Below are 60,693 nucleotides of genomic sequence, written 5' to 3'. Positions count from 1 at the left end.
TACATGTAAGCTTTAAATTTCCAGTTTATCAAATGCCAATGGGCAGACATTACCTTTAACTATAACTGCTTTTCTTCCTCTCCGACCCTGTCTTTCTTATATCTTTCCCCTTCTCTGAGTGACCTTATCTCTCATTCTGGGAAATACAACAGCTGTACATTTAGAAAGCAGACACAGTGTGTGACAAACTCCATAAAAAGTTTGTGTGATATTTGCTGATGTTTGTTGAGCCGTAAAAAACACAGACATTTGTGTTAAAATGTAGGAAGTAAAAGTAATAACCATCCATCCATCCATCCATCCATCCATCCATCCATCCATCCTCATCCGCTTTGTCCGGGGCCGGGTCGCGGGGGCAGCAGCCTAAGCAAAGAGGCCCAGACCTCCCTCTCCCCAGCCACCTCCTCCAGCTTATCCGGGGGAATACCAAGGCGTTCCCAGGCCAGCCGAGAGATATAATCTCTCCAGCGTGTCCTGGGTCTGCCCCGGGGCCTCCTCCCGGTGGGACATGCCTGGAACACCTCACCCAGGAGGCGCCCAGGGGGCATCCTTGTCAGATGCCCGAACCACCTCAGCTGGCTCCTTTCGATGTGGAGCAGCAGCTGCTCTACTCTGAGCCCCTCCCGGATGGCCGAACTTCTCACCCTATCTCTAAGGGAGAGGCCAGCCACCCTTCGGAGGAAGCTCATTTCTGCCGCTTGTATCCGCGATCTCGTTCTTTCGGTCACTACCCACAGCTCGTGGCCATAGGTGAGGGTAGGGACGTAGATCGACCGGTAAATTGAGAGCTTCGCTTTTACACTCAGCTCCCTCTTCACCACGACAGACCGGTGCAGCGTCCGCATTACTGCAGCTGCAGCCCCAATCCGTCTGTCGATCTCCGGCTCCCTTCTCCCATCACTCGCGAACAAGACCCCGAGATACTTGAACTCCTCCACTTGGGGCAGGAACTCATCCCCGACCCGGAGTGGGCACTCCACCCTTTTCCGGCTGAGAACCATGGCCTCAGATTTGGAGGTGCTGATCCTCATTCCCGCTGCTTCACACTCGGCTGCGAACCGTTCCAGTGCGAGCTGGAGGCCCTCACCCGATGAAGCCAACAGAACCACATCATCTGCAAAAATCAGAGATGAGATTCTGAGGCCACCAAAGCGAAAGCCCTCCGCCACTTGGCTGCGCCTAGAAATCCTGTCCATAAAAATTATGAACAGAACCGGAGACAAAGGGCAGCCCTGGCGGAGCCCATCACCCACCGGGAACGAGTCCGACTTATTGCCGGCAATGCGAACCAAGCTCTTGCAACGGTTGTATAGGGATCGAATGGCCCGTAGCAATGGGCCAGACACCCCACATTCCCGCAACACCTCCCACAGGACACCCCGAGGGACACGGTCGAATGCCTTCTCCAAGTCCACAAAACACATGTAGACTGGTTGGGCAAACTCCCATGCACCCTCAAGTATCCTGGAGAGGATAAAGAGCTGGTCCAGTGTTCCGCGACCAGGACGAAAACCGCATTGTTCCTCCTGTATCCGAGGTTCGACTAACGGACGAACTCTCCTTTCCAGCACCCTGGCATAGACTTTCCCAGGGAGGCTGAGGAGTGTGATCCCCCTGTAGTTGGAACACACCCTCCGGTCCCCTTTCTTAAAGATGGGGACCACCACCCCGGTCTGCCAGTCCACAGGTACTGCCCCTGATCTCCACGCAACATTGCAGAGGCGTGTCAACCAGGACAGCCCTACAACGTCCAGAGCCTTCAGGAACTCGGGGCGGACCTCATCAACACCAGGGGCTCTGCCACCAAGGAGTTGTTTAACTGCCTCAGTGACCTCGCCCCCGGAAATTGGCGGGTCATTCCCCTCATCCCCAGACTCTGCTTCCTCCTCGGAAGACGTGTCAGTGGGATTAAGGAGGTCCTCGAAGTATTCCTTCCACCGCCTGACAATTTTCTCAGTCGACGTCAGCAGCGCTCTGCTTTCTGACAAGTAATAACTTGTCAGAAAAATAAATACTCAAGTAAAGTCAGATACCTGTAAAAGTACAGTAACAAAGTATTTAATTGTAATTTTTCTGAGCAAACATGTCTTGAGAAATGTCAAAGGAGAATGTTCAGGCTTCTTTGAGATGATAGGATGGCAAGCATGGCTCCATCCTGCCTTGGTGGTTTAATGATGTAGGCAATAGTTTCTTGGCCCCTAATACCAACAGAGCAGTGTTTAAACACAGTGTTTAAGCACTACCTACAACCTATTTAATGTTTAAGCCACATCTAATACAGCTTGCCCTCAAAAGAGTTCAATTTAGCCCACAGGATGGGTTTGCACATTGCAAAAGTTGCAAAGAAGCCACATGTGCATTTTACGCTTTCACTGTATTTTTCCATAGAGAGCTTTGTGTTGCAGGTGCAATTTAATCCAAGCCCTATGTCTGACTCGTCAGTTTTACAGCTTTCTCATTAATAAACATCACAGCCATGGCCAGTTATCCTACACCAACGTCCAATGAACTTGCTGACAGGTTTCTCTGATTTAATACAGTAATGTGTCTTTGTAATTAAATTGGCTGAATGTGGAAAAACTGAGAAGATTCAACCTGCACTTGTTTTCTCAAACCTCAGAATGACCTTAATTATTTATTTTAAATAGAATGTTAATTGAAGGTGAATATCTTAAGCACATAGTAAAACTTATTTACACCACACAATAATTTAAAGGGGGGGTTGGGGTTGAGGGGGAATCTGGTTTGTGCTATTTAAGCTACCTTGACATTCAGATCTTTGCACTGTCTGTATACAGAAACTTTTTGTCCTATATGCTTAAAAATCAAGTCACTAGTAGACATAGACTAAAGACTATATTTCTAAGTGTCATAATCTTATAATATTAATAATTTGGTTGCTTCCATCTTTTCTCAACTTTATTGCCATGTTTGTGTCTACACACTCACTAAATTCCTTGCATGCATGAACACACCAGGCCAGTAAAGACAGCGGGAAAAAAAGATCCACTAGTTCCGCCATTTATTCTATAAACCATTCGCTTAAGTTTTCTTGACTTGGAAAAAAAACACACGTCAGGATTAGCTCTCTGTGGTCCAAAACAGGACCAAGATGCAAATTCTTTTTTAACTGTAATCCCCATCTACATGCAGTGGATATGTGCGTAACCTCTAACATACAGTGAGAAAAGCCTGGTTTGACCACTTCTCCAAAACTGCAAATGGCCCTAATCTAATGAATCTCTCACCATGAACAGGTAATACAGGTAAAACAGGAAATACAACTTTATTAAATTCATTCACTTATTTTTATGACTGTCAGTCTTGCAAACGTTGAGTTTTCAGATGTTTTGAGACTGTGTAGAACTTTGATTCAAAATCATCACCTCATCTTCATACAGTCGTTAATGCCAACTGCACCATCTGGCATTGTCAGTGTGGCTTGCATTAAAATGAAATGGGTGGGAAAAAATGAAAATGAATTGTTGGCACGGTGGTTAGCACTGTTGGCTCACAGCAAGAAGCTTCTGAGTTCAATTCTACCATCAGGCCAGGGTCTTCCTGTATGGATTTTGCATGTTTGCGCGGGTTCTCCCTGGGTACTCTGGCTTCCTCCCAGAGACATGCAGTTAGTGGGAATAGGTTAACTGGAAATTTTAAATTGTCCATAGGTTGTCCTCTTCTAAGTGTCAGCCCTGCAACAGACTGGTGACCTGTCCAGGGTGTACCCTGCCTCTCGCTCTAAGATACCTTGCATAGGCAGTAATTCATTAGTTTAAACTGAATTTTACAATATTTTACTCTAAATTGTGGTGGAGTATAAAACAAGGAATAAAAGAAATTATTCTAAAAAAGTACAAGTTCTTTATATATACTGTTACAATGGTGGATATTCATTTCACATTTTAAGTTTCAATTAATGAGGTTACTGTCTGTATAATCCCTCTGAGCAAAGGGCTCAGACTCCAGGCTGCTCTGAATGTCCCGTGTCAGCAAAAGAATCATGCTGTTGGATCTTAATGATGTTAGTGAGGGCATAAATAATTAATCTCAGACTGTGAGCACAGTAGCCACACCCACCTGCTGTTCAAAACTTTCTAAGGTTGGTTAGACGCAGCCAAGCAGAAGAAAGTTGCCTTAAGGGAAGATTTGACCTATTTTTACATTTGCAGTCAAAATACCCTATATGACACCTGCTGAACTTTGAAGGATATTGTGGGAATCTCAAAGCAGTGAAACAGTAAAGTGGGAGTATGTAGTGCACATTAAGAACAGAGGTCTACAGAGGTGAAAAGGTGCCTTGCTAGAGGGGGCGTTTACATAGATCTGTAATAGGGAGACATGGTGTTGCAGTGGTTAGTAGTCTCACCTCAGAGCAAGAAGATTCTGCCATGAATTAACAAATTTGTTTACTAGAACATTTTTGTGTTTGGTTAATTAATGTTGACTTAATATTGATAATTATAGATGGCATTTTCTTTTGATACAGCAGTGATCACAGTGCTTAATGGTTGTAATATTTATAAATATTTATAAATTATATACTAACTTTATTTAAATATATTTAAATGAGTATGGCTGTTAAATTGAACGGAATTACCTAGAATTGAAGGCTGCTTTCACAACCTTTTTGTTTTGTTTTGTTTTTTTGTAACTAGTCTTTTCTGGCAACGTTTGCAATCACAGTTATGATCTGTGGTAAATAAGTTTTCTTTTCCAAGGCAAGTAAAGACAAAAGTTCAGACTTTTTCTCAGAATTCTGAAAAACAATGATTGTGCATACAAAGAGGAGGTACTGAGGCACACAGAAACGCTCTGCAGAGAGTCGTAAAAGCTCACAAAACATCACAATCCAACAGCTACCTACCCTGGAAGACATCCTTACCTCTCATTACCTGGACAGTTACCTGGAAAGTTTATCTCATCCCACCCATTATCTGTTTGAATCGTTAACCTCAAGAAAACATCACAATCTGTTAAAACAAGCAGCACACAATTAATCTGTGAGATTGTCACACGATTTTGTAACATTTTCAAACAAGATCTAGAGCGTGATTAAAGTGGTGGGTGGGTTTTTTTACATTGTGAATAAAGCCAGTTGAGTCTAATAATAGATTATATGACCTGATGAGCTTTAGTAGTTACATGGATGTTAAAATCACACACAATGATTATTTTATCTGAGCTGAGCACTAAACCAGATTCAAAAGTCTGAGTAAGGCCCCGGTGGGCAATAGATAACAACAAATAAAACTGTTTTTTGAGTTTTCCAGCTAGTGTGACCAAGGCTAAACCTCAGGTTTGCAAATGAATTAAAACTCTTTGTCTATGGTTGATTAACAATCCGAGTAACCAGGTTTCTGTTACAACATGGTGATTATGTTAATTTAAATGACTTAAAATTAGCCAAATTACTTATTTTAAATACTTTACATACAATAAATAAGTAAATATGCAAAAGCTGCATGTCAGCCTCACACATGATACGTTTATCTGTCTAAATAAAAGCTTATTTTTCTCAAAATACTACTTAAACTGTAACGATGCAACTCTGTATGACGTAATGCATGTTTTGTATTTCTGTGTTATCACCACAAGGTGGAGGCATTGAATCTATGCGCACCACCCGAGCCACTGTTTGTCAAGTATGATTTGTGTTGGTCTGGACGAGGAAGCTGGCAGTTATTGTTTATGCAACACAACACACATCCTTATTAACAAATACATTTATTCTGACATTTACTTTCGGTCTTACTGCTTTCACACCGCGTATCCAGTCCAGGCAGAACACGTTTGATCGATTCTGTATCTTGAACAAAAGCCTAACAAAAGCCTGTGAGAATCAGTGACCTTTGAGCTCTTTGATTCTCCACAGCCTACCCCTGGGCGCTCTTGCATGACCCTCGTAGCAAAACATAAACCGAAAGAGATTTCTTTGTGTTGTTGTAGTAGTTGCTCATTCTCATGCACAGAAGCAAAACCAGTCACAAAACTCCAAACATTTTTAAACAAAAGTTGATAAAGTGTTACCTCTTCGACATTATCTCAGGAGGCGGAGTGCTTTTTGCATACCCCCACCCCCTAAGGGTTTACTAGATCAATGAGTCAGATTACAGTCCCAGTTGGTTTCTGGGACATGATAGGCGGAAAACCAACTTGTTATCGCTGTACGTCAGGCTTCGACTTGCAGCAGCTTAAACCCCGACACCATTGTTCACACAACTTTAGGCCTCTGTGACATCCGTGTTTCCTGAGCAAGCGGCTCATGCAACAGCTGAGCAGGAAATTCTGGCGAGGGAAACTTTACCAATTAACACAGTCATTCATGTTTAGAAAGGCTTTTTGGATTCATTTAAAAAATGGGGATGGGGGGGGGTCTCCTTTCCTAGATCTTTCCAGTAAGCTCTCAATGTATCACGTTATGTTTTTCTTCCCGGGAGAAACTTGGAAAAAACCTCACACATAAACACGTTTTAATCCCAAATAAATGACATAACCATAGGCAGTTTCAGGAGGTTAAGTCTTGGACATGCATGCATGTATACATGAATGCACTTGTGTGTGGATCTGTGTGTAGTTGTGCCGCTTGTAAATTGATCCCTCCTGCTCTTGCTGGTTCGTTGTGCAGAGAAGGGGCGAGGAGGAGGAGGAGGAAGAAAAGGAGGAGGAGGGAGCTGAAACAGGAAGGAAAGCAGGCGGAGAGGGACGGGAGGGAGGCTGTGAATGCTAACAAGCCCCGTCGTAACCGTATAGCTGTGTAGGTAGGGTTTGATAACACATCTTGCAATGGAGAGGAACGACGACCACTATTAAAACTCCTACTATGCGCCAGCGCAGAGTCCGCCTTGCGCGCGTGCAGCAGCCTCACCGTCGTCGGCACGTTTGATCAGAAAAACCGTCTTTTTTCCTCTGAGTGAAATGTATCGCGACTGCTCGGGATTCACATTCTGACAATGGAGATTGAAAATATCGTGGCCAACACGGTTCTCCTGAAGGCACGGGAAGGTAAGTTCAGCTTAATGGCTTCAAGAATGAATCGTCTTTTCTCCCCCTCTTCGGCGACTTGGCCGTAGCTTTCCGCCTGTCCTTCTCGGGATTTATGCCTTCTCTGTCTCGCATCCCTGCGCAGTGCTTTGTCTCCGGGCAGAACCCAAACATGTTCTGCCGAAATCTGCTGCTCGCACAAGAACTGCACGCAGATTCACCGGGGCACCTTAACGTAAGGCCCCGAAGGCTGGAGATGAACAAGGCAGGGAGTGTTTGCAGCATCGTGCTTAGATGGCTGCGTTAAATGAAGGCTGTCGAGCGAATTTTTTCACACAGGCGGCAGTGGTTTGGTGGATATTTACGATGACATAACAGACATTTAATGATATCCACGTTATTGACTGTGGAGCGAAATTCGGCTGCGCAGCGGGGCTCTTTGCGCCGGTGCCTTCTTACCTGTCATTGTAGGTTTCGGTGTGTTTAAAGCCTAATTAGGCAGGTAAAGTCAGCGTGTGGTGTTTTGACGCAGAAGTATGCGGCTGCATTGGCTGTTGATTAGACGGGAAGGGGGTTATGTGATAGTGAGGGGCTTCTGGAGACTAGAAGGTAGCCCCGGCGGCCCAGGCTCCACAGCCTCGATCGTGCACACTTCTCAGTGGGCCGGGGATCCCACAGAGGCAGCTCACCTGGAGGTGGAAAAGAGGCGAGTATCCATCTGTTTTCCATGAGATGGCAGAGCAGCGAGGCCACTTTTGTAGCCAGTGAGTGGGCGCTGGGTGGGTGTGCAACACTGTATCAGCAGCCTGAGGAGGGGCGGGGGGAGAGAAGAAGTGTAATTACTGCTCAACGATTTCCACTCGTGTTTTTTCTCTCTTTCTTCCCCTTCCAAACAAAATCGAGCAGGAGGCTTTGTGATTTCAGATGATATTATGCAAGCTGATGCATTTTTCTCGAAAGCAAATTCACTCACAAGCCCGAAAGGCTGGAGTGGGGGTCGCGCCTCGGTGTGCAGAGGCCTTCCCTGCTTATGGTTTACATTATATTCAGAATGCGTTTCAGTTGGAGACTGAACGCCAACACTGCCGTGAAATGGATTGTTCACGGCAGCTGTGAATCCATTTCATAGCAGCAGTTGCTCCGTACGAGACAAAGCACCAGGCTCTCCTTTCGCTGCCTTTAAATGGTGCTCGGCAAAGGCTTCCCACGAATGTCCCGATATTACTGCACAAGAGTCGGATCTACAGGCTCAATACCTGCCGGAGTTCACCTTCTCTTATCACCCCCCTCGGAGGCCCTCGGAGCACAAAGATAGTGGGAAGAGCACATCTGTCAACAATTTCACAATGTTATACATAATTAAAGCACTGGAAACGGAAAGATTTATTGATTAACCGGATAGTCATTTAACAGGCAGTTGATCACATCAGTTTATTGAGCGAAAATACAAAGCTCTAGCTTATTACACCTTTACACTGTTTTTATTTGGTTGGAAAGGGTGGAAAGTGAAATCACCAGCACCACAAGCATCCTCCTTATAGTTAGAGTTGCGTTTTTATATTTCTCCCTGCTATGCTATTCACCATTCATTGTCTTAATTATCATTAAGCCTAAAACGGCCAACAGCCCCTCAGTTTATGTCTGGAAGGTTCACTGGAGACTAGTTGGATGTTAAATCATCTTTCCATAGGTGGGTGTTCTCAGCTGGCAAAGTCTTTCACAATGGCAGAGTAACTAGTTGCAGAGCGAACAGCACCTTTAAAAGCACACAAATCCAGACAGAAAGCAGCTTCTATGCATCACATTTCAGTGGCCTTCTATCCAAGAGTCTCTCTTTGGTTACCTTCATGCCATACTGTACATAACAGCGTTTGCGTGACCCTGCTGATGTGTCCTTCAGCAAGACATTAAATCACTTGCTCTGTAGCTCTCTGACCTCACTGTGGAGAGAGAAAATTACAGATTATTAGTCTTAAGCTGTGCAAACCAACTCGGGTTCTGTTGACAGTTTTCGTCTTCTCTGAATCACCGCTACACATTTGTTGGTGTCCAGAAAACTGTTGAGTGTCACTTTATACAGTCATTCTTTATACACCTGTGCATGTGAAACTGGGTGGCCACAGTGAGAAGTGTTATAATAGGGTGTGTTCAGTCTGGCACAGTGGAAATGACATGCGTCAAAGGAAGTGGTTTGAGATGACACTGCTCCTGATGCTCCACACCCCTGCCTATGCGAATTTCACACATGCATTTGTTATAAAATGTAAAAGGAAAAGCGTAACAATAACGGTATTTAATTGATGGGGCGGCGGTCTTAAACTGTGACGAGAAGTTAAACAGAAAGTCCCGAAGTTTGAAGACGTTTGGGGGAAGACCAAGAAGAAAACGACTTCAACCGAAAAATCAAGAGTTCCTCCTAACGCAGCAGTTTCATTAAGCATCCCGCGATGAAGTGTATTAATCATTGTGTTAAGCAACCATGTTCAATATTTAACTGTAAATAAACAAACCTGACCACTACATATTTGATGTGTGGTTTTGGTGGTTCATGTTCACAGAAAATATTTAATACATGACATTTAAACACGGGCACTTGAGATCATTAAAAAAAAACCAAAAAACTGTTATCATAGTTTGTCTTGCAGACTCCACTGTTTACAATACTTTGCAGGCACCTGAGTTGGCAGAGCACCCTATCACAGAGGAGCAGATGGTGGCGTGAAGAGTGCTGAGGAAAAATTATGTTTACTCTTCTGCTGTAAAAAGTTCTCCTCCCATTGCACTTATATGTCAGAGTGTTTTTAATGGCTGCATTGCAGAGACCTTTTGGTGATCAGTTTCAATATAACAGTGGTTTACGTGAAATGGGAAAGATGTTTAGGCACACACTGGTATATTGCTTTTAAGCAAACAGTACAGCTGTGTCTTAATTAGGAGATTATGAAGGAAGCCAGAAACTTTATGAGACACGTCTTCCCTTTGTACACCTGGAAAAATAAACTAATGCTGAAGCTTAATATTAGCAGTGGTGTTGTAAACAGTTAAAAACGGAAAAGGTTCCTAGAAAAATCCAGACATGTATCCAGTAATGCTGACAGATGACAGCACTTTAACATCTCAGGCTTAATTTATATCTTAGAACAAAACAAAATGCCTTAACTGGTATTACCATATGTATTAAAGCTGCACTTTACAAGTTTAAACTGCTGAGGATCATGGGTGTTGTAGTACTTTTTTTTTTTTCAGCTAGCTCTCGGGCCTTTTGGTGAAGCTTGACTTGAAACTGCTAACACAGTGTGTTACTGTTGGCGAGTCTTTGGTGCCGGTATTAGAAATTAGTTGCCTTTGAAACTGCGTTTCCCAGAGTGCTCTTTGAGAGCCTGCATTGACTTGTTGTATTCAGCTGTGTGTTATAAATATAGTTGCTGGAAGAGGATTGGTGATGACATGATGGGGGCAAAGAGGAAAAAAAAAATTTATCTCTTCAATCAGAACATTTTGTCTTTGACTGAATGATATTTAGTTTGTTTTTTTCATGTCATTTGATGGGTGTTTTCTGTTTGTTTCTGTAGAACAGCAGATATGCGAAGCTGTCACAGAAATCAGATAGCTTTAAAAAAAAAAATTACAAAACAATAAAAAACATCAGCAACTATTCTTAAATATTGAGAGACTGGAAATGCACTGATCTGACTGTCCTGCAATATAAGTATTATGCATTTGATAAATGGAAATATGCTCTTGTATCCTATTAAAGCAGAAATCTTAATTTGTTTCAGCTGTCACCAACTTTACATTCATCTCCTGGGACGCAAACGCAGTATAATCGCTAAGTAGTAATGTGAATTATCTACAGAAGACTATGGTAAAGGGTTAGATAACTCCACTGGAGACCTCGACATGTAATCACCAAGAGTTACGCTAAAGAGACTGAACCTACGTGGTATTTCAATCTCGGACTTTCTGGAATTAAATGTAATCACAGACCTAAAATGGAAGGAATGTGGATTGTCCAGCGCTCACATGAGCTTTGATTTTTTTTTTTCTCTCAAATTTCTTTTGCAATAGAACAATACAGGTATAAGCAGATATGGCTGCGTTGGTGTTGGTGTCACTAACCTCTGTGCGTGCGCTGCCCTCTCCTTACCACCATTCAAACTTGAATCCCGTCACTCCTCTCAGACCACTTGTGAGGGTTTTTCTGTGACGTTAGCCAGCGTAGCTTTATTAGTTTTGTGGTTGTAGCTGGGCTAACACTCGTTGTCATCACTCTGGGGTGTTTCCTCCAGCTGAGGCTCATAAAACACATTGCTTTGTGACTGTCCCTTGATGTGGGACTCATTTTACAGTTATTACACCCACAAATGGGCTGTGCGGAGAACGAGATGCACTGTGTTGCGTACTCGGCTCTGCTGCATACCTTTAGCAGGGATGCTTAGCTGGGTGGCTGCTGGGATGTTCATTAACATGTCTTCTTGGCAAGCTGAGTAAACATGAAGAGGCACTTTTGAAGCACTTTATGAACATCTATTAAATGTTAAATGGGCATTCTTCCTACGACAACCCAGCTGTCAGTCTGCTTTTAACAATTTGTAGGTTATGTGTAAGAGCGGATTCGGAGTGTTGTGGTGACTTATGCTTTGTTTCTCTAAAGAGGTTTTTTAGAAGTTGTAGGAAGTGTATTAAATGCCCTTAAAGATTTTTCATGCTTTATACATTTTTCTTTTTATAACATTAATAAAGTCGCAGTTTTAGATTCTGTCCTTGGTAAATTTCACGTCAGTCCTGCCTTCAAATATGACTCGATGTGTTGTCCTGTTAAAGCTCATTTTCAAGGTGTAATCTCTTCTATGTGTCCTGTGCTCAAGGGCCCCGTTCTGGGAAGGCCTCTTTTCTGTGTTTCAGTTTTCCCTGCCAGGCTATGAAATTAACCATTCCACCCTTCGTCGAAGAGACAGCTGTAGATAACTCCCAGATGATTAACCTTTCAGTTTCTTCTCTTAAACCCACATGAAGTCTGTCGGTATCTTGCTCAAGTTTAGTCTGACCATGTTCCCGTACTGTCCTTCCCTCCCCCTTCTCCCCTAAGACACTGTGAAAACAAGGGTCAGTTTTCAAGCACGCCTCGGCTCGGTTTAATGGAATACCTCAAGCACAGAGACATGAGGAAGAAAAGGTCTTGCAAAACACCATAGCACGCTGCTGGAATGAGCACGGGAGCTTGTTTATGTGCAAAGTGCTGTGCTCTGTGTGTGTGTGTGTGTGCTCGTGCTTGTCATTTTGCTCATGTGAGAAATTGCTTGTCCTACCTCATGTGAGATCCGCTGCCCCCCCCCCACGCACTGCCACGCACTTCTTCGTTTGTTGTCACTGGAATTTACTGTGATGTTGCAGCGTTCCTCGCAGTTTTGCACGCGAGCCACTCTTTCTCTCAGGGCCATATGGAGGAGGAGGAAAGTCTGGTTATAAAGAATTAATGAAGGCATAACGGGAGAAGAGAACTGTTTATATATGGAGGGCAGCAAGAGGCTGAATCAGAACATGTGAGCGAGGTGAGGAGTAGAGCAGAGCAGAGCTGGCTGATATTCACATGTTTCTCTTTTCCTCTCTCTCAGCTGATGTGTGTCTTTCAGTGCAAGTATACAGATGGATTACCTTACGCAAACACTGGGCCTTTGCTCTCAATAGGCAACACAGATACTCACAGCTAATATTTTCCTTATCAGGGGCTGCACCAGCCAATCACACACTGTATGAGAGTGACTGGGAAAGCAACAGACCATTCATTTATCATGGCCAGGCTCCATTGTGCCTATGTGCGTGTGCATGCTCGTATTACAATGGGCCTAAACTATGTGTGACCCTCTTTCATTTCCTACTATTTAAGTCGTGTTTTTGGGAGACGGCTGCGGCAGTCCAATACAAACCTCCACCTATGCTGCTGCTGTTGGACAGGCTTCAAATCAGAAGAAGCGCCGAATATTCAGGATGTGATTGTACTGAGTAAGAATATCCTGGTAAACATTATTATCAGTGTTTTGAAAATTAGAAAAACGTTTCTCATGTGCAATGTAGTTAATTTACTCAACAATGTTTTTGGCTTATTACCTCTCTCTGTGCCAAAAGTACATGGTGACCCCCATCTTTGACCTTCACGCAGCTTTTTATGTCAGAGTTCAAAGAAGTAAACCTTCACGTACTCATTAAAAGTCACTCTGCGTAAGTGTGTAGCCTAACTGGCTGAATCATATTGTGTGAATACGGGCTGCTTACTGCCACGGTCAGGCTGTGACTGTCACAGACGAGTTGGATTTTCTGGCCTTGTGGCTGTTATTCCGAGTGTCAGCATGTGACATGTGTTCATCAGATGGCCGGGCGTCTTCCGCCATATGGTGATTCAAAATAAAAACGAGTTGTGATGACAGCAGCGCTGCTCTATGTTCACGGTAACATCTGAAGAAGCTGGGAATCACAGCAGAGAAAATACTCGGTGATGGTGTTTTGTCGTTTAAGTGTTTTAGAACTGTTGTTTTCTAGTTCCCAATATCGGAGCAAATAAGACTTTTCATCTTATTTTTAAATAACGCTTTTTTGTTAGAGTGTATTTTTCTGAGTATTAAAATGATCATTTGTGGCACACAGAGATAAAAAGTTGCCCTCCTCCTGATGTCAGTGGCACCAGCCACACAAGGGCCATATCAAGGCCAGCAAACTTGGGGTCTATGTGGTTATTACTTCGAGATGTACCTCCTGCCTAAATGTTATTGCAGTTTTTTAACATTTTTATTGCAGTTTTAGTTTGCTATGACCCTTCATGGCGATGGTGGGATAATATAATCTGATTCACTAAAGAAAACATGTAATGTTTTTGAAAAACATGACAAAGGTTTCGCCATATCTCGACTCAACTGATCTCTAGAAGTTGTTAGAAAAACAGGTTCGATCCACGGAGGCTTCACCTTGTACCTTACTGAACTTTCTGCTGCTTGGTGCCTAAAGCCCTCAGACGTCTTGTGGAGTCCATGGAGTGCAGAGCTGTTTTGGATTTAGATGCATCCTCGATGCACTAATCGTCTGACTGATTTGCGTCTCTGTTTTGTCTCACCTGTTTCCAGGCAGAAACTGTTTTTGTCTCACTTGTAAGGCCTAATTGTACTATTACACATTCTGTGAAATAACTAGTGAACTCTATTTGAACTGGTATTAATAAAAGGCAAATCTGAAGTGTGGATTTGTAACTGCTGCAGGAATTAGGATGTGGCTGGGCAGGGGGAGCTGCGCTGAAACGATACTGCTACAGTCGAATGTGCAACCTCCAGTCTGGCTTCTTCTTTCACTTGAGATGAAAGAGAGATGAAAGAAGTAAAGGCAGTGATATAGGGATGTCACCGGACTGAATTTGTCTTGCACATGAGCTACAAGCACACCAGTGATCACAGAGTAGGAGAAAAAGCAGACTCAAAAGAGGACAATGAATGTACATTCATTAAAGCAGCCATAACTCACCTCAGACAGAACTGCAAACAGTAGCTCCATGAAGATACTTAGTGTACACATGTGCTCTTTTTATTTTTTCTGCAGTCTCAGTTTTATACGTGTCTAACCGGTTAGACTTGAAACTTCAGAAAATACACTAAAATACACTTCAGGAAGATAAATAACACTGCTAGTGACTTTGTCTGCTATAATTTGTATTTATTTATTTATATATATTTGTGCGTATATAATTTCTCTATTCACATTTGAACAAATGGCACTTGTGTCCCCTTTAACAAATGACAGACTGTTGGCTGTTATCAAAAAGAAAGACGTTGTTACATAAAGTTACTTTAAACAAGCTGAGTGTTATGTTGGGTCATCTATTCAGCTGTTGCCAAAACAGTTTTTCTGGCCTTTTTTGTGGCATTTTGCTTTGGTTGGATGGGTGACAGTACCGAGTGACAGGAAACAAGGGGAAATGGAGAGGGGAGTGATGTGAGGCAACTGTGGCCAGTCTAACTCAAACCAGAAAAGCTAGTGATATGTTGCTACATCTTACTGATGTACGACCGGGATGACCCCGCTTTCTATAACTTTTTTTCTTTCAGGAAAGGAATGTGCATTCTCGCATATCCTCAAGCTGCATGTCTTGTTTTTGATGTCAGACTTCCTCAGTCCGTCTTAGGTTTTTTTGTCTCGTCACTGCAGCACATGCGTTGGACTTTTGCAGATCTTGCTTGGTGATCTCAGCGCTGGCTGTAGCTCGGCTATGAATGAGCAAAACTTCTCTGAAGTCAGTGTTTATGGAAGGCCCCGTTTTCTCGAAGGGGAGAACCAAAGTTAAATAAATACTTGCTCCATCCTGTCTGCATTAAGGGCCTGCACACATGGCTTTGACGTCAGAGTGACTTTAAACAGGGTGGGGTGGCCCAGCCGGCTCTGACAAGCATGAGCACACTCGCGCATACACACATTCTTCAAAAGCTTGCTATTAAAATCTTTTTTCTTTTCAATATCTTTGTCTATCTGGTGTTTTTTGTCAGTTCTTTCCTGTTTCCTTCTCTTTCTTTCCATCGGAAATTTGAGTCTCGTGTAATTTTACAGTATAGAGCCCATTAGCTGAAACACTCACATTTCCTACTCACAGTATAAGAAGGCAACACGAGAGAAGTAAATCTCTGTCTATTTCTTACTTTCTGCAGAGCAAGTTTGATTGTATTCATCAATCTTGCAGTGTTTTTGGCTCAATATATTTGCAGACTTTTCCTGCAACTGGCCATCATCACACAGCAACAGCTGTGCAACAGCCAATCCAACATTTGGCTTCAACATTTTTCTTCGTTGGCCTCTTTTGTTTGTGTATTCAGTTTTCCTGCAACAAGGAAACATAGCTTTGTGTGTGTGTGTGTGTGTGTGTGTATGTGTGTGTGGTGTGTGTGCCCTGGAGCCTCACAACAGGTCCGCCAGCATACCTGTCTTCAACAACCTGATGCCACATGATTTTAAAAGCTTCATATATCAACAAGCAGTTCCAGTTAAACAGTGTAAGTTTTCTCACGGTTAAAAGAAAAAAAAACATTTTTTTTTGTAATGTGTGTACTACTGTTGCATGTTGCATGTAAAACTAATTCAGGCAGTTTGTTCAGGGTGAAAATCAACAAGCAACAGACAGCAAAGTCAGAAAGTTGAACTCTTTCATATTTTATTTTTTAAAGTAGTTTGATGCAGAAGAAGATGTATGAGGATGTTGTTTTTGTAGTGTTCTGAGCGTGCACACTGTTCGTTCTGCAGGTGTTTGACCGTCATGGCCTCCTGTGAGATTTTGTGCTGAAGCTGTCACATGTCTCTGCCAGGCCAGCTGGTGTCTAGTGAACTTTGGGGCAGAGGATTTCCCTCTCTGTTTTCATAATCAAACTGTCTGTGTTGCTCACTCACACTTAGGCTGGCTGATGTACTGATGTAACATAGTAATCGAGAAAAACCAACATTAATCATTTTAAATTCACTGACTGTGAAACAAGAAGATGGGTTGCTCTCTTCCCCTGATAGAATTTTTTTGTCACATATAAATACTAATGTTTTTTTTAATTATTAAAACATGCAGAAATGCATCTACTTTTAAATTTTTAAAAGAAAAGATTTTCAGAATTAGAAATGCACAGACTTATCAAACATTAATACTGGCCCCTATTCTCCTTGTTGACTGTCACAGTACTGTGAGCGCATAAAATGTCAGTATTGCATGTTTTAAAATCAGGTAACCACTTGCATAAATTTACCACAAGCTTCAAACATTTATCCACAAAAAGTCCACAACTATCCATCCATTCATCCATTTTCTTCCGCTTAACCAAATCATGGGAAAACATACCAAACAAAAAAACTTTATCTATTCCAGGATTGTTGACAGATTTTCACATGTCTGCATATTTTACTTTTAAACACATAGGATCTTGATATTCAGAGATCTTCAGACATAGTCATAAGAGTGTTGATCATCCATTTGTCTGCGGCATAAGCAAACACGCAAGCCTGTCTGAAGGGAGGAGGTTTTCAGGAAGGTAGACTGCCTTGTATTTGCATCCTTTTTGTATAATAGACAGTCCAGAGGCAGATATGAAATGATTAGAGATGAGAATTGGCTAAAGACATTTAGCTATTTTTATCTTTTTATTGTCCCCTTTCCACTGATGATGGATAGGGCTGTGCGATATGACCAAAATCTCATATCCCGATATAAGACATCTATCGTCCGATAACGATATAAATCACAAAAATGCAACATTTTTTGTAAATTCTGTGAATCTCGGGCAGCTCGACTTGCGTGAAGTGTTTCCAGCTGCACGTTGCGTACCTGGAGTCGAGTGTTTTAACCGATGCATGAAACTATACATTTTTAGACATGAGTTGTAACGGCCGCCGTTTTCTTTGTGAGTATTTATTACACAGCGTGCTGCGGGGAAAAGCCTGTTCTAACGTTTGAGTCTAAGGTTTATTTTTTAGCACCTGGCGGCTCTTTTTTGCTTCTCATCCATAAACACTCTGAATACTCTTTCACATGATTCAGTTTATTTTGAAAAGTCTCAACAGGATCTTGAGCTTTATTGTGAAATGTTTATGTGGAAAATAAATAAGCGGACACGTGCCGCGATGGTTTTATCGTCGTTGTTGCTAACGACAACGCATATGCTTGCTCGTCTGTAGTGTGGTTATATTAAATACAAGAGAAAGAGAGAACTTTAAGAAATTAATATAGCCACTACAGTGACCATCAAAACGATGAAAAAATATTGCCGTAAACAGTTTATTTTGCGACACCACGAAACAAACGATAAAATTAAACGATAGACGTTTTTATATCGTCATCCGATATATATCGTTATATCGAATAGGGCTGCTCAATTAATCGAATTTTAATCACGATTACGATCTGGGCTTTCAACGATCATTAAAAATGACTGAGCCGATTATTAGCCCCTCCCTCATTTATCCGCGACACTTTAAAGGCCGGTCCGTGAAAATATTGTCGGGCATAAACCGTCCGTGGCGCAAAAAAGGTTGGAGACCGCTGATTAAGAGGACCCGAGGGAAGCTCGGAAAGCTAAGCAGAAGTTATTTGGAGAGTGACTGCCGTTGGTTGAAAAGAGAGTTAAAAAAAAAAAAACTTCAGTGGTGTTGCACACTATTTTATATTATTTTTTAAAGTCATTGTTAACCCTTTAAAGCCGGTCAGAGCAGCACGCTCCGTTTTGCGTAACTATTTTTAAATCCTTGTAGAACCTGAACCGTGTAAGCTAGCGCAATAATTTGTTTTGCATATGAAACCGGAGGAGTTGTACTTAAATCTGATGCCATCAGCTTGTCCTCGGTCACGGTTTCGTTCCACATATAGCTTTGCAAAAATTGCATAAAAAGCGCTTGCAGGAACAAAAATATAATATTCCAGAAACACGCTTTGCCGATCCATCAGCTGTTCGTAACACTTCCCACAGTGAAATGATGCACCTGCTGTTTTCTTTGCAAATTTGCATCATAGGATTGTTTTTTGTTTTTCCTGCAGTATATAAAAATTGCTGTATCTCCAAAATAAAACTATGAAGACACTCAAAATAAATTTCCTGTGGTGGGAAACTATTTTTTGCAACTTTATTGTATTTAAAGTTTTGAGGGATAAACCTCTTAAATTTCTCCAAGTAGAAATATATGTAAACAAAACAAAAGCGATTTTCAAATTTTTTTGTAGTTTATTGCACTTTTTTGCAATTTATGTAATTACTATGGACTTAATGCATACATATTATTAAAATATGGGCTATAACAGTTGTATTGATGTATAGCAACTTGAAATGCTCCCACAAATGGCACTACAGCATGTAAAAAAAATAATATAAGCTCTGGTGGACTTGGTTCTATAGTAGGTCTTAAAGGGTTAAATAAATATCGTCAAATAATCGTGATCTCAATTTCAGTGAAAATAATCGTGATTATCATTTTTGCCATAATCGAGCAGCCCTAATATCGAACAGCCCTAATGAACGAGATTAATCTAGAACCAGGTCTTTGTATTCCTACTAGAAAAAAAGGACTGCTCCTAGTCCCTAAAAGCTGGCACCACAAAATAGCTGGAACCTCTGACGCAAGCGGCTGTGGGAGGGAATATTCATAGATTATTCACAGATACAACTGTGATATTTTTATTTATTTATTTATTTATTTGTCTTCCTTGTATAATTCCCCCAGCCTTTGTTAGCAATGATTTGGGATGCACAAGTAGGCCATCATAATAGTGGAAAATGGGTAATTGTGAATTTGTGTTGAACCATGTGCTTTGTCAGGATGGTCCTCCAAGGATCATTGTTTTTATATATTTTTATGTACGCTTTGTAGCTTTTATTAAGAAAGGATAGTGAAGAGAAGGCAGGAAAGCTGTGAGATAGCACAGAGGAACTTTACTGGCATTGTGTAAACCATAAAATACCAGTCCTAATCAAATGATGTTGTAATCAGCAAATGTGTGTCGAGCTACTTTTTAAAATGTTGATCACCTATTTTAATAATGGCCGAGTTTGCAGACAGATGTTATAAAATATCAGATTTTCTCTTTAAGTGTGTGTGTGTGTGTGTGTGTGTGTGTGTGTGTGTGTGTGTGTGTGTGTGTGTGTGTGTGTGTGTGTGTGTGTGTGTGTGTGTGTGTGTGTGTGTGTGATCCAGTAATGATGGAATGATGACCTGTGGATAATGTCCACGGAATAAGGTTGGAACAGTATCCACACATGCTCACATCTAGCAAATATCAGGAAACCATCCACTTTGGATTTGTACTTACAACTTACATAGCATGAGTGTGCTACAGGCAGGATACAAGAGTACTGGTTGCCCACTATGAATTACATGGATAGCTTTCTGCTATATTCTTACATTGGCTCAGTTGGACATTGCGTAGATTTTGTGTAAAGGATCTGGCTGGGTGTGGACTATGTAATGTCTGCAGCATAGCCGGTGTAGCTGAGCTTGAGGCAAGAGTTTGAGATGAGAAGGTCATCGAGGGGAAATGCAAGGGATTTCCAGATGAGACAGTCTGCAGGCAAACCTCCTCAGTTGGATTGTTTCCCATTCCTGACTTCTTTTCTTCCCCATTTCTCTGGACACACACACAAACACACACACACACACACACACACACACACACACACACACACACACACACACACACACACACACACACACACACACACACCCCTGCTGCTATTGGAATGAGATTCCTTGTGAAATATACAGAGTGACTGGGGTCCTCTGTAGAGCGCTGTTGGGCCTTGAGATCGTTTACCACTCATATCAGGGTCATCTGATCTGCCAAGACGACTGCCCAACATTACTGTGTGTGCGTGCGAGTGTATGTGTGTGTGCACGCACACGCATTTACGAGAGAGAGAGACACACAATATGTGTGTGCCCCATGATCTTTGAAGCTGTCAACATTCTTCACCACATGCCCTGCCATGATGCATGGAGGCGACTGGTGAGATGAACCACCTGCTCTGGCCTCTGGTCAAAGCAAGGTCAACATGAACAAGCTTGTGCACACCCACACACACGCACATGCATAGACGCGCACACACGGTTCCCATGAGTCTTAAAAAGTCTGAAGTATTTCATTTCATTTTGATAGTTATGAAATGTCTTAAAATCTTTTCTCTTGTGAGAGGTTTTAATTTAGACATGTGGTTATAACTGAGACTTTTCCTAACACTTGAAGTGAACCTATTGTGCTCATTTCCATATTTCCACCTTTATGTTTTTTGACTGTACTAGAATTGTTTTCCATAATTAAAAAATAATCCTTATTGGATGAAGTAAAGGATAACTAAATAAAAACAAGCTGTTTTAGCTCCTCTCCCTTTCTTTATTCTGATTGGCTGATCCTTGCACACAGTAGGTTTGAACAGCAGATGGGTGGGGCTTATGTCCTCACAGCAGCCCTATTCATATGTTTGTGTTGAAAATGCCAATGGATGGAAACTGTTAAAGACTACAAATGCAATATTAAAGCATAGATGGGCTGACGAGGAAACTCTCATTTTGTGTCTCAGGTGGAGGAGGAAAGAGGAATGGCCGCAGCAAGAAATGGAAAGAGATGCTAAAACTCCCGCACATCAGCCAGTGTGAGGAGCTACGTCGCACCATCGGTAAGAAACTGGTAGTGCATGTGGGTGTGAGACAAAAAGATAACTTGCCATGCTGTGTCGTTGGGGTGGGCCTGACTCTGTGAGGAAGTTCAGATTGGACTTCCTTCCTGTTTCTACCCGTCTCCACCCGTAGTTACAAGCAAGGGACAGGAAACCCTGTGTGTGTGTTTGTGTGCGTGTGACTGAGACAGGGAATCTGTTTGTACTGCTGTTTCTGAATCTCAAGCTCTCCTTTAACATTTCTGCTGTGCTTGTTCACACATCAAATGAAAGCATGCTCACCCCAGCTTCCTTCCTTTTCTCAACCTCCAGGTCTAACTTGAAAGTACTGGCAGGATTTTCTCTTTGTGGCCCCCGACAAGAGTTCTACTCTTGGGCTTCATTATCTTCTCACCTCCCCAGCCCCCACCCACCATGGTTCCCTGAATGCCACAGCACAAGTGTGTGTGTGTGTGTGTGTGTGTGTGTGTCTGTGTAATAGTGCGTCACAGCTATCTTTGCCAGAGATTGCAGTGCTACCCTCCCCCACATACTCGCATACCCTCCCTCTTTTCTATCTTCATGCCTTTCCCTCCCACTATCTGCAGCTCTTTCCCTCTCTCTCACTCTTTCAGCCACTTCAGAGAAACATAAGAGTGGCAGAACAGGAGAGTTACAGAGAGCACGAGTGGAAAACAGAAACACAGAGGGAAAGAGAGGCTTTTTACAACGAGAGAAAAGATCTTTCGAGGACAGGAGAGGATAGGAAGAAGGCAGAGTCAAAGATGTAGATGCACATATTCGCGGAGGACATGTCTCATACTCGGTGTTGATTGCACTCGTCGTCGTGTTGATTTCAGATCGCAAGTCTTCATTCATAGAACTAATTATCCAAATCTTGAAAAAAATCGATCTCCATCTCTGGTCCAGTTGTGTGCATTCTCACCTTTTTGTTCCTATCCCAGGTGATTTCCATGTCCGCCTTAATAATAATAATAACTGTAAGTGGCTGTACAGTTTCTGGAACCAAGTTCAAGTTCAAATTTTATTCGCCACATGCAGTGGCAGGTTGCCACTACAGGCCTTCAGTTTCATACAGGAGAAACTGAAGGCCTGTCTGTGGCAACCTGTCCACAGTCAGGTGAACTTTCATATTCACAGTCATGGTTGTGTCACACACACACACACACACACACACACACACACACACACACACACACACACACACACACACACACACACACACACACACACACACACACATTTCTTTACATGCTTGTTAGGCATGTAGTTCCTTGGGGAATTCCCCAGTGTGTACTTATCTCTTCTCACCATTCTCCCTTCCTCATTCGGCCTCTGATTAACACTGCATCCTCATCTTCCTCGAACTCAGTACGAGTTTTGATACCAACAACCACACTGTTCTTTTGTCCCGACATTAATAACCCTGCCACAGCCTCTCAGTCATGTATTTCAAACAACAAAGCAACAGTTCATGAACTTAAGCCCAGGCACACCTCTATCACAGGATATCCCCTGTGTTTAATGCTTGTCCCTCTTCTATTCATCCTCTGGATCCTCTCCCTTTGATAGCGTCATACTTCAACATGATGTGGTTGGACACCAGCACCATTAAATCGCAGATGAAAGTTTACTGGCTCAAACTAAAATGATAAGTCAGGACATGATTGGTCCCAAACCCCCAAATGTGCCTCACCATCAGCAACTCCACTCTGCGTCTGAGTAATTTTTGGCACTTCTCTCCTTTAACCTCAGCGTGTCGCAGCAAAGAACATTTTTTTCCCCAGGAATTTTTTTTTTCTTTACTTCCAAAACGTTTATCCATGCCTCCAGCACATCCAGATGTTGCTACTGCAACTGCATTCTTTACAGTACAAGTAATCAAACTCCTGTACAACTCTGCTAAATGCCGTAGTCCTGCAACCACTATTACTCCTGTCCCTTCAAAACTTTAACTGGGCTCCTGTCCCACACCAGAATCCATTTCAGAGTCCTTCTGTTCATCACCACACACCTTCCATCAGCCTCTACTCATTTAATGCCAAATTCTTGTCAACCCCAATCAGGACCAAGCGAAAGAATTTTAAAGCTCTCTCCTCCTGGATCATTATCTCCAAGCCAGCACTGATGTTCAGATCACTACTCAAAACTCACGATGTTTATCCGTTATTTGTTTGAATGTGTTAGTTTCTATGATCATTTTTGCTTTTTTCACAGCCTCCACTGCCTTTGTCTGGACAGACGTGTTCGTAAGCTGTAGTTTAACTCAGCGGTCCCCAACCTTTTTTGTGTCACTGACCAGTTTATGTCCGACGATATTTTCACGGACTGGCCTTTAAGGTGTCGTGGATAAATACAACAAAATAAAACCGATAAAAACCCTGAAAACCATAAATTTCACACCCGAGCCTCAACTCTCGCGGCCCGGTACCAAACGACTCACGGACCAGTACCAGTCCATGGCCTGGGGGTTGGGGGCTGCTGGCTTAACTGGTAGGCACAGGCCTAGAACAGCAAAGCAGCAATTCTGGTTATTTAATGTAAAATCTCTTTGTGTAACCTGAAATCAATCCATCTATTATTATTATTATTATTATTATCATTATTATTATTATTAATGTGTGAGGAGGATGGTACCGAGCACATAAATATAACCTTGCATGTATTTATTCCCATTTGGATATTAATGTGCACAGGATTCTAAAAATGGGCAATAAGTGCCTGCCCATGTGTGTGTTTGTCCTTGTGTGTGTGCATGCGCGCATACAGCAGCTGTTAAGGTTTATGTACGTCACTATTACATAGATGCTATTGCGTAATTTCCCTATCACACTGAGTACAAGATCAAAATAATCCTCCTGGTGTGCTTAAACACACAGGCGTGTAGTTATGTGCGTGCACACATACACACGTGCAGAAACACTCACACTTGCCCGTTCAGAGTGCGAGCACAGTGGACAGAATACAGTGTAGCGACTGATAGCAGAGTCTTTGTTGTGTCTTGATAATGTCAGGCATTTGACCTTAGCCTTGACAAGTGAACGGTAATTCTAGGAAGCTTAGATTACATTATGTGGGCTGCAGGCACTTTGTCTGCCAGCCTTAGACCTCTCTCTCCATCTTTCTTTCTTTTTTGTCCATCTCTTTCTTACCATTCTATTTTTTTGGCATAGTTAATACATATATTATATGGGCACCTCTTACTTTTGATCACTGCAAACACGTTAGCATGTTAACATGGTCCTGAAAGCATAGGTATTTTGGATGGAGACTAAATGCTTGTTGCACAGCAGCAGTGCGCACTGGCCGTGCAGGTGTCTGTTTGCACACAAACACGGGCATGCACTCCTGCACCCATTGCACGCTTGTGAGCATTTAGCTGACTGTTCACTGTCTCACTAATCTACTCTGTCTTGGTCTAAATTGGAGTTTTGATTGAGTTGTAATTACAGCTGCATTCACTGGCTCAGACAGTTAGTATCCCGTGCTAGTTCGAGCCTTACAGTGCTCCCTCCTCTCTTTTTAATCCCCTTATTTACCAGTTCCATTTTTCTCTGACACCTTGTTGCCTTGTGTGCGTTCCCTCTTTCCCAATCTCCTTTCATATTTGTTCATATTTAGGAAATTGGATAAGTTCCTCATAAGCAAGGAAGACATTATTGAGAAATTAGGGGGGTTTTGCAGTTGGGGAGCACAAAAAGTATGAGTAAACATCCTCATAGAAATATAAATGTAGATAAGGAGTATGCAATAAAAGAAACAAATGTATGTGCTTCAAATTGCTTAAACTACTCCCTTCTACACAAATGACAGTCAAAAAGTCAAAAGCATTAGTCCAATTAAATTTTATATCGCATCAGCTCACAATAACAATCATCTCTAGATGAATCCTTTAAATTGTAAGGTAAAGATCCTACAACATTAGAGAGATTACCCCAACATTCAGGCAGTCACCTTTGAGGAAGCACAACTGTGAAAGAAACCTTGGACAGAACCAGTATCAGGAAGGGGCAACTATCTGCCTCGACTGGTTGGGATGGAAAACCATGTACAACAAATAGGACGAAAAATCTACTGGAGAGAGAAGGCACAACATCAATGAAGTGGATCTGCAGTGTCATAGAAATGCTTTGTTACCATTGTTAAAAAATAAAGAAAAATTTCTCCAGTGTTTATTCATAAAAAGATTTGTTGCGTGTTGCAAACCTGTGAATGGGTACAGCAAAAATCAAACACTAACAACTGGTGTAAATGTACTATTTATTTAAATAATTCTGAGAAACTTACTGAGTAAAAATGAAATGTGACACAGATACTTTTCTTAATTTTGACAGTCCTACTGAAAAACAGGTATATTTTTGCAATTAGTGGGGGAAAAAAATGCTTTCCAGACAATTTCACAATAGTTTCTGTGGCTTCTTTCTTACGCAAATTAGATGTTGTCACCCTAAAGAGTCAGCCAGTTGTGTTGTGATTCAGCAGAGAACTGCCACCACTGGAGCAACAAGCAAAACTCGTCATTAGGATGAAAATGTCCCGAAATACTTGAAAAACTTCTCATGCTAGACTGAAACCTTGTCAGAGGTCATTTTCTCTGAACAAAAGAAATGTTTGTTTAATTTTCAGAACGGCCGACGGGACGCCAACCCAAAGTTTCATGTTTTTTGTCAGCTGGCTGAACTCACTAGTCTAATGCTCAGTGAGAAATTAAATGGTGAAAAAAGAAAGCATTAGAAAGTTGATCTATACCTGTTTGTCAGGACGGGTAGGTTAGCCTCAAAACTATCCTATAATTTGTTGTAATGGATAACGAATAGTAATAATTACAAATGAATAATAATAATGAAATTTCTGATGATACAGAAAAAAGATTGAAAAAATGTTCTTGATGCTTACAGCTTGCAGGCAGCAGCATTTAGAAGTGTAGGAAATGGAGGCGAAATAAGATAAGATAACCTTTATTAGTCCCGTGCATGGGACTAATAGCCTAGGATGTTCAGGTAAAAGTGTAAAATAACTGCTTAAAGCCCTTGTTTTCGACATTACTGTACATTTAGCAGGAACATTTTTCTCACGTATTTTGCATAGTACTGTTTTGTTGCATGTTTTTGAAGTCTTTTTAGATAATTAGTCTCAATCGGACACTGACATGTGCTCTTGCTTTCAGACATGCCTGGGCTTGTCTCGTAGTTGCGCACATAGGGCATTTCAATTCATGGTATTGTTATAGACTGTTATATCACACTACGACATTTTTATTATACAGAAAAATGTATTCTGGTTTTATCACGGACGATATTGTAAAGCACAGCCTGAGCTGTTTCTGATTGTTGAGGCCTTTGAGTTATGCGAGGTGCGGTGCAGCACCCTGTGTGCTATAGCAGAAATGTTACAGTCTTATGCTTTTGAAAGTAAAAAACAAAAACCACTAAAACAATGAAAATATAAAATGTGTTGAGTTCTGCCTCTGGGTCGGTTTCACACACTTTATATGCAGTACTTTATATTCTGGGAGACTGTCTTCACGGCCACTGTGAGGGGTGTTAATGCATTCAGTTGTCTAAGAACAAGAGATATATAAAGATCAGTTGTCTTCTTTGGCTTTTGTTTTTATTAAAGAGGACAAAGTTAGAGCAGTTAGAGAATGTCTTGGTTGAGCAGAGTGCAACAGTAAGTAAAAATCCATTCTCACACTTAGTCCAGCAGTTCTTCAGCACTTCACTGGTAAATTTTCTAGCACTGGTGGTTTGTTGCTTGAAAATTACTATCAGACTAAGCCAATGTTGATGTTGTGCTTTGGCCATTTATTAGTTTGGGTATTCTCTACCTATTTTCCTAAATTGTCAGCTATCACAGGAACACAGGCAGGGTACACTGTGCACAAGATGCCAGTCCATTACAGAGCCAATGCAGAGACAGAGACAACCATTCATGCTCACACTAAAACCTATGGGCAATTTAGAATCACCGGTTTGCCTGCCATGCATGCCTTTTGGACTCTGGGGGAGGAAGCTGGGGTCCCTGGAGACCATGTGGAAAATATGCAGAATCCTCACAGAAAGGAGGTTTGGACCAGGAATCTTCTTAATGTGAGGTGACTATGCTAACCACTGCACCACCATGGCCTCTTCAAGCTTTCTACTTCACATGAAATATCTTGACATAGAGAAGACAGCCTGAGCTGGTTCTCCTCTGTCACCACCTCTACCAACACCACTTCACAGTACAGCTTTTTACAGTGCCGATGATCTAATGGTTTATTTAAACCAACTGGATGATTAATTAATTTGCATTTTATATTTTGATTTCTCTATGCCTGCTAATGAATATGGGACGAGTATCTTGCCCTGTCTCTTTTTACCAACTTCCTGTGGTTCGCATCGCCTATTGTCCCCTGTTAAATAAAAGCCACTTGTGCTCTCGTAATCGTACGCTGTCAGTAACCTCTTCAATGATTGTCAAGAGTAGCGCGCGAGCCACATTTGGGGATACAGATGTCATACACAGCTACACCATTGTTCTCCTCCAGCCAGACCACTCCACTCCAGAGTTCAAATAAACTGCTCCAAATACTGTTCAAACGCTCTGAAATTGCCTTCATCAGCTATGAGTGTAAAGGGCTTTCCCCGCTCCCGCACAGAGCTGATGGGGAAACACCAAAGCAGGCCTCTGAAATCTTGGTGATCAAAGATGAAAGATAATGTCTGAAAGCAAGTGTAACAAAGTACAGTATAAAGTTTTGTGAAAGGGCTTCTGTTGGTCAGATTTTAAATACAGCAGCCTCATTGTGTAAAGGGAAGTAATAAAAAAAAAAATCCTATCTCTATTCTGTTTGCTGACCAACCTGATAAGTTAGGTGCTGTATTCATGTAAGTGGCAAGTTTGAATAGGAAACGCTGAGCTGCAGAAGTAAATCCTGTGTAATAAACAGTGCAGAAGAGAGGGCTGTTGTGAAGATTTCATTTACTGTTGGAGGTTTGCCTGTAGCTGTCAGCACTCCCAAATTTTCATACCTAGCATCTCTCTTCCTCTGTGTATATGAATGTGTGTGGCCTGTTTTTGTTTGTATGTTTATCTTGCCTGTGTGCCTGCGCATCCTTAGCGTCAACCAATGATGGAAAGCTGGTACAAGAGGAAATATGACTCAAATGGACACCATTAGTGCTAATAGGGCCAAAAATGCTAAGATATGTACAGAAAAAACAGATATGTGACATCATGTGGTGTTTTTCTTTTCTTTTTTTCCAGAAAATAATACGTCGCTTTTTCTTTCTTTTTTCTTTCTTTTTTTTAAGGTAGAATTCATTTTTTTCCGTGGTGTGGAGGCTGAATTTCTTTTAACTTGACCCTTACATTTTATTTTATTTTTTTTTATTTTTGTGTAGATCCCCATTACTTTGTGGAAAATTAATAGCTAGATCTGTCTGGGGGAAAAAGTGTGTTTATTTGTAGGAAAAACCTTGTTTTAGCTAAGACGTATTAGATATAAAATAATGAGGAAAAGTCCTGACCCACTCCCTATTTGTTTATATTTTACTTCCATTCTGCATTCTACATTTCAGTCTGCTCAAAGTGCCTCCATCTGTATTTTCAGATGGAAAAAAAAACCCTGTTTTTGCTTTGTATACGATATTTCCATCTAGGTTTGCATGTTTCAAAAAATCACTGCACACATTTTACATTTTTCTAGAAAAATATAAAAAATGACGGGTGGCTGAAAACCTCTGCAGAGTACTGTAGATAATCGCTTCTCAGATTCCCAGTTTTTAAGCTTTTCTTTTACGCAACTTCAGTGTCCATTATCCTAATCTATTGATTATAGCAAGTATTGCTTTTCTTTGGTTAAACATGCCAAGCAATACAAATACAAATACACTCTGTATAATAAAAAACAAAAAACAAAATATACGCTGGGGAAAAAGTTTAATTTTTTAAATTTATTTATTGTATTTTTTGTAAAGCAGCTAGTTAGTGCTAGCTTGTTGTTAGCTAACAAAGGACGAGAGGACTGGTACGTTGTCATTGTAAAACATGGACGTCGCTTTCAGGTGTGAAAAACGAAGCTTCTTATTTGTAGACCACCAGATGACAGTAAGTGTGTTTGCAAAAACACTCCTATAGAAAATGGTTTTCTGTCTTGAACTCTGGAGACATTTGTTTTTCTGAGCTTGTGGACTCAGCCACTCATTTTAGCTCAAACTATGTTTGACATACATATTATGTTTCAAAATGGTGGATTATCTGCGGCATGCTCGTTGGCTTATGATTTTGTGACTGACAGCCAGGTTGTTGTAGTAAGTGTGCGGTTTTACACACAGACCTGCCCCTTCTTGTCACATTCCACGTCAAAACACTAAGATGGCAGCTGTGAAAATGCTCATGCTGAGGTTTAAAATGTTTAAAAGGGCGCTTCACAAGCGAATGGGGTGATCAAAATTGACAATTCGTGTTTCTACACATACTGTAATTTTTAGTGTTTCTTTGTGCTCCTCAAAACAAATTTTCAGACATTAAGCCTGTCCTGTATTTTGAAATGTATATGTTTCTTTAAATGCATTTTTTTTTGTATTTCATGTGGATGGAGATGTGTTTCAAAACAGAAGCAGAAAAAAATTGCTTACTGTTTTGCTGTCACCAGGAAACGTGACAGTTCCTGCCCTTTAATTGCCCTTTTGCGACTATTTCGAGTTTAACTGTGAGAACTATAAAAGGCATCCACCAGTTCGTTTCTCACTTTGGCTCACAACGCAAAGTTAATTCAAATGAAAACAATTTATCCCTTAAGCCCACTAATATAGTGATATAGCTCAATGGTTTCCAACAATTTTTTGTTTCGCTGGGCAAAAATATACAGTTACTTACAGTTTCATGCCGCAGGGTTATCATTTCCTCCTAGCGTAATCATCTCATGGACTCGCTGGTGTAGCGTAATGTCCAGTGTGTGTTGTATTACATTTCTCCTTCTATCTCCCTCCCCCTCATCTTTTTTCCTTCCCCTGTCTTCTTCTCAGAGAGGGACTACACTAGTCTATGTGAGAAGCAGCCCATTGGTCGGCTGTTATTCCGTCAGTACTGTGACACAAGGCCAGAGCTGAAGCGCTGCATGGAATTTATGGATGCTGTGGTAAGACTTTGAGTCCATTGCAACTACTCTGCATATTCTCTGATATCCTTATAAGTATTCTTGTGTCTTACAGAACCCCCTTTGTCACCTTCTTGCCAGTCTTTCACTTTCTCCGTCTTTTTTACCTTCATATGTCTATGATTTCTCCCACGAGACCTTCCTGGATCAGGGCCCGCAGAGCAATGGACAGGACAGGAAAGGAAAGTCAGTGCAAAGTCCCCTTGCCTGTTCTTGGCAGTCACATAGGGAGGTGGGTGGGGTGGGCGTAGTGGGTGATTAGCGACTTAGAGAAGCTGTCAGGGAGCAGACTCCTCCCCTTCCTCCATGCACTCCTCCATGAGGTCAAGCCAACGTCAGAGGCAGGTCCCCTGGGTGAGCAGGCAAACACAGGCCCAAGCTTGTGTCTAGGCCCCTGATGGTATGCAAGAAGGAAAACAGGCGAGGAATTTAATGGGGTCCTAGATTTGTGTTGTTTTTGTTTCTTTTAGTTTTAGGGGTTTTTTTTAAGGTAGGCAGACACATATATACACACCAACTGACAAATGCTTGAAATTTAATGAGCAACTTTTTAGTCGTCAACATGTGCCACGAGTCTCCCCGAGGACTTTGTGTCTTGGCTGATGCGTAGTAGTGCTGCTCAGTCCCATTCGTCTCTGCGGAGCGTGTTTTCAAACAAAACACACGGCGCAAAGCAGTCAAACTCCAGACTGTGTCCCTGCCTACAGCCATATTTGACCAAAGACACAATCTGTGATGGTGAAAAGAAGAAAATAGTTCCCAGTTTGCTGCCATGACTAAAACGAGATGTTTGTCTTTGCTAACTCTCCACCATTAGTCAGCTGTCCCTGATTTCCTCTGTTCATTAACACAGCATCTTTCCCTCTTTGCTTCAGCCTTCTTTGCTTTCTTCTCTGTGACTTTGACCTTATTTGGAGAAGTTTTAAAGATGGCTGAATGAGCATGGCTTGCTGTGGTTCCTACAACTTCTGTTTTTCTGTGACAGGCTATGTATCAGCTAGCTCCCGATGAGAAAAGGAGGGACTGTGGACTGAATGTTTTAGACACATACTTTAATAATGGGGTAAGATGCACCAACCTGCTCATTTAATTACAGGGCTGCATGATACGGCCATAAATGATTTATATATTAGTTTAAGTTAATACATGCACTTCCAGATGATCGTCTCATTGAATTTTATTCAGTGTAATAAAACTGCTTAGGGTTTATTTAATTGTTTGTTAACTGGAAATATGCTCAGCTATCGGTAAATAAAGTAAGCTGGAGATAAAATGGTCAAGTCATGCATTTAATTCTGGCTCTTACATGTGTGAATGTGTACTTCACTGTCCCATTAGGTCTTCTTTTGTGTTTTCACTACAGCTGCACAAGGCAGTTATTTTTAAGCTGATTCACATAAATGCTAATGTTCTCACTGACTGAAATGAGTCGGAGCAAACAGACAGGGGAACTTCAATTTGTTTTGTTTTTTCACTAACAGAAAGATTCAAGCACAATTCTGGTATAAAATCTATTTTCACATCTTCAACAATCTGTGACCATGTTACACTGAGCATGTTCTCTTCTGTCTCTCTGCATCTGTTTGCCTCACCTGCTGTTTTTCTGTCTCTTTAAACCCTCAAGTCGGCAGCCCATCTGCCTGACATACCCCAGGATGTTGTCGCTGGGTGCCGGGAGAGGTTGGAGCAGAGTCCGTGTAAGGAGCTCTTCAATGACTGCACCAAGTATGTTTTTAAATCTAACTTGCTGCTTTTATTTGTTCTTTTATTTGCGCAGCCCTCATGCAGACAGGCTGTGGAGGGAAAATTCAAATGGAATTTTATACATTGATTTATTTCTTTTTTTTAAAAAATATAATTATTATGATTATTTTTTTGCCATGGTTGCGTCTGGGCATCTAAGTGTAGGCACTAGCAGAATCTTTAGAGAGAGAAAGAAAGTGTGTGTGTGTGGACCATTGCTCCCTGTCACTGCTGATGATGAGGCAGCGGGCACCTGGAATGCCGTACTACACACAGACACACACACACTCGCAAATACGTACGCATAGTTGAGCCAAATGAAAAGGAGCAGTGGGCAGAGAGAGCATCCGGATGGCTGGCATGAAAACAACAGCCACCTCAGTGTTCGCCACATACACACACACAAACAGGTTTACAAACACACACAAACACACTTGCAGGTGTTTCTCCTTCCTGCTCTGAGAGCCAGGAGAAGCAAACAGACTGGGGATTATTACCCACACATGTACTTCTTATTGAACATACAGTGACACACGTACACCTCAGCGATACTCGGGTATGCGCTCATATTTGTAGTATCATCTCAGTTTGTGTTTTGGTTTCTTAATTATATTACAGTGGTAAGTGCAATGGTAATCATTTCACACATAAAAGGCATATTACATATTTTTAACGGCATATGCTATACTCTGTTGTTATTACTTAAAGTCGTTGTAGTGACTTATTCCTAATCCCTAAGATGATTGCACTGTGTGCCGATTGGTTAGCTGATTGCATTTGTTTTAGTTAGATTCCAACTGGGTGAATTTAGTTTGGCAAGATGTTTGGAAAATGATAACCAGACTCTAACCAGGCTCTTAAGAAACACTATGTGGAGGAAAAAGCTTCATGGACCTGAAACAACATGCTTCTTGGTCCAGAAAATGGCAAAGTCCAAAATGCAGAAGCTAACAAAGAATCTCCAAAAGATCCAAAGATGCATGACTGTCAAAATAAAACAGGAAACGAGTAAACAGTGAAATATCTAACTCTGAGACAAAAACTTGACAACAAACTACAATGGAACACTAGGGAAGCTAGGTTAACCTGAAACACACAAAGGAGTAAATGCACATCTATACTAAAATGTAAACAAGAACCCATAGCACAAAGGTAATCACAACTAAAGATCCAAAAAACAAAACCAAGGATAACCCTAGGTCAAAGACCAAGGACCACGACAAGTCTACTATTAAAGAGAGCTTATTCTGCCAAATTTCCTGGTGCACATTGCGATTCTGTAATTCTACTAAAGCAGCTTTGCAATTCTTATTTTATCCCGAGTTTGATATTTACCAATACATCAGATTACTTTTACAAAGGTGATGTTTTCAGATTGTTTGACATTTAACAGTGAACTGACCAAACCACCTCGGTGACCCAGGTCTGCTTAACACACATTGGGGTCTATTCCTGTATTTTATTTTATTTTTACTAGTTTACTGAAATAATTGTAATCAATGCCTGGAACTATAATTCATATATTTTTCTTTTGGTACAAAAGAAACCCAACCTTTCTTTTTAGCATTTAAATGTTGTGCACCCATCTAGCTGTTATCAGTCTCTGGTTGATAAATCACTTGATCACATCACAGAAGAAGACATTATTAACTGTAGTGTTAAATAGATTCAAGCTTCCTGATGATAAGATCTTTGAGGTCATCTTCAGGAAGCTTCTGGGCAATATGCAAATTAAAACTCGATCTGTGGGCTTCCTTTCTGGGAAGATGGTGCGCCCCCACCACGTTTTTTTTTTTAACTGGATTAATTTAGTTTATGCACATAGCACATAAAATATAAATCTTACTCTTAAACAACAGAAAATAAACAACTCAAATGTATCAGGTTTACATGTAACATGTACAGCATGCATTAAATCAGCGGGCTGATGGAGCCATGTGTTGTCATTGCTGGCAAAATCAAAATTTCTGTGAAGTCTGAGCTCATAACCACAAGGGCAAATGGATTTGGATTGGAAATGCTGTCACTAACCTTTGATTCACTTAAGCTTCACCAAACAGGAGCTCAAGAGAAGTGGGGATCATTGCTGAGAAAACACCCAGCTATGACATCAGCATGCACTCTTGCATACAGTCAGATATTATCTCCCTCCCTCAGGTATAGGGAACCTTTATGCAAATGTCTGATTGACAGAGCGCGGCCACTTTCACAGACCCATGAAGACAGGAATGCAAAGTTAGCTAGTCAAAGTGGCTGACAGGGACAAGCGTGCGGTTGCCAGAATGTTTTGAAGCAGTGATTAATTTTTCCCAAAAAGTTTCCTCGACCCGATGATTTTAATTGAGTATGAAGTTTTGTTTAGTTTATCTAAAGCTTATTCACATATCTTAATTTTCTCTGTGTTGGGGAGATTTGCTTGAGGGTTTAGAGGCTGAGTGAGCAATGCAGACACACAGCAGGAGGTGGTGTGTGAAGGAAAAAGTTGGCAAATGCATGTGTAGAAGAAGTGAGGTGATGTGGTTTGTGCTGGACTAAAACTGGGAGCTTCATTGGTTATGTTTAAGATGAGCAAAACCCAGAAAAACCTCCACAGAGTCTCTCATCTCAAGTCATGTTCAGTTAGGCAAGTTTCCTTCTTCCTGCATAAATGTCTTCCTCCAAGTTGTCCAAAGGGCATCAGGGAGAGCAGGGAAACGGTGTGAGAAAGAGGATAACCAGAATACTGCGCTTTTGTTGACGTGAGAAGCACAGCATCTGCTCCATTTCTTGACTGGATTCAAAACTCAGCAGGTGATGAAGTGATAAGTCTGAAGAAATGCAGAGCATGAGGACGCATCGTTAGAAAACCTACACAGAGTAAGGAAAGGAGGACGAAAAGGAGAATTAGGGGAAAAGTGAGGAGAAATGGAAAGAGAGTGTGAAGGAGAGCGGGGCAAAACGGCGAAGAGAACAACACAGGCACGTGTTGAAGCCGTGCAGCAGCAGCTCAGATGTTTTTGAATGGGATTCCCGTCCAACTCTGGTCATCACTTCTTCCTTTCACTATCATTATTTGTATTATTCCGTTGTGTAACTTCATATTTTATTCCGATGTGTAATTCTGAACCAGCGTTTGCTCCGTTGTTTGTTTTTTTTTCTCTCAAAGGGAAAACCTGTAGGAAAGCATGGTGCTGCACGTGTGAACGTGACTTTTGGCAGAGCTGCACTCCCACTAACAGAAATATATTAGCTCACTTGTGGATTTTTATTTTTTTATTTTCTTGGTGCAGTGGAACATATTGTTATGTCATACTGAGAGTAGTGTGTGTGTGGCCCATCTCATGTGTATCGTGATGTTTTGTATATCCGCTGTGTTGACAAAGGTCTCACTGCTGATTTTTCTTCCCTCTTCTTGTCTTCTCCCGCTCCCTTTGTTTAACAAAAGCCATATTGTAGCTGTGTTTATTTCTACTCCCAGTGATGGCTGTCTGCAGCTCTGCTCAGCTCTTTCCTTTCTGGAGCCCCTTTCAGGCCTGTCAAACCGATAAGCGAACAGAATCTGGGAGGAAATAGTTTTTGTTTCTTGATTTCTTCAGTGACAGAGTGGAAACTGAAGTTTGATACACAAGGAACAAGAAACATGCTAATGCACGTGTTTAGGAGAAAGATTTTATGTACACAAACCCCTTGTAGGCTGAGAAACAACAAAGGGTAGATTGATAAAATCCTGTTGACACTCTACTCCTGCAAACAATTCAAATGGATGTTCACTTAATTTACAGAGCAACTGAGTTCCATAATGACATAACTCAGTTTTCTTTCACACAGCCGAGGGTGCTTCCCCGATGGAAACTCTCTACTCTCAAGTCTTTTTGCCAAGAACAGCTACTCCAGCACTGTTGGTAACCACAGGCAGCTATCCTTGTCCTCCTTAGTGATGAAGTAATTTTAAAATATGGTCAAGGAAAATCTGCTGGATAAATATGAGCATATCTTTGACATTTGGGTGGCTGAGGAGAATGTGTGCTGTAACTCTGGTTTTTAGTCATGTGTTGTTGGCTGGTAGAGGAGGTTGTGATCACACCGGGCAGTGGTTGTCATGACTGTCCCAGAGTATTTGTTATTTCATGTGGGGTTTTTGTAGTTTGGGAATAGTGCAGCTTGTGTCACAAGGATAAATGTAATGAAGATGATTACTGCTTGCTTTGAAGAAACTGATCATTTTGCATCATGTTGACTATTATAGTTGACAGTTAAATGGCTTAGAGGGGCACTGTAAGGAGTCTTTGGGAGTCTGTTTTATTGTTTAATAATTAAATTATTATTGTTTTTTAAGCTGATGTTTGCATTGCGACCTGGGGTTTGGATTGCTAAGGTCCATCTTTCATGGAAAGTTTAGTTAATTTAGTATCTGCATATGACTCCTCTCTGTTTAAATTATTATTCTGTATTTGGATGAGATGAAGAATGGTTAAAAAGCTCCATCCGTGCACAAACACAAATACCTTCTAATTTGTGACAGACTATTAAAATATTTCAAGTTCTCACCAGAACTGAAGCATAAAGTCCTTGAATAGTCTGCATCAAACAGCAAGTCACGATCCATTAAAAATGAACCCAAAGACTCCAAAACCACAAATATGGTTAAGAGGTCCAGTTCAGCTAGTTGAGGTGACGCCAGACAGCTATCGACTGTAGCTGCCGATAAAGTTTAAGCCCTACCGGCATTTAAAGATGAGTTAGAAAGAATGTTCCCATCCTATGATTATTATTGAAGGGGAAGCTGCCCATAGGGACGAAACCCTTTTTAAAATATTTATAAATGTTTGTACCAGGCTATCAGTGACCTTTTTATCTTGATAACTTGGACATTTTCAATGATGACTGACTCAGCCTTAAGTGGCCACTTCAGGAATTGCAGTTTTGCCATTTTCTGTTGGTAGAGACTTTAGCAATAGAAACTGACCTTTCATTTAATTCAAGGAGCACCCCCTGGATCTAAAAAAAAGTAGTTAAAAACTGCATTTCCTCATTGTGTCAGGCTGGTTTGTTGAGGCTGGTTTGAAAAAGGCTCTTTGAAACATTTTTTATAGATTACAAAGCTAATAATATGACTTGCTGTGTAGTACAGATCATCTAACATGTTTGTGCTTCTGTTACTATTTCATTAGTCTGTTATTTAGCACTAAATAGTTGATATGCAACTCTAACCGGTCGCAGCAGATGGCCCCGCCCCTCCCTGAGCCTGGTTCTGCCGGAGGTTTCTTCCTGTTAAGAGGGAGTTTTTCCTTCCCACTGTCACTTGCTCATAGGAGGTCATATGATTATTGGCTTTTTCTCTGTATGTATTATTGTAGGGTCTACCTTACAATGCAAAGCACCTTGAGGCGACTGTTGTGATTTGGTGCTATATAAATAAAATTGCATTGAATATGTGTGTCTGTATGCTGCATCTGTACAGATTAAGAATGCAGTTTGCTAACTAAGCTAGCTAACGTTAACTGATTGTTCAGCACTCCACCCTTTCATCCATAACAGTTACTTCTGGGTTTTGTTTTTTGTTTTTTTGTTTTTTAAAGAGCAGCAACGCTGAAGCTTCAAAATGCAGAATCCAAAGCCACTGGGTGACGTCCTGGTGGTTATGTCAGTCTACTTTTTAAAATATGTAATCTGCCAACACTCAACGCAAGCACAGTAGATAGCTCAGCCTTAAAGTAACCGCAACACATCAGTGCTGTTTAGCTCACCGCTTTAGTGTCAAGAGATGGTGTTTAAGTCAAACATCTGTGGTGAGACCATTGAAAACAGACACTGATCTACGAGGATGACGCACGGATGTCAAAGAGTCGTGTCCTAACAACTCCCAGCGGAGTGGCAGTTTATGCACGGCTAGGAGACGGTGAGACTGTCACCCTTTGTGACCCCGCAGAGAGTTATATTTTTGCTGGGTGTTAGTGGCTTCCGTCTTTTGCTAAGAATTTAAGAAAAATGCAGTCCTTTTTGTGTGTGTGTGTTTCCAGACTTACACCCACATTCACGTGGCAGGTAAAATGAGATTAGATGTTCCGCTGAACCTCAGACTCAATAAAAAACGGTTTCCATAAATCCCGTTTCCTGGTTGAACTGAGTGGAACTTCCCTGCTCAAAGGCATTTTTCGTTTTTCATGGTGGCATATTGACATTCAGTGTTTTCCATCTTTCCACTGAGAGTGACTTTTGAACTCTGCAATGTCCATGGCGCACACAAAAGTTCACAGATATATACAGATGTGGCCGTATGTAATCCAGTGGGTATTCAGTCAAAGGATGTGTCTGTTTGTAGTCACTGCCAAGGTTTAAAAAAAGGAAGTGTTTAGGGGTAACATGAAATCTGGGTTTTTTCCTGGTTTACTCTGACATGTAAGATGTTATTGTTATATTTGATATGTTATTAAAATGGTCACCACTCCCCCTTCTCTGTCTCTCCTTTGCTCCAGAATAGTTCGTGATTATCTGAGTGGAGCTCCATTTTCCTCCTACCAGGAGTCCATGTACTTCTCTCGCTTCCTGCAGTGGAAATGGTTGGAGAGGTGGGTAGTCACAGCGTATTACACACTTGGAAAAGCAAACATGCAAAGCATGTACATTAAGATTTACATCAAAAACGTGACATGCACATACTAAACGTTCCCTGTTCAGGTCGTCTGAGGCTGAACAATTACTGTCTTTGACTGTCGCTAAAGCAGTAAAAGAGATATATAACGAAAAAGTAAATATTAAAGTATAGCAGCAGGAACGGTTTTTGCACTAAAACAGGTGGTAGTGCCAATCGGTGATTCTGTGTGAGTGGTTAATAATTGATGATGCTTTGCATAATGGCTTTGAAACCAAAGCAGGGTGGAAACAGCAGTCATCAGGGTGGATTAATAATATATTAGACCATTACTCTGTCTGCAACATCACATGGTCTGTGAAAATGAAATAAACTCCTATTTAATGTCTCCTCTGTGTTTTGTCTCTCTGTCTTTATCCCTTTCTTATTCTTCATTGCACCTCTGCAGGCAACCAGTAACCAAAAATACCTTCAGACATTACAGAGTACTAGGAAAAGGTGGATTTGGCGAGGTAAGAAATGAGGAATAAATAATGTTTTATAAGGTGGAATTATAATGACTAAAGTTATAGTTAAACTTTAATGAGTTAATTGGTTACAAGTAACTGTTAACTGTCAGTTAATGCACCAGCGTTTGTCGCCACTCCAGTGATGCTGGGTGGGAAAATCTGCAGTGTGACATATTAACTTCCATTAGTTATATTTTAGGGGCGTGTGTTTTATTTTTAATGCGCATGTGAGTGCGATCACGTTTTTTTCGCTGCTTGTTTTCCAGGTTTGTGCCTGCCAAGTACGTGCCACCGGTAAGATGTACGCCTGTAAAAAGCTGGAAAAGAAACGAGTGAAGAAAAGAAAAGGTGAAGCAATGGCACTAAACGAAAAACGCATTTTAGAAAAAGTTAACAGTAGTTTTGTAGTAAGTACTACTTTTTTCTTATTCAACCTTTCAACCGAATTTTACTTGTTTTGCCCGTCTATGTGCGAGACCGTGCATGCGTGAATGTGAGAGCACTGTCGGCTGCAGGATCCTGCAAATGAAACGGAATGGCGTGTTTGCAAAGGCTGTCGATCAGCTCTTAAAGATAGACGCCACAACTCGAGCTCTGTTTGTTTAGTGAGGTTGTGAGCCACAGTGGAAAAAAGACATGATGAGATAAAACTACAAAAGGGGGGAAAAGACGCATGATCTTATTGAACAGTGGCAGGTGAGAGCATTCTGCGGGGCGTTTAGGGAGGATGTGGAAACACGTTGACAAGTTCAGCTGCGCTCGCTGATTGTGCTGCAGCAATCGAAGCCAGCTTGGCTATTTTCATAAGAAACCTGCTATTCTGCAAACACGCCAGATTTGATTTCATTTGGAGCATACTGTCAGCCCTCAATCATCTGTCAATGCATTACTGAATTACTGTTTTGTTCCTGTGTATTTTTAGATTAATAAATTTTTTTTTTTGCCTTCTTGGGGCAGAGGTGTTAAAATAATGCTCCCCCCAGAATTCTGTGATGGTTTACTTTAAGATTGCCACTCTGTGACAGCTCAGCATTACGTCGCAGACACTCTTAAGTTTCTCAGACATTCCTGCCATATGTGACTGGAATTCATTTCACCAAAACAAATCTGTCATCAAGTAAAAGCAGCATGTTAAAGTGTGTAACCCAAATGTGATATTTAAGGAACTGAAAATTCTGAGGAAGCATCAATCTGAGGAACAAGCTAAAACGATCTCCAGAGAATGCCACAATAGTATTGGTGCCACCTTCATCAGGAAATGGCATCAAAATTGCTCTTCCTTGTTGTCCAACCGCACCACCTAAAACAAAGGCTGTTAGAAATGTTGAATTGTTTTTAAAAAGAGAACCCGCGGCATCTGAGTTGCAGACACAAGTCACATTTTAGCAGAGCAGCTGCTTGCAGAATGAAATGGTACAGTATCCTTTCTCTGAGCATGTGTGCCAGCCTAAGGAAAAGAAAAATCATTAGCCTGCCACTGTGCCTCCGGCTCTTAGTGATGCCATTGCTCTTGGCTGATTTTCCTATGGAGGATTTCTATAAATTGAACCATAGGCATGAGTAAGCAGTGGTTTTTGGCTAGCAGCGCATCGGAAACCTTTTTAGGGAGTCACCTACCGACAGGTGACAAATTAAAGGAAAAAACAACATAAAGTGTCGTTGTGTGGTATTGGGTTGCCGCATGCTAACAGAACAGCTTCAGTGTGCCTTTGAACTGACTCTCCAAGTCTGTAGAAGTCTGCTGGATGGATGGAACACAATTCTTTTGAGATACTCCCTCACTGCGTGATTTGAAGTGTGCTATATAACACTTTGTTCCAAAATATGTTAAGGCCATAACATATGACTTGAATCACTTTTAGATTCGTTAAACCATTTAGTAAACCCTCGTGTCTTACGGACAAAAAAAGAGACCATTCACATCAGGATAAAAATGTTTCTTCATTGTATAACCGCAGTAACACTACAGTCACTCTTGCCTATGAAAGCATGCTAGCACAATGTAACAGAGCCACCAGATTCCCTTGCTGTAGAGGTTATTGTTAAATCTTTTAATTTCAGTGCTAAACCAAAAGGAGAAGTCTACTACTAAAAGAAATATCGTATTAGTCATGGCTCATATTTAAAGTAGGACTTTATTAAGCGATAGTTTTGTGGAATAACTGAGTTGAGTTTTCTTGCCCCCCTTTTCTGTCTGACTGTGCATACCTGTCTAGCAGTGCACTGCTTCCTCTTGTATTGCGCTCTGATTTTCTTTATTCCCCTTTCAACATGTCATGAATATAAAAAATGAAATGCTTGAATTTTTTGATCCAGCTTAAATACTACATATTCTCATCAAGACTCCGATCCCACTGGAAAACTGGGGATGTGTGTCTCTCTTTCCATTTCGTCCAGCTGCATGCACAAACACATCTCAGGTGCTCAGGCCGGAAAAGAAAGCTTAGCTTTGGCTCAGTGTTGCTTCTTATTTCAAAACTGATTGTTCCAAAGACAACAAAATTACACCAAGTCCTCATTTAACATTCTTGGAACATGGCAAGGAGTGGCTAATACTCATGTAAATGTCTGGTCTGTATGCAGTGTGTACTTTGTGCATAAAGGAAAAAATACTGTGTGACTTTGACTTAACAGTGATATTTATCTGTAGTACAGTAACCTGGCTTTCCTGCAGCCCTGCCTCAAAGCCTGTCCATGTTCACTGTTTGAATGTACTGGCTGCCGTTTGAGTTGTACTACACGCTGGATTAGCTGGTTTGTGATGCAGCATGAGCTATGTAGCCTGTCCTTGTTTGAGTGAGTCATGGCAGAAGCATGTGTACGAGCATGCATGTGCACACACGTACACGCGCGCACACACAGGCTAGAGTGGGCTTGTTACAGAACCTCAGACTTGCAGCTCTTGTCACCTGGGATTGGCACATGATTCTGTGTGTGTGCGTGTTTGTGTGTGTGCGTGTTTGTTCGCGGTGCTGCAGGCAGAACTGATGACTCTTCATGTGCCTCTCTACCTACGAGAGCAGCTCTGTTGCCTAGCAACACTGACCAAACAGCAGTAGCAAGCAGAAGAGTCAAGTGCTCTCTCAAACCCCTCATTTCTCTCTCTCTCGCTATTCTGCTTTACCTTTTTGTGATCACTGCATGGTATTAGTCAGTGCATACTGTTAGTTTGCTGTATGTTTTAACCAATAACCTATCCGCATATTCTTTGTGTGTGGGTGTGAGACACGGAGCAGGGTGACCCTGCTTTAAAATTTCCAGCAGGTGAGGATGAGGTAGAGCTGCCTCACTGCGATGCAGATTTGACTCACTATCATATCATATCATGAATTTTTTTTTGATACCGGTACCAATATAATGAAATTATTATATAATATATTTTTTTCCCCTGCAGATAAGTCAGACTTGTAATTTCATGTTTTTCCATAGAAGAACAGCATGAAAATACAAAGATAAATATGAGAATTATCTGAATATTTCTATTATTTTTGCTGACACTTTTTATTCATATTCTTTGAAACAGGATTTTTCCCTTTTCACAGTAAAATAAATAAGAATAAATGAAATAAACCACACTTCTACGAAAATGCTTAACTTTTAGGCAAAGGAGTAGAGCTCAGGACGTTAAGGGTCTTGCTGCATGCGTGTAAACCATAAATACAGCAAGACATACACAACAAAAGCTGAACCGATAATACTAGAGTAGCAATTACTGAACATTTGATTACACACTTGAACGTCTTCGATATTTGGGAGAGTTTTTGGATGTCTGCTCATAGTGATTCATACATTTTAATGAATCACTAAGCAAACTAAAAGGCTTTTGTGGTGCCACAATAAATTGATGTATTTTGCCAACACATAAACAAGAATTTAGAAAGATTATTTACTTTGGTTTGGAGCACATATTTGTGTGTTTGTTTAGGTACATTTTGTATATATATGTATATATGAGTGTGTGTGTTTTGTTCACTTGGCCCATGAGAATATTTCCCATCTCCTTTTGTGGTTTGTTTCTGACTACATGCTCTAGCAGATGGAAATCCTCCTGATGGCAGCAACTTCCTGCTTGTACACAACAACGTATGCGCACACTGTACCCTGTGTGTCACTGACCCACAGGGAGGGGAAATGAAGGGAGGCTGGTGGGAATGAGGGAAGAAAAGAGACGGATGGTGGGATTAGAGAGAGGATGATTTTCTGTATCTGTTATATATCTCCTTGTTTCTTTTGTGTACATTCTTGACGTTCCATTCTGGATAATGGATGATTATTTGGGACATTAAGCAAACCAAATAAAGCAATTATGCTCTTCTAGCCACTCAGTAGTCTCTTAGCACTTCTCTTCCCTCTTCCTCCAGCACACTCATGCCCTCTTCAACATTTTCTCCTTTCTTCTTGCCTCCTCCCATTATTACCTCTTCCCCAAATTTGCCTCCCTCTCCTAGGTTAGTCTAGCATACGCCTATGAGACCAAGGATGCGCTGTGCCTGGTGCTGACCATAATGAATGGCGGTGACTTAAAGTTTCACATTTACAACATGGGGAACTCAGGCTTTGATGAGCAAAGAGCCATCTTCTACGCTGCTGAGATTTGCTGTGGCCTTGAGGACCTGCACCGTGAGAGGATAGTTTACAGGTAAGCTCACACATGGTGTCAGAAAAAAGTTTGGAATAGGTGTAGATAGTAAATTAAACAGTAGCCCCATATTATGGGTGGCATGCTGGTTAACACTGCCGCCTCACAGGATGATTATCCTAGGTTCGATTTCACGGGCTGGCTTTTGGCCTTTCTGGGTGGAGTTTGCATGTGCTGCTCATGACTTCGCCTCTCTCCGGATACCGTGGCTTTCTCCCAAAGTTCAGAGATGTGCTTATTAGGTTAATTGGTAATTCTAAATTGCCTGTAAGTGTGAAGGTGAGTTTGACCTGTGCAGGCTGTACCCCACCTCTTGTGGAGATGGATTTGACATCATATTTGCTGCATTGAGCTTAGGAGCTGGGAATTGTTCACAGATATTTAAGGATCTGTGTCTCTGTGGACGATATTGTGAGGTTTAAAGCCCTAGAACCACGTTATGTAAGCATGTTGTGGTACAAGAGTATTTGCTTACAGCTGGCTAAATGCCCTGGCATTTAAAGTTCAGCTTGCTCTCATGTGAATCGTTACCAGTAAAAGGAAAAAAAATAGATTATGTCTTTTGGGGTTCTGAAAGGAACTCTCTAAAGTCAGAAATAACCGTGATGTTTTCACAGTGATGCCATCAAAGTTACCTGTAACACGATGCCTAACAGGCTGGACGTAAAGTTTGAGAGGGAATGGTCTTGACTCAAATTTTAAGATTTTGCAGTTTTTGATTTGGTTCTCACTAAAGGATATCTTGGATTAAACTCTGCCAACTTTACGGAAGTATACAGGGAGTGCAGAATTATTAGGCAAGTTGTATTTTTGAGGAATAATTTTATTATTGAACAACAACCATGTTCCCAATGAACCCAAAAAACTCATTAATATCAAAGCTGAATGTTTGTGGAAGTAGTTTTTAGTTTGTTTTTAGTTTTAGCTATTTTAGGGGGATATCTGTGTGTGCAGGTGACTATTACTGTGCATAATTATTAGGCAACTTAACAAAAAACAAACATATACCCATTTCAATTATTTATTTTTACCAGTGAAACCAATATAACATCTCCACATTCACAAATATACATTTCTGACATTCAAAAACAAAACAAAAACAAATCAGTGACCAATATAGCTACCTTTCTTTGCAAGGACACTCAAAAGCCTGCCATCCATGGATTCTGTCAGTGTTTTGATCTGTTCACCATCAACATTGCGTGCAGCAGCAACCACAGCCTCCCAGACACTGTTCAGAGAGGTGTACTGTTTTCCCTCCTTGTAAATCTCACATTTGATGATGGACCACAGGTTCTCAATGGGGTTCAGATCAGGTGAACAAGGAGGCCATGTCATTAGTTTTTCTTCTTTTATACCCTTTCTTGCCAGCCACGCTGTGGAGTACTTGGACGCGTGTGATGGAGCATTGTCCTGCATGAAAATCATGTTTTTCTTGAAGGATGCAGACTTCTTCCTGTACCACTGCTTGAAGAAGGTGTCTTCCAGAAACTGGCAGTAGGACTGGGAGTTGAGCTTGACTCCATCCTCAACCCGAAAAGGCCCCACAAGCTCATCTTTGATGATACCAGCCCAAACCAGTACTCCACCTCCACCTTGCTGGCGTCTGAGTGGGACTGGAGCTCTCTGCCCTTTACCAATCCAGCCACGGGCCCATCCATCTGGCCCATCAAGACTCACTCTCATTTCATCAGTCCATAAAACCTTAGAAAAACCAGTCTTGAGATATTTCTTGGCCCAGTCTTGACGTTTCAGCTTGTGTGTCTTGTTCAGTGGTGGTCGTCTTTCAGCATTTCTTACCTTGGCCATGTCTCTGAGTATTGCACACCTTGTGCTTTTGGGCACTCCAGTGATGTTGCAGCTCTGAAATATGGCCAAACTGGTGGCAAGTGGCATCTTGGCAGCTGCACGCTTGACTTTTCTCAGTTCATGGGCAGTTATTTTGCGCCTTGGTTTTTCCACACGCTTCTTGCGACCCTGTTGACTATTTTGAATGAAACGCTTGATTGTTTGATCATCACGCTTCAGAAGCTTTGCAAGTTTGAGACTGCTGCATCCCTCTGCAAGATATCTCACTATTTTTGACTTTTCTGAGCCTGTCAAGTCCTTCTTTTGACCCATTTTGCCAAAGGAAAGGACGTTGCCTAATAATTATGCACACCTGATATAGGGTGTTGATGTCATTAGACCACACACCTTCTCATTACAGAGATGCACATCACCTAATATGCTTAATTGGTAGTAGGCTTTCGAGCCTATACAGCTTGGAGTAAGACAACATGCATGAAGAGGATGATGTGGACAAAATACTCATTTGCCTAATAATTCTGCACTCCCTGTATTGCAAATTTTTAGGATACTATTTTAAAGTGCTTGTAAAACCTTTGGAAAGTTACAAAGGCTAAAGTCCATGCCCAACATTACTTCTGGCAGTTCAGTTCTGTCAAGTTCAAGATCCTGATAAATCACCTGATCTCAGTGCTAACCCACATCACCCAGTGGCTCAGCTAAGATCCTTGTACAAATCTAACTAGTAAATCTCACATAAGGCATACTTTAAGCTGCCTTATCCTACCTTCAGTATAGATCTGCAAGCTGCTTGGAACCCAGCTCCATATTTCATGTCATGTTTCCATATTTGATTGTGGCTGACTGTCTTGTTGCTGCTCCCCCGCCTCTGCCTTTCCAAGTATGTGAATGGAAAGGTGAAGCCTTCTGCCAAATATGAATTACTGCAGATGGAATAGAAATTGTTTTTGCCTATAGTGGTCTTAGATGAAATGTGGTTATTTTCAACATCAGAAAACACTGCAGTTAAGCTGCAAAAAAGTTTGTTTGTAGTCCAAACCTTTCTGGTATCTATGTAACTTTTGGTGGCATAATACCCACTAAGAGTCTACTTTAAAATGCAGTTTAAAATGCAGTTAAACAAGAGCTGCTCCAGCTAAATCCAGATGCACCCATCTGCACCTGGATAGCCTGCCATTATTTCCTTGATAGAGCTGGTTTTCATCACTTTTAACTGTGAAATGTCTGAGCTATAGCACACCAAAGTTTCTGTTACCGGCTGAGCAAAGCGTCCAATGAAATTAATATGTAGGAAATATACAATATCCAAACATGATATATATTTGGAGATACATTCGAGTGTGGCTAAGGGTAAATTGGACTAATATTACCGTCTGTTTATTCTCTTCCACTCTGTGTACTTCTATAAACTGTATTTTAAAACAGCAGAATTCCTAATAAACCCATTCTCCCTGACACGCTTTTCTGTTTTTCTAATCAGACAAGGGAACAACTGTAAAATAGTGACAGAAGCTCATAAAGACTAATGTAAACCAGGCTATTTTTCAATCTGCAGCTATTAAGTGTTAAAATCCTGAACTTGTACTAATTATGCCGTGTGACAAATTTATGTCTGTGCTGCAATGTTAGCTATATTTTTCAGCTACTGTGAGGGCGTAGCCTTCTGTCCTAAGCTTGTGTACCATCTTAATTTTCTGTAGCTGCATTAAAAAAACCTCTCATATTAAATACACCAGGATGTTCCTTTTTATAAAGAAAAAAGTCACATTTAGATTAAAAATAGATGACATATATAAACATAAAAGTATAACTTGGGATTTCCAAGTCATCACAGCCATCAAAAATCTCAGTGGCTATACTGTGGTTGGAGCTATAGTTTAACCTTACGCCATTATGTAACCAGCTGTGCCTCATTTTTGTCATTCCAACAGACCAGTCAAAGCAAACTGGGCTTTGTATGAGTCCAGTCTGACCTTAAAGAAACAGGAACTATAATGGTGCATAACAGGCCAGGGGTGATAAGATATGTACAGTAACAATGTACAGTAAGAGAATAATAATGTGCGTTTTGAAAACAAATTTAACCCAGCAGAGTAATATAATATGGATACATTGAGGAAAAAGACCTAAGTGGCAAACTTCAGTGCTCAAGATGGCTGAAAAAAACAACAACAAAAAACCCAGCACTATTTCCAACCATTTGTTCCAGCTCTGGTGTTATGAAGCGATTTATTCCACCGGAGGGTAACAGTGGGAAGGGTGCAGAAGGAAATCTTGAATGATGAAGTGTGACCAGATTAATGGTGTACTGATTTCAGTGAGGTGTAATTCACATGTCAAACTCAATGGGGCCTGAGAGTAATGTTAACATAAACACTGATGTTCTTAAAAGACCCACATGCACATGGCCGGTGTAGTTATAACAACATGCCGTGCGTCTTGATCTCAGCATGTGTTACAGTAACCTTCACAGTTGGCATTGTGGTTTTAAGTTGGCAGCAGTCCGATAGATTTGATTACAAAAGAGTAAAATAACATGTTGCTGTGCAAGTTAAATAGAATAGAATAGACTGGGCTTAATTAAAAAAGGCTTAAGTTTTAAAGCTTCAGCCAGGAGATTACAGGCCGGTGCAATAAATGAAGCAAATAAAGATATATGATACATGAAAGGCTGTAGTAGCTCAAGAAGAGAAGAGGCAACTAATGAAAACAGAATAGTAAATTCATAAATAATACAAATATTTATCCAAGGGTTTAATGTTCTCTCCCTGTTGTTAAAATTATCACAAAATCAGAATTCATCTCTAATGTGTCATTTTTTTTTTCTCTTTACAGGGATCTGAAACCTGAAAACATCCTTCTGGATGACCGTGGTATGTCCTAGCTCTTTTTTCACTGTTGCTTTCTTGTTTAATTTACTTCACGTGTGTTCCAAAGACATTTTTTTGTTTTGTCGTTATTTTTTTTCTGTAACTTGTGGCTCATAATGTCCAAAACAAACACGCACTTTGTAACTTGTCGTGTTCATAATGTTCAAGCCCAGCAGCAGAACGTCTCCCCATCTTTTGGGGCTGAAAAGTCATCTCAAGTTTCTCACATCACGCTCTTTCCTCTGACTCACACTTAGATCATTTATTCTCCAAATTGGGCATATCTTGAAATTGAGGAATGTGCTCATTTTTTAGCACCGCTCTTTTCCCCTCGTTCTCCTTCTCCCCGCTTCTGTTCCAAGTCAGTGTAACGTGGCCATTTCCACGGCACTGTGGATGTCTTGTGTGCATGTTGTCGTGTGCCTTGTAAGTTATAACTTGAAAATTATTGTTAAGAAAGCATGCATTTAAATCTGAAACATAAATTGAACACTCTCTCATTTTGCGATTTATCTGTGGGTATCGTTTAGGACATATTCGAATTTCAGACTTGGGCCTTGCTGTGCAAATCCCTGAAGGGGAGACGATACGAGGGAGAGTAGGCACCGTTGGATACATGGGTAAGAACTGGTTCCTTTTCATTGCATTGTGCCCAGTGATGTCGATCTTCTTCCTCCTTTTTGTTCTCAAGTCTTTGCTCAGGGCACTGATTTAGCAAAATCACAGCACTGTTCTGCTAACTTCTCTTCACATGTATTGGGTTTCCTTATTTTAACTTCAGCATCTATCTCAGTTCTCCTTATGCCTCCGATACACTGGAAGAGTTTGACAAGACTTGTAAAAGACCAAAGTCTGGCACATTCTCACATCTAAAAACAATGTGCAAGTATGTTGAGGTGATTGTTGTAATTGTGAAGTCATGCTACATAAATTAAATTGAACTGAATGTGCCATATGCTAGAGTCGAGACAGAACAACCTATGATAATATTATTCTGTTTTATTGTATTGGACATACTGGCAGCTCTTGAGTTTTATGGCCACCTGAGACCTAATGATGAGCATACCACGTCCTCTCATTTTGTGACACTGTCAGTAAAACGGGCCGTGTGTATGGTGGTTTTTTGGCAACGCTGAAATTTCTGGAAAAATGCGATTCGACGTTAAGCCAACATTTCAAGTTCCGATTTTACAGCTGTCTGTCAGTTTTCCTCACCCTTCATGACTCCTTCCCATTTCAGCACCCGAGGTGATCCAGAATGAGAGCTACACCTTCAGTCCGGACTGGTGGGGGCTGGGCTGTCTGATCTTTGAGATGATCCAGGGCCAGTCACCTTTCCGCAAGCGCAAGGAACGTGTCAAGCGTGAGGAGGTGGACAGACGAGTGCGGGAGGACCAGGAGGAATATTCTGATAAGTTCTCTGAGGAGGCGAAAGACATCTGCAGACAGGTGAGGCTGAAGAAATGACAGCGAGAGTTTTGAGAATAGGTGAAAGGTGGAAGGACGGGAACCAACAAATGCAAATGAAGATACAAAGTGATGTGGTGGCAGCAATGACTTAATATTCAGGTCTTTTTATATAGCGTGTCATTATTGTCATATGTAGCAACTTTTATGTTCTGAGTAGCATTATTTCTTTCTTTGTTCATTTATTAGCTTTTATTTGGTTTAAAGAAAAACTCGTTTGCTGAATTTTACAGTAAAGTTATGTTACTACAAATTCTTAATTTCTAAATTACTATAAGATCTTTAAAGAGGTGTTTTTATTTTATATATTGAGTTAACGTGGACCAAATTCTACACATTAGTTTTTAACTATATTCATTCATTCAGTTCAGGTAGGAAGGAGAAAATTAGTGGGTGAGAGGCAAGCCAAGATTACCGTACTGCACATTTTTTCTGTCAGTGTGTGCCTAGTTCTCTGTTTGTGAAAAAGCTACACTGTTTACACTGAGGTAGACGACTACACTGCTCAACAACTTAAGGGAACATTTTATTTGAAGTAAGTTAAACTTCATCTTTCTGTCAAATTAGGAAATATTGAAAAGTTCTGAATCTGTCACCTGCTTTGGTGGCAACAGGTGCACTGGAGAGGCAGCAACCACAAAACCCCCGAAAAAGGGAAAGGGATTGCAGAGACTATTGCTAAAGCAAAACCCTGTGACTGGTTTTGCTTTTTGCCAATGTCCTTGTCACTGCTGTTAGTATGAGACCTGTAACTGTGCCTGTAGCCCATTCATGTTCCACAGTTAGTCCAGCTGTTCCAGAATGGCACCTATGTATCTGCTGTCATAAGAAGCTTTGCAGTGTCTCCCATCAGTATCCAGAGCATTGACCTGGAGAAACTGGGGTTGAGTTGGTGGAGGGTTTATCAGTTTTACCTTCATTTTATACACACATATATATATATATATATATATATATATATATATATATATATATATATATATATATATATATATATATATATATATATATATATATATATATATATATATATATGTATATGTATATATGTGTATATATATATATATACACATATATATATATATATACACATGTGTATATATACACATGTGTATATATATATATATATGTATATATATATATATATATATATATATATATATAGAGTAGGGGTGTAACGATACACAAAATTCACGGTTCGGTTCGATACTTGGGTGTCACGGTTTGATATTTTTTCAATACAAAAAAATGTTCATGCCTTTTTAATTTGTCATTTATTAAAATTATAAATATATATTTTAACTCAAAAGTACAGTTTTTAAATGTAATGTTGCTGAAACAACAAAATAATTTAAAAAAAGTAAATAAACCTATCTGATCGAGAAATCCCTCATCTTTGGAAAAGAGTTTATTACAGAGAAATGGCTCTTTTCAAAATAAAAGCTATACTTTACGCTTCTTCTGGGCTATATTCTCAGCAGCATATTAAACATAGCAGGTCCCCATAAGGAGAATCATGTGCTAACGGCTGTCTAAATGACTCGGGTAAAGTTTGTAGCATGCTGCTTGTTGTTTTGTCTGCTTCCACTTGTCTTTGCACTAGGATGATGTCGGCGTAAATATCCATCACCGTTAATCTCGTTAAAATGACTTTAACGTCATAATGCGGAAAATCTCTGTTAACGAGTTACCGCGGATCGCCCCGTGCGTGGGGCTGGACGGCGTCAACACGTTAACAAGCTAACTGCGCACTAGTTCCCACCAACTGAGCATTGCGTGGCACATCCGGCATACTGTTTTACTTGTGTCCATGACGCACTTACCATCAGGGTCATACTCACATGAAAACCAAGATAGTTCCAAACGCCAGATCTGAATGAGGGTGGGGGAGGTTCAATTTCGGGTAGCGTTGAGGCATTTGCCATGTTGCAACGAGCTTAGCGTCTGTCTTGCTAGCTTGCGCTGCGCTCAGTGTATCTGCGCTCGACAGTGCAGCCTAGGCGGAGTAGTCGAACGCAGATCCACTGAGCTCTCAACACAGACAGCATCGTCAGAAGAAAATGCCATGCCAAGGTATTCTTAGTCTATCTATCAATCCCAATTCACAGGAATCACAATTAATGCTGTAGTATTGGTCAGAATTCCGCTTGCAAACAGTTATCACCTATTTTATCTTGTGCCTCCAGGTCAAGGTCATGCATGTTGTTTTACGGGCAGCCATGGATGCTTTTGGTTGGATGTTGTTTTTTTTCCTTTTGTGTCATTGTGGCGGGATTGTGACAGTCAGCTTTTGGACGGTATGTTTAAGCTGTGTGCTATATGATGTTCCTGCATTCCCTGCCTTTCTTTTCTGCTCTGTGCGCCTCAACGCGGCTCCTGTCAAAAATAGACTTTCAGAGGAGTTGCATCTGGTGGAATCACACCACTGGCTTGGGCGAGCACTTTCAGTTTTACTGGCTGGAATTCACTGTAAAGACAAAACAGTGAGCTGAAAAAAGCTGAAAAGCTTTGTTTACCTAATTCACATGATACATGGTCATTTCACCCTGTGTCTCAGTTTGTTTAAGGAGATGAGCTGCTTCTTTCAGCTCACTTAGCTTATCTCTCCCCCCCTCCTCTGTCTGACACAATCTCCATGATGGAGCCACTGAGCTGCTCTGCTTATAAGCAGCATTGGTACATTTTTTTGTGTGACGCCGTGGAACATTGTGACCCACGGTTCAGCAGATTTAAAGACTCCCCAGGGAGAGGAGGAGTTGGGGGAGCAGGGAGACGAAAGGGTTCAGCAAGAAATGGGAGAAAGAAAATAAGGAAGAGGAGAGAATGCAGCAAAGGAGAGGGGTGGGGGTGGTGGGGGACCATATCTGCTGTGCCAAAGAGATGGCTATTACCACATCCCAAAATAGACAAGTGATGTGATTTTTCAAGAGGAGAAAGCGAGAGTGAAAATCTGCTTTGAATCCTGGTGTAAATTGGACGAGAGTTGCACAAGGACAAGAGAAACAAAGGACAACCAGAGAGAGAGAGCGTAAAAGATGTGGTGAAAAGTGAGACGCCGCCGGTTTGGTGGTTGTGAAAGCGATCGGCGTCAGGATGACAACGGGGCCAGTGAGAGTGTCTGCTAGTATCAAACCACTCAACAGCCCTCAATCCGCACCGTCAGCCTGCTGCACTGTAGGTGGTGTGCTGGTAATATTACCCAGAAGTCCTTACAGTGACGCTCTCTAATTCTAGCCATAATAGAGCTGCATTAACCTTTGAGCATATGGATTTGCGTAGTCTTTATTAGATTATGTGGGGTCGGAAACAAACAGTCAAGAGGATTACATGCAACTCAGCTATGTGTGTTTTGTATACACTGAACTGGAGGGATTAGTCGTAAAAGCCTGCATCACAGGAAACCTCCTCCCTCTTCTTTGTGTGTGATTTATTAAATGGGTTTTTTAATTTGATGTCCTTTCTAGTGAGAAATGTATAAGGCAATAAAATTATCTACCTCGGTCAATTGAGCCAAATGCAGATCATTCTTGAAGGTTGCAGTGTTTATAAGTGTCTTCCTTCTTCCTCTTCTTTTGCTGTGTCTTAGCTCCTGGCCAAGGACCCCAAGGAGAGACTGGGCTGTCAGGGTGGCGGGGCCATAGAGGTCAAGCAGCACCCCATCTTCAGAAATATCAACTTTAAACGACTGGAGGCCAACATGTTGGACCCTCCCTTCATCCCAGATGTAAGAGCCTCACATCTCCAAACTCACAGTACACACAGGAACATTTCAGAGCTTGGAAAAACTCTGCAGGAAATGCCACTGTCACAGTAAACAAACGCACATAAGCAGCTTGTTATCATGGTGAGAAGTGGGTGTGTAATTTCACTGTCGTTATGTTAGCTGCCCTTCTTTAATGGCAATGATGTTCCCAGATAAATTTAGTTTAACCAGAAACTCTGTAGCACTGTAATTTTGTTTTTGGTTTATGTTTTCTTTAACTGGGATTTAGAGATGATAAAAAAAAAAAGAAAAGAAAAAAAAGTGAAAGTCATTGGATTTTCAGTGCCGTAAATGGAATGAGGGAGGGAGAGTACTGACCTAAGGGGTTAAATCAATAGTTGAAAATAGATAGTGTTATCTGTGGTTCTATTTTGGGTTATACACAAGAGTAGGCCACGTTGAGGAAAAACAGCACTGTGGAAATCCTAAGCATGTGAAGAGTTCATGTTAATCAAGAATCCATCTGATTTCACTTATGTCTGGTTTAGCGTTTCCCTTATCATTCAGACATTACTGAGTCATTCCAATGCTCTCCTTCTTTTTTTCTCTGTTAGCCTCGAGCTGTGTACTGTAAAGATGTCCTGGACATTGAGCAGTTCTCCACTGTCAAAGGCGTGAACCTTGACCCCACAGATGACGACTTTTATTCCAAGTTTGTCACAGGCAGTGTCTCCATCCCTTGGCAGAACGAGGTACTGCGAGCTCAGGCCGTTGAGATGATGTCATTGTTTACACCCACAGCACATAGAAACACCTGCATAAATGATGTGCACTCTGTTTTAAGATGAATTTGGAAGACAGAGTAATAATAAGTGTACATTGCATGTGAAGTTGGCGCATGTGTGTAAGTGCAGGTGTTCAGTTATGTCCTAAATGTCCAACGTGAATGGAGAGGGAATGACAGTCACTCCTACGAAGGAGTATTAAGGCCACGATAAGAAAAAAATATTAACGACCAATTTGAGGATAAAGCTGAAATTTCAAGATTAAAGTTGTAATTTTATTTTGAGAAAAAAGTTGAAATGTGGAGATTACAGTCTTTGCTTCAAGGCAAACTGCCGCAGTTTCTGTACCCTCTGAGTTAGTGAAATCATACTCAAGAATTGGTTTTTGTAAATGGCAAATTTGTATAGCGCTTTACACATCCAGTCATCCACCCATTCACACACTGGTGGAGGCAAGCTACAGTTGTAGCCACAGCTGCCCTGGGGCAGGCTGACAAAAGCGAGGCTGCCATATCGCGCCATCGGCCCCTCTGGCCAACACCAGTAGGCAGTAGGTGAAGTGTCTTGCCCAAGGACACAACGACGGAGACTGTCCGAGCCGGGGCTCAAACCGGCAACCTTCCGATTACAAGACGAACTCCCAACTCTTGAGCCACCTTCGCCCTTTCTTGTAACCAAGAAAGAAATGATTTCTCTTTTAGCACATAAAGTGTGGTGATAAATATGAGGACGATGAAAAGATGGTGCAAAAAGCTGCATCTGGTCCGACGGACAAACACAACCTGAAAGAGCGGACAAAAGGAAAGGGCTGGCAATGGACAGATGCAAGGTTATCGATGGTTACACCTTCGTGCAATAAAGTGGATGTATTTTATATCACGAGACGACCAATCAATTTGTTTAACTGGGTGCTCTAAACATTGCGTTTTGTAGAGGGTATAGCAAACATTGCAGTTTGTCTTGCAACAACAATGATAATCTCCACATTTCCCCTTTTTTCAAAATACATTTTTGGCTTTAACCTTGAAATTTAGACTTTATTTTCAAAATGTTCAACATATTAATTTTTATGTGTGTGTTTATTAGCAGGGAGCATCTCAAAAGACAAAAGATTCCTTGCAGCAGATTTGACTACTAACTAATTTCCACCTGTTTGAGGTTTAATTACTCACACTCTCTTTGTGTGTGTAGATGATCGAGATGGAGTGCTTCAAAGAAATCAACGTTTACGAGACAGACGGGACACTGTGCCCAGACCTGGACATGAACCGGCCTAACCCTCCACCAAAGAGAGGCTTCTTCTACCGCCTGTTCAGAAGAGAGGCAAGTGCTAGTGCTCCGGCAACTGTGCGAGGGGGTGGGGGCTAAGGTACTTCCTTTCTTCCTACTTTCCTTGCTTCTTTTTTTTCCCAAGGCCTTATCCAAACTCAGCATGTTGAAATATTATCTCTAAGCTGTGAAACTTTGTTTGAATAAGGCCCGTCTTCTCTTTGTAACCCTTCCTCACTAAAGCTTTGCATATTCTTAAGGGGTGATTTGTGCTTAGGGGATGTGCTAATAGTGATGTAAATTCAGTGATGATAAATGATTCTAACAGCATGTTTGTTTGCAGGATTGTTCAGCTTACAGGGTATTTTCACTATGTCCCTCCTGTTTGTTATTACTGGACCTTATATTGTGCTTTAAACTTCCCTTGAATTCTTGTAATTTCACACAGATTCCTACCTTTTTTGTCACAACTTCTGTTTGATCCCAGAGATTTGAATAAGATACGTGATCCCTTACTGCCCTTTAGGGTCCCATGGTTTAGGTGGGGCAATATTGTGTGTATATAGTGTATCAAGTCATGAAAAAGTATTTGCGCCCTTCCTGATGTCTTCTGGGTTTTTTGTTTTTTTTTTGTATACTCATCACACTTGGGTGTTTCAGGTTATCAAACAAATTTTAACAAGAGTAAATACAAAAATTCTGGTTTTAAATCGTGGGAAAAAAAGTCATCCAAATATGCCTGGCCCTATGTGGAAAAGTAGCTGCACTGAACATGAGAGATAATAAGGAGAATGAGAGTTACAGAATTTTTTCCCTTCCTGACCTGTTTTAGACTTTCAGGTTACTTCCAGGCCAACTTATCTTATTAGTGGAAGCTGTCAGGATCATAGAAGACTGAGATGAAGACTGCAGACACTGTTCTCTGGTCCCTCTTGGATTCAGAAAATGAACATCAGTCAAAGATCAGCCATCTCTTTGCAGTAAAAGATGCCTGCTCACATCTTTAGAGAGAGCTTGTGCTTTAACAGCACACATTTACATAGCAGTCCCACTTTCTATTCTGGTTATTATGGATACGTTGAATTGCATGTCTTGCAGTATGTCATCTTCTAACTTGCTTGCAGTTGAGTATTTTACTAATTCCAGCTTTGGCCCTACCGAAAAACCACATCTAATGTGGTTAAGTGAGGGTTACAGGCAAGGGTGACATCATCTTGCACATGTGAGCTGGTGCAGCGATGCAGGTTTCCAATGTTAGTGATATATCCTCACTTTTACTCCTTCCCAGATCTGTTTTGAGGGCAGTTACAGCGATGACGAGACTGAAGGGCCCTCGCGACTTTAAACCACTCCCTTCACCTGCACCCTTCCGCCGCAGAACTTCTCCACAAACTCCAACCGAGCGCAAATCTTAGGAACTCAGTGAATGTTGACCTGTATTTATGAGCTGTATTAAAAGTGTATTATAATTAAAGAAAAAAGTATGAGTTTAAAGATTTTGTACATTTGTACTTGAATTTATGTCTAGATGTATATTTTCACTAAAGGTTGTATTGTACAAAAAGCCATAAAAGTACCACTTGAATGCATACATTTACATTTTTATTTCCTTTTTTATTTTCTTTTGGAATGAGTATGGATAAAGTGTGTTGGGGAGCTTTTTTTTGTTTTGTTTTTAAGAAGCACAGTACCAGTAGTCTTTTTATTTTCTCAATGTAGCATAAGGCCTTTTTGTTTTCTTGTGAGCTGTAATTTTGTCTTTGATTTGGCCAGCGTGACATGTTTTAGTACATCAGCTCTGCCTGGTTTCAAACTAACCCTAGCCTCCAAATGCCTCAAGGCTCAGGTAGTTCTAAATGAAGTGTGTAGATTCTAATGAAACGGGGTTAAAAATGAATCTAGACTACCGTTGCTGTGTTAATGCCACACTGCTTAACTTTTCCTGTCTGTTTCAAGGACTTACTGCCCCTGTGTATTTAAATTGGTTGAGGTAATCTGATCCCTCTCTTCAGCCCAGTTATGCAGGTGGCCGTGTAGTGAACTGTCTTCTAGGTGCCTGTACCGACCCAGTTCTAGCAGAGGTGGCGAGTTTACTCCTAATTGTGGTTTATTTAGCACGTGTAAGAGTTAAATAGTAAATATGATATGGTGGAGGCCATTTGCAGTAACATGAAGCCTGATCCCCATCATTACTGGACCTCTCTAGAAATCTTTTTTTCATGAGCTGCGAAAGCTCAGAACATTAATTTTTAGATGCACAGCTATTGAGTAAAAGTCTGTTACATTATTCACTTAGGTTGAATATTTTTGGGGTGATTTATCTCTATTCCTCGTCTTTTTTTCTTTGCTGTGTTCTCTGGCTTTTATTTCCTTTTCTGACTGTGTCCAGTTGTTTTGAATTGTTTAGCATGCATATGGTTTTAAGCAGACCAGAAAGCCTCTGGGTGTTTGGACACATTTGACTGAGTTGGAACAGGAAGACAGATGATAAAGGAGGCGATGTTGGAAATGTAACATAGACCTGGCCTGCAGCTGACAACTGCTTCTTTAAAAAAGAAACGACAACAAAAACTCTTGCGCCTGATCAGCTGGTTCAGATGTCAGCCGTCTTTGGCCTTTGTGCTTGGCTGATCGCTAGTTGGCCTCCATTTATCCTCCCTAGCTATAACTGTTTGAGATACATGTAGAATTTGTTACTGATGATGGGCACCTTTGACTACTATATTCAGAGCTTGGATGTTGCTCTCTCAGGAATGACCTGAGAAAGTTGCTCATGTGCGCAGATGCCGAGAAATTAACAATCAGTTGAGTTCTGAATTGCAGAAACAAGATTGTTTTACATTTTCCTACAGCCCTGTTTCCTTCCAAGTTAATCAGCCAAGAGCAAATACATTTTCTTTACTTTTTTCTGAGGCATTTCAGACCCATTTTATGAATTTAGCTTTGGAGGCAGTTGCTGTTTACTTCCACCTTCTGTTTTTAATGCTGTGAATACCCCACCTGCACATGTTAGTTTTATGTGTATAACCTAAATGATTAATCAATTTTTTTTCTACAGAAAAGCAAAGTCTGCATTTTGTCAATACAGCGCTTCAGAATCATGTAGGAGCTTGATTCAATTCCTAACACTTTTGAAACTGTATACATTTAAAGTGGCACACATATAGGTCCCCTATGTAATTACCTAATTTGGAGAAGTGGCTTATTCTAAGAGTTTGTCCCCTGTTGCACATTCCATTATCAGGAATCAGATGGGTGCATCTAGCTGTCGCCGGCTTCTTGTCATTGAGTTTCTTAGTGTCTTTATTTCGTTTGTTGTTGCTCTCAGGCACATTTGAAGCTGATTTTGCTTGCCTCTGTAGATTTTAGCCTTTTAGCTCTTTAGCCTCAAAAACCTTGTAAATTATGTATTTCTAACATGTAACTGATTCACTCATTCTCACAAGGAAACTAAACTGTGTTCACCACCCATGACTCTATCATTGTTTTGACCATCTTTACTCTTACACCTTCCATATAGCAGTGAAGAAATTCTGTTTTTCGTTCCATTGCACTAATGGTGTGTTTTGACAATGACTATGGGAAAAGTGTCTTTAAACTTTTGTTGGTTTGTTTTTATTTTGTTTTTTTGCCAGTGATACCAAAAGCGACATAAACTAAATTAGAATTTCTTTGTTATCTGAAGAATTTAGTAGAGAAAGACTGACAGCCTTTATTAAATGTGCCAATAACCAAGTTAATTTTTGACATCCTGCCTTTTTTCAGCCTCTTTATCCTTCCGTCCATTCTTAGAGAAATCCCTTTGCGTAAAGGAACTTTAAACAGCTCAACAGTTTTGAATGTCCGCACTAAGTGCATTGTAATGCCTGTTTAGAAAAATGCATATGTTTTATTACTCAAGCATGTATCAGTTTGTAATACTTCAGGTTCCTTGTATATGTAAATTATGACCTTCTAGTGCCAACATATCTCACTGGTATCTGAGGACATCTTTATGAATCGCAAGGCGACCAGCTGAGTCTTTGAATTCATAAAGCGCATTCCTTCTCTTCTGCCTTTCCTCCAAGACTCTGATGGTGAGTCAAGCCACTTCCCGAACACTGGGATGGCGCTCACCAGCGACGTTTCGAAGCGCAAGTTATTTAGTTTACTCAAGTCTAGCTTTGGGATGACCACCGACACAGGCTGGGAGGTTTTGCGGGGTTTCACGTTCTTTTGTCCAGATTTGTCAGTTAAGTAATATTTTCGAGAAAGGGAGAAATGATGGATGGATTATGGGTTTTCAAACTCGGCCTGGGACTTCTTGATTTTTCTTCTTTATTTTGTATCTGTACAGTCATGTCGTTCAACCACTGCAGTCATTGTTAATTCTTGTACAAGTTGTATCACTGGTTGTTGTACCATATCTGACATTTGTAATTATGAAATAATACACTGCCATTTGTATAAAAATACTTGTGTCTTGACTTATTTGATCTGTGTTTTTTGTTTTATTACTGTGAATAAAAGTCCATCGATTGGAAGAGTATAAAATGTAATGATCTAGTGCTGGGGGAAAAAAAAGTATCCCCCCCCCCTTCCTCTTTTCTTATTTTTTGCATATTTGTCACCCTTAGATGTTTCAGCATTCATCAAATTTTAATGTAAGACAAAGATAACCCAGGTAATTACAAAATCAATTTTTAAATTATTTCATTTTAAAGGCATGATGAAGCTAGGGATGGGAATTCATAAGAATTTAGCAATTCCATTATCGATATCACTTATGGATTAAAAATCCTTATCGATTCTCATTGGCTCTGCTTTGAAAGTCATCACCATCACTAAGCAGCATATCTGGGGCTGTGGTCAATATTCAATCAGCTTTAACATCACTCTGGGTTGTTGGCTATCTAAGCGTTAGCATGCTGTCTGCTGAGATGCTTGCAAAGAGCCGAAATTGTGTTAGCAGCAAAACTGAGTTGTTTCTGTCCTGGATGCAGTTTGCATTTTGCCATCACGCTCCATATGTGGAAAGGTAATGCTACCCTTGGTAAA

The 60,693-nt window shown here is 41.0% G+C and overlaps 1 protein-coding gene across 2 annotated transcripts; it reads left to right on the top strand.

The window, feature by feature from the left end:
• Positions 1-6,663: 6,663 nt before the first annotated feature.
• Positions 6,664-58,061, top strand: grk4 (G protein-coupled receptor kinase 4). Of its 2 annotated transcripts, none has more exons than XM_026169970.2 (16): positions 6,664-7,005; positions 21,054-21,149; positions 30,161-30,273; positions 31,277-31,354; positions 31,916-32,016; positions 38,490-38,582; positions 39,054-39,117; positions 39,381-39,521; positions 43,563-43,753; positions 48,398-48,435; positions 48,963-49,052; positions 49,673-49,881; positions 53,486-53,623; positions 54,217-54,354; positions 55,579-55,756; positions 56,945-58,061. In XM_026169970.2, exons 1-15 carry the CDS (start codon positions 6,954-6,956, stop codon positions 55,753-55,755), a joined length of 1,719 nt encoding a protein of 572 aa, XP_026025755.1. In that variant the 5' UTR covers positions 6,664-6,953; the 3' UTR covers position 55,756; positions 56,945-58,061. The 2 variants fall into 2 exon arrangements, with proteins under 2 accessions (XP_026025755.1, XP_026025754.1); XM_026169969.2 differs by having other exon boundaries at positions 55,579-55,710; positions 56,945-57,245.
• The last annotated feature ends 2,632 nt before the right edge of the window (positions 58,062-60,693 follow it).

This window comes from Astatotilapia calliptera, chromosome 6, assembly GCF_964374335.1.
Source record: "Astatotilapia calliptera chromosome 6, fAstCal68.1, whole genome shotgun sequence".
Taxonomy (NCBI): Eukaryota; Metazoa; Chordata; class Actinopteri; order Cichliformes; family Cichlidae; genus Astatotilapia; species Astatotilapia calliptera.
The sequence above is the reverse complement of the archived record's forward strand: the minus strand, read 5'-3'. Positions and strand labels throughout refer to the sequence as shown.

Bases quoted from the DNA above. Each gene is read 5' to 3' on its own strand.
- grk4 (XM_026169969.2), top strand. From the start codon at position 6,954: ATGGAGATTGAAAATATCGTGGCCAACACGGTTCTCCTGAAGGCACGG. The intron at 30,274-31,276 runs GTAAGACTTTGA...TTTCTGTGACAG, and splicing joins TGGAATTTATGGATGCTGTG to GCTATGTATCAGCTAGCTCC. The intron at 31,355-31,915 runs GTAAGATGCACC...TAAACCCTCAAG, and splicing joins ACACATACTTTAATAATGGG to TCGGCAGCCCATCTGCCTGA.